Source organism: Protomyctophum parallelum, assembly GCF_964188405.1.
Source record: "Protomyctophum parallelum genome assembly, chromosome: 13".
Lineage (NCBI taxonomy): Eukaryota > Metazoa > Chordata > Actinopteri > Myctophiformes > Myctophidae > Protomyctophum > Protomyctophum parallelum.
In genome coordinates this window covers 45943088-46015176 of record NC_139708.1, presented here as the reverse complement: position 1 = coordinate 46015176, position 72089 = coordinate 45943088, and the positions used below count along the sequence as shown (strand labels likewise).

Here is a 72089-nt window from a genome sequence, read left to right as displayed (position 1 = left end):
TAAAATTAATTCATATATTTTTAAAGCAAACTGTTTTAACTCAAATCTTTGCTTCTGGAGATCCCTGGACCAAAATATTTTGAAATGGAGGATCGGTCGGCGACCAAATACATATTATTTTAGAGGTCCTTGACATTTGAGAACGACTCACATTCAGGTCCTCCAAGACTTGTCTCAGGTCTTTCAGCTCCTTCTTTTTCTCCTGGATCTTCTGCTGGACTCCTGACTCGGACTCCTGACTTGTCACCAGCTGTTTCTGAAAGAAACAGGAAGAGAGACAATTTGACTTGTCAACATTGTGGACATTTTCATGTCAGGATACCAATTCTATCCATGAATCAATCAGGAAAGAGAGAACTCATACAGGATACAGGGTAAAAAGCAGTTTAGTTTGGATTCACACATCAACTTAAATGAACTGTACGTGTCACTTCTCCAAAATATACTTTTGAAGGGGCAAGATTAATGGACATGAAATATGATTCATGAAAAGTTATCAATCCCTTGTTTGTTTTTTAATTGGGTCAAAAATTTGTGAGTGTACTTCATTCTTTAATTATTTGTATTACTATGGTTTGTGCTATTAACCCATTCTGACCGGGCACCCATTTTGGTGTCAGCATCACGTCATGCTTTAGCTATTTAAAAATAGCAGATCTACAAGCTCATATCGCGCCACCGAGTGGCGCGATACGAGCTTGTAGGTCTGCTATTTTTGAAAAATCGAAGAGCGACTGACATTTTTAGAATCTGATCTCAGGTCAGAATGGGTTCATCAGACCAGTGTGTCCCCAGTGGAAACCTCGTATGAATCTGATCTCAGGTCAGAATGGATTAATGTCTCTGACATTGTTATTTAGTTCTATACTTCTATATTTAAAACATGATCCATGTGCTACCTGACCTGTTTCTCTACCTGTTTCTCTGCCTTCTCTGCAGCAGCTGACACCGTGTCATGGCCCTTGTGTTCATCCATGGTGCGACAGAGGACCTCCATCAGCTTGTTAAGACAAAATGAAAGCATAAAGTACTGTAGACTGCAAATAAACGAAGATACCATCAAACCTTACCTAGCATCTGTTTAAATTCTCAAACTTTAATGTCAAGGACCCCCGAATAATATGTATTATATCCCCATACAAGATTTATGTTGTTAAAATGTTTTTTTTTTTTTTAAACCATTGCATATCGCGTTGAGATGCATTGTGAGCTTGTTGGGAATTTTCAAATACTGTAGCTGTATAGCCGCAATTTGCAACTCTAGATTTTTTTTACAATGGGCTGAATCTAGAGTTGCAAAAACAAGAAGTGAGGGGGAGCGCTTGTTTAATAGAATCTTACCTGCGCAGGTAATTGGTCACCCAAAGAAGAGGCCGACGCAGCGCGACGCCCCATCACGCACAGCCTTCTATTAAACAAGCGCTCCCCCTCACGTCTTGTTTTACGGCACGTTGAAAAAATACATAATGGCAGCTCGGAATGTCACTCTTGGAATATGTTGGACAGAAAGTAGCTCATAACATGTCTACGGGGGATTTTTTATGAAAAACAAGCTCGGCAGATTGAAAGAGGATAATTCAAGCTTGGACTGCAGCTGCAATGTTGGTGAGTTTGACGTCATTTAAGACAAGCAGATCACAAACCAAAAAAGATGAATAGGAAGTGAATTCAGCCCATTGTAAAGAAATCTAGAGTTGCAGTGGTTAAACAATTTCTATGTGGATCCCCTCAAACCGCCTCATGGACCCCTGGGGGTCCCCGGACTCTACTTTGAGATTGAGAACCATTATCAATATCAACATACAATGTGAACAAGTAACCATATGTGCATATACTAGTAACTACACTATCAAAACAGGAAACAAGGAGTTTGCTGTGGCAGAAAATGTAGTTTAATGTGTGGTTGTAAACTTGTAAGGTCATCTCACCTCAGCCAGCAAGGTGTTTTTCCTCAGAACAGGTCTGGGATTGAAGCTCTCTCTGCACTGGGGACAGCGGTAGACTCCAGTCTCCTCATACTGGTCCCAGTAGTCGTTAATACAGCTGATGCAGTAACTGTGTCCACACGGTAGAGTCACTGGTTCCTTTAGAAGGTCCAGACAGACAGGACAGCAGAACTGGTCCCGGTCCAGCTCACATCGCTGTTGTTGTTCTGCCATTTGACTGACAGCCACACTCACACTTTGGTTTACTCTGAAGAGAGACTGGGAGAGACACTTCCTGGATGTTTGCACTTTGCAGTGCAGTGGTTTTAAAGAGACAGTTTAATGTGTAGCACAGACACATGGAGAAGTTCAGCAAGGAAGCCTGGTTGACACTGCCATCATTTTTGAAATATGTATTTCCCAGGAAATCAGTTTCAGAAACATAATTATTCTAATTATTACATTACATTTGTCACATTCTGAGATATTATGATGGAACGATCTGTCTTTAGAAACACAATGCTTTTAACCCATAGCATTTGGTTATGTAGACTGTCTTGACTTTGGTCTATATACTGTCTGTTACTTTCTAGTGTATTTTAATTACAACTTCATCAATGATTAAAGGACCACTTTGTCACGTTTCAACCTATCTTCATAATAATTGGTCCTGCATGATAAAATACAACAATTCGTTTTCCTACTCTGTCTGTGTCTCACAGGAGGGCTGGGGGCAGTTCAGAAACCTGTCCACGCTCCCACCCCACCAGTTTGGGAACTTAAAGGGGCATTCCACTCATTTTCAACATTTTACTATGTCATTAATATACAGAGCTGTTGTGTTTACAGTTCTAGGAAACCCAGAATGGGGGGACTTTTTATTATTTCCACACAACAGCTCTAAGGTATATTAATGACATAGTAAAATGTTGAAAATGAGTGGAATGCCCCTTTAACTGTGCTGTAGCAGCTCACTAATATCGCCTGGGGGACATTTCTGAGTTAACATCATTGCTGCATCACGGGTCGGTTTGCCATTGAAAATTCAGATTTTATTTTGAAGAGCTCCGGTGCTCGTCAGCTTCTTCTGTCCGCGGTAGTAGAAGAACGAGAACGCATTTAGAATAATATAATGAGAAATGTGTGTAAACAGACTCAGAGCTGTTGTATCACATTGCAACTTTATATGCAACAATATTGTTAAAGCTTAAAAGCAAGCTGCTTAGGGAAAAAATACAAATAAATAATCGTGCTTCTGCTGTTAAAATACCCTACATATAAGTAAGGATATAACATTACCATGCTATGCAACTTCTACTTCAAATGTATTTAAAGGCATCTGCTCTCTTTGTATTAACAGTAGTTCATACGTACTAAGAGTGCCGATAATGCAAAAATACACATAATGATTAATAGTGTTCACGGTTGTTCCATTGAACATCCTTTTCCTGTCACAACAGCTGGCATCTTGCTGCTGTGTTTGCACACAGCTGCACTTAATTCACCGAGCAGACATGGGTGTTTTTCCTTATTCGTCATGTTTTCTAACTCTCTAGGGGGGGGGGGGGGGGTGGATCGAAATCTATGGGAAGTATGTGTGTCTCTGATGTCTTGCTACAGTTGGCAGGTATACTAGTGTACTTACAGTACAGTGCAGCTCAGTTTCCAGCACATCTTGTGTGCAGTGCGTGCCGTGCACAGTCTGGCTTATTCTCTTGGGAGCCAGGTCTTCCTGTGGGGGGCCTTTCTTGATGTGAGACTGGTTGAAGTGACTGTTCCTGAGGTGCTGATGAAGAGGTAGGTAGGTAAGTAGGTAGGTAGAGGTTTTTGTTGTTGTGTGTTCTAGGCATAGACTGTAGAAAGGTTCTAGGACAATCTTACTAAGTAAGATTGTCCTAGACCTAGAACCTTTGGAAGTTTGGTATTTTTGGTGCTGGAGGCTGGATGTTTTTTTGAAACATCATGCAACATTCATTGAATGATACATCATATGAAAGCTTACATTCTGTACTTTATTAATCTGTAAAAAAAAAAAATGACTCTGGTCGAGATGAGGACCATTTTGTCAGATTAGGTTAGATTCACTGTTAATTAAGGCCCAGGTCTGGGAGAATTTGTACAGAAGATGAAGATGCTGTTGAAGACAGCAGCATATCAGATCATCTCCAAACTAAATACATTTGACTTCTGTATATACTGTACTATAGGCTGGGATGTCAGGTGCTTCAGACCGTTCTAATAGTACTGTATATTTGTACGTCATTAATGTTCAAATGAATTGAGTATGAAGGACCCCAATGGAAACAATTATTAAGCCATATAGTGCTTTATTGGGTTATAATAAATGCTTTTAGCTCTTTTCTGCAAACTGTTCAATCAATCAATCAATCAATCAATCAATCAATCAATCAATCAGTCAAAATCCCCCCCTTGGATTTCTTGGATCATTATATGTAACTCCCCAAAAAGACGTTATTAGACAGAAATGTAAACAGCACCTGGCGCACCAAGACATTAGGCTACAGGGAGAACAACACAAACGTTGTTTCCATTCACTGTGGTCCTGGTAACAATCCCAGGAATTGGAGGCAGAGACGTAATGCAGTCTTCTCTTCTATGATGCTTCCTATATGGTACTATACCTGTCTTCCCAAAACTCACACCAACTGGTACATACTGTACACATCTTATTATGTGATGTGATCAAGATGTACAGTATAAGTTGTATAGGCGGAGGTGGAGACCTGTACTTTTCTATAGTTTCAGCATACGTTAGATTCGAGCAGGGCCCATGCAGTCTTCATCCCCGTCTATATAACTCCCTTTTGGGGGAAAGAAGTCTATGTTTTTCACCAATCTTAAAAACTGCTTGTACAGCAGACTCCCAAATTGAATAAAAGGGGGGTTTTTTGGAAGTCAATTAAACAGGAAGATAAAGCCAATAAAGCTCTTAGCTCATTTGAATGTGTTAAGTACAATGATTTGGTTAAGAAAAAAAAAGCTAATTTGTAATTTGCTCTGGGCTTTATTTCCAGCGAGGAAATGTCTGTGGTTGATGATCATGAGGTGGATCTTTTACCAAGGTTGCTGTTGACACAGATTATATACCACAGTATAATTGAGGTCAAATTTGTCTCCACTTTTTTGCAAATGCGAAACCAAACTATACAACGCTTGTGAGTCAAACATGCACCACCATAACCTGCTATAGATTCCACAATTACATTTTACACATTACAATTGCATCACTGATCTTGCCTTCCCATGTCTTGCTGTTCTGTTCTGTTCCCATTTTGGTGCTTTATAGCTATTGGAAAATAGCAGATCTACAAGCTATAGCGCGCCACCGAGTGGCGCGCTACGAGCTTGTAGGTCTGCTATAAGAACCACTGACATAGAAACATATAGCTTTAGATTGTGTGGGGGCCTAAATAATATAGTAGAAGCGTTTTTTATCAAGATTTGATCAATGTCACCATAGTCCACACACTACAAATTAAGAAAAAAAATAAACTTTTTTTTTAAGAGCAAAATTGCCAAAAGGGGCTCTAGCACCCCCTAGTGTCTATCTGTGCACTGTCCTGATCTGTGTCACAGCCAGGGAATACAGATTGATTGATTGATTGAAATATTTATTAACAGTTTGCAGAATTTACAGTACATTTCAAGCACAAACTCAATACAAAGACTGTTAACTGTGAGTGGACGACCCAATTAAGCATTACACTTGTTTACAACAGGGTCCACATTGTTCAATTCATCAAAACATTTAGAGACATACAAATAGACATTTCTATGTAGCTAAAGAACAGAACAGGAATTCATCATATAGGAAGCAAAAAGGGAAAAGATACATATACAGTGAGGGGAAAGGGGGGGGGGTGGGGTGGGGGGATTCAGATTTTACAGAGGCCAGTTTCGAATTGCAGCCATCCGTAGGTGCCCTTTGAGAGCAGGGAGGGAACCACAAGCACTCTAAGGGTTCCTCAACTTGTTGGGAATGGACTACCTATACCATATAGGCCTACTACAGGCTCATTTATAATGACGATAACATGAATATGAAAATAATTCATTTCCATCCTAAATTAATTTCACAGGTGCTCTCTCTCTCTCTCTCTCTCTCTCTCTCTCTCTCTCTCTCTCTCCTTCCTCCCGTTTCTCTCTCTCTCTATGTGGAGCAGAGTGACTAATGATCAGTTTCTCTGTCACACACCAGAGACTTTCTTTCCCTGCAGCATCGGCCAAAATTAAAACACACACACACACACACACACACACACACACACACACACACACACACACACACACACACACACACACACACACACACTGGAAGGTCACCTCTTCATGTCGCCGGCAATGCATATAAACTGGTATTATTCATGTCAAGCGTAATGCTGCAGCATGGAGATTGAAGTAGTGAGGTAGAATCTAGATGACGTCTCTCGTCTGCAGTTAATTGGCACTATAGGCAGCGCACACACAAACACATGGACATGGTCATGGACACATGCATGTCCAACTAGTGTACATGCTAGTGTACATGCTCAGTAGTGCTCTATAAAGTTCACAATCCCCGTGCTCACAATTAATTGCCATTTATCCAGAGCCGACTTAATAGCAAGGTATAGGGTAATCACCATGGAGGACAAAAACTACTATCTAAAAATAAATAAATATGGAAATAAATAAATATAGAAATAAGTATATAGAAATACAATAAAAATAAATCAGTGAATACAAAAATGTATACATACAGTATAGCTAGTTTAAGGACAACATCTTATCCAACAAAATATTTTAAGTTTTGGGTCCAAATTAAGGCTAAACCTTATGAAATGGTGGTCCGTGGCTCAAATGGCAAATAAATAATGGACCCTGATATTAAAAGGGTTGAGAACCACTGCTCTATAGCAACGAGTACAGGCCACTATCGCAATATAGAGCTTTTTAACACTTATTTTAACCAAAGAAAATCACTTAACCTAGCTTTAATTACGTAAATAAATAAATGTGTAAATTGTACATAAATAAATAAATACATTTAATTGTGTGTTTATATTTCTTTGCTTATTTATTTATTTTTGCATTTATTTCTTAATGTTTTCATCTTTTTTTTTTTTTTTTAGATATGGCAGTTTTCTGTCCTCCATATAGTTTTCAGTGCAGCAGCTCCCTCTGGTGGAAAACAGCGGTCAATACAGTGCTCTAGGCCTACTTAGTTTGACGAGAACCTGAAATGGAATTTTTATTTAGCCCCCGATTGTTGAAGCAGCAAAGACCTACTGGATGCCGAGACTGCTTTGTTATTTTCACATTTCCATAAATTGAGTACAAAAGGACCCGAATTTAAACAGACCCCAATATAAACAAGCCAATAGGCTTTCTTGGATAAATCCTAGGCTATTGTACTGTGCTTGAGCCATTATTAAAACAGTTTGCAATGCAAACTGTTAATAAAGTATTCAATCAATCAATCAAAACAAACAAACAAACAAACATATTTTAAACAATATATTGGTTCCAAATGAGGAACATCTGTGCTTAGAGACCACTAAACACCTTCCACCTCCATGTCCCCTGTTTTTGCATTCTTCTTTCGTATATACTTATTACTTACTTAGGCTACCTCAAAAACAAAGTAGGCCTATGGAAGGTCTGGGACTCTGAAAACATGCAACTTCTGTGTTGGCAGAGAGAGCATTAGACAATTTACAAATTACAATTTAGGCATTTAGCAGACGCTCTTGATCCAGAGCGACTTACATTAAGCAAAAACAAAAGCGTGTCATACATCACTATAAAAAGTAGTTATCATGAATCATGTATAAGCTAAGAACGTAACAGTGGAGTATCTATGTCAACTATACATACTATACTATATTATATTATATATTATACAATATACATGTGTACTATAAAGTGCTATGACTACATAAAATGCAATTCTAGTGCACTAGCTGTCTACGTAACGAGCTATAAGTCTGTCTAAAATACTATCGGAGTCGACATAAAATGCTATCTAAGGCCGGGGCTAGGCTAGGGTAAGTGCTACGGGCCATGGTGGAGTCTGAAGAGGTGGGTTTTCAGACTACGGCGGAAGACTGGGAGTGAGGCTGCAGTTCTGACTGTGATGGGAAGTGCATTCCACAGTTTACCGTAGATGTTGTGGCCTAGTGATGTTAAGTGTTCTCAGGTGTACATGAAAGGAGGAGTTGCATGGCGACCAGTGTTGTATTTGGCAGCACATTTTTATTTTAGTTTTAGTCATAATAAGTCTCTTGAATCGAATGGTTTCCATTTAGTTTTAGTCACATTTTAGTCACCCGGAATGTTTTAGCGTTTAGTCTAGTTTTAGTCGACTAAATATCATACGATTTTAGTCGACTACATCTACAGTTGATTTAGTCGACTGAAGTGTATTTTGGCGGGCCTTGATGCCGTTGTAATGACTGTTTTTACACTTGCTGATAATAGCCGATCTACAAGCTCACAACGGGTCGCAGCGCGACGCGTTGTGAGCTTGTAGATCTGCTATTTTCAGCACGCAACCAATAGTGTAAAATGACTTATACTGGATCTCTTGTCCACTATAGTCCCTTCCTAGCATTTTAGTCTAGTTTGTATTCGTTGACGAAATTGTCAATATATTTAGCCTCAGTTTTAGTCATCGTAGCTTAAGTTTTCATTTAGTTTCCATTTAGTTGGATGGGAACTGCAAGGTTCCCAGTTCGAACCTGGGGCTCCCACGTGTCGAGGTGTCCTTGAGCGAGACTCTGAAGCCCCAAATTGCTCCCGATGAGCAGGTTGGTGCCTGGCCCTTATACTGCATGGGTTCCACCGCCATCGGTGTGTGAATGTAATGCCCAGTCTATGTAAAGCGCCTTGGATAAATGGTGCTGTAGAGGGTATGCACGTGACATCATCATTAACCCATTCTGACCTGAGATCAGATTCATACGAGGTTTCCGCCGGACACACACTGGTCCTGATGAACCCATTCTGACCTGAGATCAGATTCTAAAAATGTCAGTCGCTCTTCGATTTTTCAAAAATAGCAGACCTACAAGCTCGTATCGCGCCACTCGGTGGCGCGATATGAGCTTGTAGATCTGCTATTTTTCAATAGGTAAAGCACGACATGATGCTAACACCAAAACGGGTTCCCGAAGTTATGCAGGAAGGCCTACTGAGTGGCAAAAAACTACTTTCTGGCCTTGACAGCCCAGACATCCAAACAGAAAAGTCATATCTGATTGCATTAAACAACGTTAAACAATGTTAAACTCACTTTGCATGTTGCTTTGCCACTCGATGTGCCATTCACTTTATGCATACCCTCTATATAAGCGTACCATTTTAACCCATTCTGAATGGGAACCCATTTTGGTGTTAGCATCATGTTATGCTTTAGCTATTGAAAAATAGCAGATCTACAAGCTCATAGCGCGGCGCGCTACGAGCGCGACTGACATTTTTAGAATCTGATCTCAGGTCAGAATGGGTTAATCAGACCAGTGTGTGTCCAGTGGAAACCTCATATGAATCTGATCTCAGGTCAGAATTGCTCAATCACTTGGGTCGACGTGCAACAGGACATATCACACCGCTGGGGCGAGCAGAGGACTAAAACCATCGTCCTCCATCTCCACCCTTTGGTGTGGTTTGGGCAGACTGAAGACCTGGGATGGACTCAAACAATGAACCTCTGTGTTGAATAGATTCACGCTGAGCAACAGAGCATTAGACAGTCCCACCACTACACCATCCCAGTCAAAAGATGCCCCTTGGGCTCCTTGGTGTTTTTGAGGCTTTCTTTGAGATGTTATTTGCCTTCAAAAATGCTCCAGCTTTTAATAAAAGGTGTGGGATTAAAACAAGGAACCTCTGCTTTCAGAAACAGAGAACGTACGCTGCGCTAAAGCCTGCACTCACTGACACTATCATCAATTTACAATTTAGGCATTTAGCAGACGAGAGCGACTTACATTAAGCAAGAACAAAAAAGCATGGGAATACATCACATAAAAATCTTATAAGCTAAGAACGAAACTGTGGAATATCTATATAATGAAACTATACATATATACTATACTAATACTATGCTATACATATGTACTATGACATGCTTATTTATAGCATAGTATAGTATCAAAATGGATCTTGGACATGGCTCCAATGTGGCTGCCAGCCTGTGACATTAACGAAGCCATCTATGACGGTGTATGGGCTACATTTCCCTTCTTTCTAGAAAGCCAACAGACAACAGAAGAAGGTTCAGATCTCATCTGGTTTAGAGTTAGACAGGAAACGGCAACGTTGATGTAAAAGATTCCTTTATTAATACAGTAGCTGCAGATACAATATTTGGCACATGTAGGGTGGTTTTGTACACAGTGTAGTTCAAAGAAAGCTCATTTGGGTTTATTCACAGTAAATATTAAATACAAGGTTTCATTCCATAATCAGATGCATGATAACCATTTTATTTTTTTAGTCTGCATTCCTAGTCAGTGACTGTAAACAGTAGGGGTTCATGTAACCCACTGACATCTTAGCTGTATTTTTGTATTTTCTCTAAGATTTTCAGTGTAGCCTGTAGCCAGAGTGTAGAGTAGGAGAGTATAGCGACACGCTTTGATCTCAAAGCGGGTGCTTAATGGGCTATAGTTCCAAACATTGGAACTATCCCATCGAGATAGAATGAACACTTCCGCATTCCATCGTTACAATGGGAGTCAACGCTAGTGTCGCCACTCTCTTACTATTATTACTCTGGCCTGTAGTATGTTCAATTGTTCTTTAACCCATTCTGACCGGGCACCCATTTTGGTGTCAGCATCATGTTATGCTTTAGCTATTGAAAAATAGCAGATCTACAAGCTCGTATCGCGCCACCGAGTGGCGCGATACGAGCTTGTAGGTCTGCTATTTTTGAAAAATCGAAGAACGACTGACATTTTTAGAATCTGATCTCAGGTCAGAATGGGTTCATCAGACCAGTGTGTGTCCGGCGGAAACCTCGTATGAATCTGATCTCAGGTCAGAATGGGTTCAAATCATTCTAATCTAATAACCATGTATTTTTCCCCCACAGCGGGTCTTTGGAACCATTCCATCGTTGGGAGATTGAAGATCGGCTATATACAAAATATATAATGCTTGCAGTCGGGACGACCCGACCCAGTCTGTGGGCCCGACCCGACCCAGTCTATGGGCCCGACCCGACCCAGTCTATGGGCCCGACCCGACCCAGTCTATGGGCCCGACCCGACCCAGTCTATGGGCCCGACCCGACCGAGTCACTCAATGAAAGGAACAGATTTAACAGATTTAAACTTAAAAAACGTGACGCGTCCTTATTCTTACTTCAATGTCAGTTATGTCTAGTCAAGCAACACAGTGTGACGGAGTACAAATGAGCTATCAAAATAGCGAGTTAATTGATTATTTCTTTCCGACCCATCTTCAGTGAAATGTGAATTTTTACATTCAAAGATGAATATTATCAAGCTTTTTAAGTATATTAATGGTTCTTACTTTCTTTCTTTTAAACTCAAATAATACAGTGGTACGTACAGTACAATACAGCCCGCTGCGATCACTTGAGCTAGTGTTTTTTACAAGTGGCAGATCACTGTGAAATATGTTTTTGTTGAAGTTTATATATCATCTGTGTATATTAATCTCATTCTGTACATTTGCTACACTATGACAACATTTCACAGCATTCAAGTCATATGAGTGTTCGGTCTCATATGGTCATGATGACAATACGTCTTTGTTTACAATACATGAAAAACGCCCCAAAACGGCTCCTTAAAAAAAAGAAGAAAAAAAAAAAACAGAGAAGCAGGACATTATGACAGGCTGATTGTGAAACCAAGAATGTTAAAACCATAATTTACATGTTGTATGCTTAATTTGCAAATACTAATGTGAAAATAGCAGATCTATATAAGCTCACAGCGCGTCACATGTCTGAAGTATTGTGAGATTGTAGATCGCTATTTCGGCACTGTCTGGTACATACAACGGAGCATATAGATTCTGAACGGGAACCCATTTTGGTGTTAGTATCATGTCGTAGCCATTGAAAAATAGCAGATCTACAAGCTCATAGCGTGCCACCGAGTGGCGCGCTACGAGCTTGTAGGTCTGCTATTTTTGAAAAATCGAAGAGCGACTGACACAGAAGACATTTTTAGAATCTGATCTCAGGTCAGAATGAAAAACTGTCAGGATGTTAGAATCTAATCTCAGGTTAGAATGGGGTTAATGGTGCATCCAGTTCATGCAAATACCACAGACAGACCTCATTGTGAATCCCATCTCTCTGTTTGTACTAAAGAGAAAATACCCTTAAAAGAAAGTGCAGAAATGGACTGTAGGCCATACCGGTACATACCGGTAGGTCTTAAAGATGAATGTAACTTAGTGAATCATATAGATGGTGGCGAGATTTGAAAATGTCACTCAACGTTTATCTTGATGAGGATTACTTCATAATTTGGTGAAATCGACTCTCTCTGACTCTGCGTTAAATGTACACTCAGGTTTTACTTTGGAGAGAGAGAGAGAGAGAGAGAGAAGACATGCATGGAGACACAAGAGGTGTTTGTTAGCATTACGTTATGCTTTAGCTATTGAAAAATAGCAGATCTACAAGCTCATAGCGCGCCACCGAGTGGCGCGCTACGAGCTTGTAGGTCTGCTATTTTTGAAAAATCGAAGAACGACTGACATAGAAACATAGCTTTTTCAGAAAACTGTCAGGATGTGGAAGACACTTTTAGAATCTGATCTCAGGTCAGAATGGGTTAAATGTACACTCATGGTTTTACTTTGGAGAGAGAGAGAGAGAGAGAGAGAGAGACTTAAGGCACCATGGTACAATCAGCACAGTGGAGAACACAGCAGCTAGAGGCAGTATCCGGAGAACTCGCCAGTTTTCCAACTCGCCGCGGCGGTTTAGTGCATTTTAGTTTGACTTCACCTTCATTCATTTAAATTGCATTGAATTGAGAGATAGAGAGAGGATAGCTAGTTGTTTAGAGTTTACACTATAGACGAAGTAGGGATGCTAAAGTTTAAACACCAAAGTACCGAAACAATGTAATGAATTAGTAAACAATATCCTGAATTGGTAGGCCTTACTTATCAATCATTGGTATTCTATTCACATACTCCACTTTGTATCATCATCTAGCTGACCATTTAATTGCACAAAATAATTTGATCACATTGGAAATGAACCATAACATCTGTGGGTTTGACATAAACTACACTGATGAAGACAGCATGTTAGCATAACGATGAAGACATTGATGAAGAATTGTCGCTGTGGCGACTTGGTCAACTGGCGAGTTCTCCGGTATCCCTAGCGGCTGGTTCACAAGAGGCCGGGCACCAATACATACAGGTACAGTACAGTACAGTACAGTACAGTACAGTACAGTACAGTACAGTACAGTACAGTACAGTACAGTACAGTACAGTACAGTACAGTACAGTCAAATCCTCAGTGTGCATTTCACCCAGAGAGAGAGAGTGTCAAACAATTAGTATTGTTTAAGCCTATAGTTCAGACCAAAGATTCATGACGAGACGAAAACGCCAAAGCCGGACCCATTAAACACTGTCCTATGACAGAGGATAAATTAACCCATTTTGGGGCGGGAACCCCTTTTGGTTATACTTTAGCTATTGAAAAAATAGCAGATCTACAAGCTCATAGCGCGGCACTCTATGAACTTGTAGGTCTGCTATTTTTTGAAAAATCGAGAAAATGTGGTGCAAATCTTTGAATATATATTCTTGCGACGAGCGTTTTAAACTCATATTGGTGCTTCTGGGGGGGGGGGGGGGGGGGGGTCCCTGGAACTACATTCTTTCAGATGGAAGTCCACAGCCAAATACAAATAATTCTATGGGTGCTTTAAATGAAAAATGTTGAGCACCACTACTGACATAGAGACATTGTTTTTTCTGAAAACTGTCAGGATTTATAGAAGACATTTGTAGAATCTGGAATCAGGTCGAAATGGGTTAAGCATTGTGTAGAAAACTGTCTATTTAAATCAACACTGAGGATTGTACTCTGTTTAGCACTCCCTCTCTGCAGGTCCTGCATTCCTTCTACATTCTAGTATACTCCCATCCCGACACCGACATAATGTAGTGCCCTTCCCCGACACCGACATAATGTAGTGCCCTTCATGGCGCAAACAGAGTTTCCTGTGAGGTCCATTTTTCATAGTGTAGAAACCCTGAACTCTGCCATAACTCTGCAATATATCAGGGGATTCTAATTGTCGGGAGAAATTCATCAAAGCCAAAAAAAATAGATTTTTCTCTTTAAAACCTACATACGGTACAGTGCACACCGGGATAACCGAAAGTCAGCTGCTTACAGTATGCACTGTAGCCTATACATTTACACCTATTTTGTCCTACATTCCTGCATTTGACAATGTGTTTCTGTCAACCCTACTACAGTACATGATGTACCACACCTAGTTCAAATTACTATTCTTTTAGGATTGAACTTTTTGTGCAAGTGACGGGCACAATGGAACCATGAGCCTGATTGTTTTAAAGGTGAAAGGATGGCTACTTTACATTCAGGGCAGGAAGAAAATAAATAAACAAAACGACTATCTTTAAGGAATTCAGTTCCCTTACATTGTGACACCGAGGTGTGTGTACAGTCAGTGTCACGACTCAAAAGTGTCTACTAGCAGTGGCGTGCACAGACATTTAGAGGGGCAGGTGCTCAAATGAAAAAAGGGCACCTTGTGCAGCGCGTCATGGAACCGGCCGGTTGCCTTAACCCATTTTGGGGCGGTAACCCATTTTGGTGTTAGCATTATGGTATGCTTCAGCCATTGAAAAGTAGCAGATCTACAAGCTCATTGTAGATCTGCTATTTTCGTTTAATCGAAGAACCACTGACATAGAAACATATAGCTTTAGATTGTGGGGGCCTAAATAATATAGTAGAAGCGTTTTTTTTATCAAGAATTGATCAATGTCACCATGGTCCACACACTACAAATTAAGACAAAAAAAGAAAACTTTTTTTTTTAAAGAGCACATTGCCAAAAGGGCAGGGGGTGCTCTAGCACCCCCTAGTGTCTATCTGTGCACGCCACTGTCTACTAGGAACTCATTTTCAGATGATATCTCTATGCAAATCCTCACCATTATGGTTTATCTATATCTCACTGTCATGTTTTGCCATTGAGACATAGATCACAATGAGGAAATGTGTTCTAGCCCATTTTGGGCGGGAACCCCTTTTGGTGTTTTAAACATTATGTTATAATTTAGCTATTGAAAAATAGCAGATCTACAAGCTCATAGAGCACCAGCGAGTGGCGCGCTACGAGCTTGTAGGTCTGCTATTTTTGAAAAATCGTGAAAATATTTATTTCAGAAAACTTTAGAAGATCTTTTTTTTTTTTTTTTTGAGGTCAGGCCTAAATGGGCTAGATAGAACGACCATTGTGTTATGTTATATATCTCTTTCACAACAGCAATGGTTCCTGAAAATATGGAAATGTGAGACATATGAACTAGTGTACATTCTGACCGGGCACCCATTTTGGTGTCGGCATCATGTTATGCTTTAGCTATTTAAAAATAGCAGATCTACAAGCTCATATCGCGCCACCGAGTGGCGCGATACGAGCTTGTAGGTCTGCTATTTTTGAAAAATCTAAAAAAACGACTGACATTTTTAGAATCTGATCTCAGGTCAGAATGGGTTCATCAGACCAGTGTGTGTCCGGCGGAAACCTCGTATGAATCTGATCTCAGTTCAGAATGGGTTAATATACAGCATGTACTGTATGTGGCTGCCAATGACATCCCGTTTTCCTTGAAAACCAAACGACCGCAGTGCCCTATCCTTCCAGTCCAGAGGAAGGCCATTAATTAACACAGACAAACACGATCATCAGCAGCAGACTCACAGACTTAAGCAAAAAAAAAAATCCTTTACAGTAACTGTACACATGTCTGTTAAGACCACAGAGACCATCATTACACTTTGTGAGACATTCAAAAAGGACCAGCGTTCATGTTGTGATGCTAGCTCGTGTGTAGCATAGGTGCTACTTGACTGACATTCGCGGCAGTGACTGCGATACTTGGCCGTGAATACGTGAATCACAGATTAATATGCATCTAAAGCCGACATCCAAGTAATCATACTGAAGGTGAAAAGTTGGAAACGTCATTGAAATATTTGAAGTATGGGTCATGACCAAAAGAATAAGGTCGCGAATACAAGCGGCCGAAATGAGTTTTCTTCGACGGGTGGCTGGCATCTCCCTTAGAGATAGGGTGAGAAGTTCAGTCACACGAGAGAGACTCGGAGTAGAGTCGCTGCTTCTTCGCCTGGAAAGTAGCCAGCTTAGGTGGTTCTGGCATCTGGTTTAGGATGCCTCTCGGGCGCCTCCCTAGGGAGGTCCTCGACGCACGTCCCACTGGGAGGAGACCCCGGGGCAGACCAAGGACCACGTCCCACTGGGAGGAGACCCCGGGGCAGACCAAGGACCACGTCCCACTGGGAGGAGACCCTGGGGCAGACCAAGGACCACGTCCCACTGGGAGGAGACCCCGGGGCAGACCAAGGATCACGTCCCACTGGGAGGAGACCACGGGCAGACCAAGGACCACGTCCCACTGGGAGGAGACCACGGGCAGACCAAGGACCACGTCCCACTGGGAGGAGACCCCGGGGCAGACCAAGGACCACGTCCCACTGGGAGGAGACCCCGGGGCAGACCAAGGACCACGTCCCACTGGGAGGAGACCATGGGCAGACCAAGGCGCAGTTGGAGGAAATACATCGAGTCATCGACTCACTGGCCTTTGGAACGTCTCGGAATCCCCCCAGGAGGAAGTCACTAATGTTGCTCTGGAGAGGGAAGTCTGGAGCTCTCTGGTGGAGCTGTTGCCCCCGCGACCCGACTACAGATAAGCGGTTGAAGATGGATGGATGGATGGATGGATGGAGAGTGTTAGAAACATGTGTGCCGGCTGTCGGGTAGAAGTGGTCACTATAAAAGGTCCAAATCGCACACTTTTACCGGTCTAAGTATGTTTTCAATGCCAACATGTATTAGAGAACACATACATCCATACAAGACTGCGCGGCTCAAAGTGAAAATGTTCAGGTTGCTTGTTCAAGCCTTAAGCTCTTAACCACTTAGAACCTACATTATGGCCCGGGCCGCTGGCAGAAACAGTGACCTTCTACCTCTGAAATGACAACCTGAGCTCCATCAGCTCTCGGAGCCCGCCATTAGCGCGAATTCCCGTCATTTGCGTTAAGTCTGGCCCACCGCCATTAGAGTAGATTCATGCCAGAGGGTCTTTTATAGTGCTTCTGCTACTCACATTAGCACTGATGATGTCAACAAGACTGGAGCGCGCCATCTTGAATTTCTCGTGCCCCCGCCCGCGTCCACTGCTATCTGTCTCATTCAATCGCCTTCATGTCAAATTCCTTGTCCCAGATGGCATTTCTGGTCAAAACAAGGTTTATTTCCGCAGGGCCGTAGCCGACGCTGCGATTCTCGCGATGATGAGGCTTTCTCGGGATCAGGCTGCTGATCGGGAGACCGGGAGTGGAGTGCGACAACACACACATATAGTGTGAGTATAAGTAACATTATTAGTAACATCCGGTTCCGTGTTTTGGCTCTTCAAGATAAGGGTTGAACAGGGGGGGAAATTATGTAATGGCAATACGAGGTGAATTAACCCATTTTGGACTGAGGTCGATAAAAAAAAAAGGCTTCTAAATAAATAAATAAATCTGAAAAACCTATGTTTCGGTGTCAGCGGTGCTCAACCTTTTTCATGTCAAGGAAAATTATCTCTATTGGGCCACGGACCTCCATCTCAAAATATGTAGTTCCAGGGACCCCCCAGAAGCAAATATTTTAGCTAAAAATGTTCGCTCTGAAATATATATATTCAATGATTTGCACCACATTTTAACGACTTTTAAAAAATAGCAGACCTACAAGCTCGTAGCGCGCCACTCGGTGGCGCGCTATGAGCTTGTAGATCTGCTATTTTTCAATAGCTAAATTATAACATAATGTTTAAAACACCAAAAGGGGTCCAAAATGGGTTAATAATTCATTAATCCTGGCGAAGAAAACACACTGAGCTACATAGACGTAGATGTGCTCTACTATATGTGTTCTCCACGTGCTTCTCAAGCTTTTCCCTGTAAAATGGCTCACAAGAAAATGACATTTAAGTTGTGGGGCTTAATGGACTTAACACAGACCAGCATTATCTGAACTACTGAAGTCTACTGAGCCACAGCAGGATGGATGCACCTCTAATGTGGGTTTCAATTAAGAGCTTTTTAAGCTTTCCTCTGGAAATTTGGCTCTCAAAAGATTATAAATCAATAAATGTATGAGTTGTTGGAGCCTGAATAAACAACCCTTATAGCGTCTTTTCTGCCAAATGCTGACCACACTGGGACACTGCTGTGCCACGGGGACTGACACAAGATGGATGCTTCTCCAAAGAGCTTTTAATGCCTTTTCCTTTCCTCAGTGAAATCCAAGCACAATATGGCAAAAAGCTTCAGTGTTCATTTAACCATTGGGGGGCAGCGGTGGCCGAACGGTTTGCGGAGCGGTCTTGATATCGGAAAGGATATTTTTACGGGGATAGTTCGTATCCCCGGACCGACACGTTAAAATTACCACCGCTGAAGTGCCCTTTGGACAAGGCATTGAACCCCTACCATGAAATGTTCTATGAGCAGGGCCTGGCTGTAAACAAGTTCTTGAGCTTAGTCCAGTTACCCTGGGTAAACATAGTACCTTTCCTTTCCTTTCCATGAGAACGTACTCTTAAACTGTGCCAGTTAAAACATGTGTGAAAAATGAAGAAAATGTTTGACACTGTCCATACTGTCTGCGACGTGCACGTATGCGAGTATCGGTCGAGTGGCTATTGCTGCCACGAACATCAGTCAAGTGGCACAAGTCATAGGCACAAGCGAGCATCGTGACCTTGTTATAAGCCTAGCTGGAGGTTTAGCTATCCACAGTTCCTATAATTCAAAGTATATCCCAACCGTTGTTCGAGGTCACTAGGCCAGCAGAGGGCCCACAGGAGGCAGGTTTAGGATAATGTGGGTCAAGTGGAGAACGGTGGTAATGGAGCGACATCCATTCCAACGGTCACTTTAGTGTGCATGTCACACTTTCCTTTCCGTCATTCAAGTCTTCTTTTCTTTTTTTTCCTCCAGGCAGAATTTCAAAACAATTTGCGTTTCTCTGCGTCGCTTTGGTCAGGCCTTACCTCTGTTATTAGGCCTCACTCACACTGTTGCAACATGCATACACCATTTGTCTTGTGTCTTGTGTCCGTGTTTAACCCATTCTGACCTGAGATCAGATTAAAAAAAATGTCTGTTTGAAAATGACAGTTTTCTGAAAAAGCCATGTTTCTATGTCAGTCGTTCTTCGCTTTAAAAAAAATAGCAGATCTACAAGTTCATAGCGCGCCACCGAGTGGCGCGCTATGAACTTGTAGATCTGCTATTTTTTAAATAGCTAAAGCATAACGTAATGCTAACACCAAAAGCAAAAATGTTTTGTCAAACCATGTGACTTCCATTGGAAATGCATTGGGGGCGGCCATTAAACACGGACAACAAGACACAAGATCAAATGTTGTATGCATGTTGCAACAGTGTGAGTGAGGCCTTTGGTATATGCTAGCGCTAACATTCACTGCACGGTATTTAGCCCATTCTGAACGGGAACCCATTTTGGTGTTGGCATCATGTTATGCTTTAGCTTATGAAAAATAGCAGATCTACAAGCTCATAGCGCGCCACCGAGTGGCGCGCTACGAGCTTGTAGGTCTGCTATTTTTGAAAAATCAAAGAACGACTGACATTTTTAGAATCTGATCTCAGGTCAGAAATGGGTTAATCAGACCAGTGTGTGTCCGGTGGAAACCTCGTATGAATCTGATCTCAGGTCAGAATGGGTCAATTGTCTTGTATTCTGTGGCTGGGACACTCCCCATTGTAGCGGTTTCAGTTTGACAGTACATCGCCTGTGTCTTGTTGTTGTTGTTGTTGTTAGTGATGCTCCTCCTTACAGGGTGTGTGTGTGTGTGTGTGTGTGTGTGTGTGTGTGTTCAATACCCTGTGTAATTCCTGGTGGTGGGGGGTGCGTGTTGGTGCAGAGAGGGGAGGTGTACCCCCGACCCCGGGACAGTGAAGCTGTACGCTGCATAAGCCACGGCAGAACCCAACATGAGACCTGACATGTAGGACACGGTCATAGTGTTCCCTAGAGAGACACACGCACGCACACACACACACACACACACACACACACACACACACACACACACACACACACACACACACACACACACACACACACACACACACACACACACACACACACACACACACACACACACACACACACACACACACACACACACACACACACACACACACACACACACACACACACACACACACACACAATTTAGGCATTTAGCAGACGCTCTTGATCCAGAGCGACTTACATTTAAGCAAAAACAAAAAGCATCATACATCACATAAAATCACATAAAAAGCATTTATCATGAAACATGAGTAAGCTAAGAACGTAACAGTGCAATATCTATATAATTAAACTATAAATATATACTATACTATTACTATACATATGTACTATGACGTGCTATGACTACATACAATGAAATTATAGTGCTGTCTACATAACACGCACACACACACACACACACACACACACACACACACACACACACACACACACACACACACACACACACACACACACACACACACACACACACACACACACACACACACACACACACACACACACACACACACACACACACACACACACACACACAGAGCAATGCTGAGCATGAGAAATAGCAGGAGGAAGAACCATTTAACCACTATTCTGAGGGGAACGTTCGCCAGAGATAGTCCAGGGAGGAGGGCTTGTACAGTACAGTACAGTACAGTACAGTACAGTACAGTACAGTACAGTACAGTACAGTACAGTACAGTACAGTACAGTACAGTACAGTACAGTACCACTCACTTCAGACCAGTGTTGTTGTTTTTTTGGTCGACTAAATGTCATGCGATTTCAGTCGACTAAATCTACAGTTGATTTAGTCGACTAAAATGTATTTTGGTGGGCCATGATGACGTCATCGTATAATGGCTGATTTTACACATCTACAAGCTCACAACGTGTCGCGTTAGTTTTTGAAAAAAAGGTAGTCGACGAACATTTTGTCGTCATCGTTTCTTAGTCGACAAAAACAACAGTGCTTCAGACCAGTGTTGTTTTCGTCGACTAAAACTAAAAAGACGAAAAATGTTCGTCGACTACCTATTTTCACTGACAAAAACAAATGAAAACTAAGCTATGATGACTAAAACTAAGACTAAATATACTGACAATTTCGTCGACAAATAAAAATTTGACTAAAATGTTAGGAAGGGACTAGTGGACAAGAGATCCAGTATAAGTCATTTTACACTTTGCATGCTGAAAATAGCTGATCTACAAGCTCACAACGCGTCGTAGATCGGCTATTTTCAGCAAGTGTAAAAACACTCATTACGACGGCATCAAGACCCGCCAAAATACATTTTAGTCGACTAAATCAACTGTAGATTTAGTCGACTAAAATCTTATGACATTTAGTCGACTAAAACTAGACTAACACCAAGACATTCCAGGTGACTAAAATGTGACTAAAACCAAATGAAGTTTCAGTCCAAAGACTATGACTAAAACTAAAATAGAAATTTGCTGCCAAAAACAACAGTGCTTCAGACGGGTCTGATAATTATCCCATTCTAGGCAGGAACCCCTTTTGGTGTTAGCATCATGTTATGCTTTAGCTATTTAAAAACAGCAGATCTACAAGCTCATAGCGCGCCACTCGGTGGCGCGCTACGAGCTTGTAGGGTCTGCTATTTTTTGAAAAATCGAAGAACGACTGACATAGCGAAACATAGCTTTTTCAGAAAACCGTCATTTTCAAAAAGACATTTTTAGAATCTGATCTCAGGTCAGAATGAAAACTGTCAGGATGTAGAAGACATTTTTTTTAGAATCTGATCTCAGGTCAGAATGGGTTCATCTTATTTCCCGTTACCTGCCAGCTCCCTCTGCTCGGGGGGCACCTTGCCCGCCGCCAGGATCATGGGCACGGAGCCGAAGTATCCGTTGGTCACGCCCATGAGGAGGCTGAAGAGGCAGGGCCAGGCGGGGTGGGACAGGGTGGGCGCCTGCACCGGGTACACGCACATGACGAACAGGGGGATGAAGACCACCCGCAGGCACGAGAAGAACAGCAGGCGGCCGCCCGGCCACTCGTACGGCAACGCGGCCAGGATCTGGGGGACGAGGATATGGTAGAGGAGTCCATTATTATTAATCCATTTTGGCGTTAGCATTATGCTATGCTTTAGCTATTGAAAAATAGCAGATCTACGAGCTCGTAGCGCGCCACCGAGTGGCGCGCTACGAGCTTGTAGGTCTGCTATTTTTGAAAAATCGACAGAACGACTAACATAGAAACATAGCTTTTTCAGAAAACTGTCAGGATGTAGAAGACATTTTTTAGAATCTGATCTCAGGTAAGCAAATTATGTATGCTTTAGCTGTTGAAAAATAGCAGATCTAACACAAGCTCATAGCTTGTGTTAGATCTGCTATTTTCGAAAAAATCGTGAAAATGTGACGCGAGTCTTTGAATATATATTCTTTCAGAGCGAACGTTTTTAAACTCAAATCTTTGCTTCTGGGGCGGGGGGGGGGGGGGGGGTCCGCGGCCAATTACATATATTTTTGGGGGTCCTTGACATGAAAATGTCAACGACTGTCAACGACTGACATACAGTAGAAACATCGGTTTTTCAGAAGACTGTCAAGATTTAGAAGGCATTTGTAGAATCTTTTCTCAGGTCTCAATGCGCCCGATTTGGGCGCGACCCCAATCTGAAAATATGTTGTTCCAGGGACCACCCCCCCAGAAGCAATGATTTGAGTTAAAAACTGTGTGTGTGTGTGTGTGTGTGTGTGTGTGTGTGTGTGTGTGTGTGTGTGTGTGTGCGTGCGTGCGTGCGTGCGTGCGTGCGTGCGTGCGTGCGTGCGTGCGTGCGTGCGTGTTAGGTATAGGTGTGGTTTTTGCATGTTTCCCATCATAATCCCGAGTTGCACATTCAGTACCTCCAGAACATATTTCTAACTTATTTTTAGTGTGCCTTCTGGCTCCTGAGAAAGCGCTGGCATGAATATCATTCCTTCCCCCCCCCCCCACTCCAGTCCTCAAACTGCCTTATCGGGAATTCTTCCTCCCGTTTCTAAATGTGTCCTTTTCCCCTCTCATTTCTTATCTTCCCCCGTTTCAACACAAATGCTACATTTGCCACGAGGACATAACCAAGCATACAACCGAGAAGAATCTCACTCAGCCAATGCTACTTTTGCTTTAACCCGTTTAGGCCTAACGTCGAAATTTAAAACATGTCCTCAAATTCCTGAGTTTTCTGAAAAACCTCATGTTCTATGCTCAATATTTCATGTCAAGGACCCCAAAAATGTTATGTAATATGCCTCCGCTCCCCCATCTGAAAATATGTCATTCCAGGGAACCTCCCCAGAAGCAAAGATTTGAGTTAAAATGTTCACTCTGTAATAATATATATATTCAAAGATTTGTGTCACATTTTCGCGATTTCTCAAAAAATAGCAGACCTACAAGCTCGTAGCGCGCCACTCGGTGGCGCGCTATGAGCTTGTAGATCTTCTATTTTTCCAACAGCTAAAGCATAACAAAACACCAAAAAGGGGTTCCCGCCCAGAATGGGTTAAAAGTCAGAGTAAGACTCAAGGACAGGAGATAAGGTTTAATTTTAGAGAATATGCAGATAACTTGAATTCGCTTACAATGACAGCCAACTATATTCCTCCCGTCCTTACCGTCAGGCTTAATAAATGACTACTTTACGAGGTCAAGTGCTGTGCTAATTAATGTGAAGGAAGGAATGCTTAGTCTCCTCATAAAAAAAAAAAAAGCCTATTTTTCTGCCAAGTGGAGTTTGATGAATAAGTGAAAAACCAAAGGGGGAAAGTTAAGTTGGCCTGGATATGGAAGTGGCTTCGTGAGCACTCGATAAGTTAAAGATTTAAATCCCCCTAATAGTGTTCTTTTTAGTACACTACTGCAATCTGTAAAGATCTGGGATTAGAACCCAATTTTCGATTTGCTGAGCTAAGAGGTGAAAAGCGAGCGTGGGCTAGGGGACATGTCATGTTCCTCAGACGAAACTAATAACCAAAGGCGATCGAGCCTTTGCAGGTTTTGCCCCTATAGGCTATGGAATGAGCTCCCACTCCACCTTAAGAACTGTGGAGTCTGTGGACATTTTCAAAGGACTGTTAAAAAAAACTCACCTTTTTAAACAGGCCTTCCCATAGCCGGCCTGGTTGATTGCTTTATTTTTACTCTACTTTTTCTATTTTGTCTTACTTTATTAGTGATTTAGTTCTTGACTTGTTTTATTGACTATTGACTTGTTTTAATTTTATTGTTGTTGAAGCACTTTGTGACTGTAATTGTCTGTGAAAGGTGCTCTATAAATAAACTTTACTTACTTACTTACTTAACGTTTTGTCAACGAATAGGTAAGACTATAATCTCCAGCCGCGTAACGTCAGTACTCAGTAGGCCCGTAGATATTAACCCATTCTGAACGGAAACCCATTTTGGTGTCGGCATCATGTCATGCTTTAGCTATTGAAAAATAGCAGATCTACAAGCTCATAGCGCGCCACCGAGTGGCGCGCTACGAGCTTGTAGGTCTGCTATTTTTGGAAAAATCGAAGAACGACTGACATTTTTAGAATCTGATCTCAGGTCAGAATGGGTTAAAAATATAGATGCCTCATTGGCTGCTGCAGTCCGTTGGAGCCATGTGTGTTTGACGGGAGAGCGGAAGAATTTACACTGGTACGTCGGAAAAGAGTGGACGGAACACTACAGTACATCACGCTGCCACTCAAGTGACTATACTGGCCAATCACAGCGCATCTTTTTCCGGGACTTATCAGACCTGAACATGCGCTCTGTGAATCTTTTGCCCTCCCTTGAGCACATAGGCTACTGTACGCTCCAGAGGCGAAAGGGGAGTCTACCTTTATATGTCTATGAGGAGGCCCGCCCACCCGACAGGCGACAGCATCCTCCCCCCGGTCTGCGTTTTGGTTTATGAAAGGCGGCGGGGCACAGTGGGCACTGTACAGTAGTTGTGATTTGTGAACGTACTCGTACCTGTCGCGATTGTCTACGGAGCCAGAGCCACTTCTGACTTCCTTCACGTTATTACGCCTACACTCCACCAGAGCTGTTGAGAGGCGGGGCACCTGTGTGCCATATCATATATCTATGGTGCTTGCTATAGCAACAGCCACCACCAGGCTCCGCCAAACATTGATCAACTCAACTGTGATTACATCTCTGTATGTATTTATAATTATATTTTACTGACGGGACGGGTGGGCGGCCGTGTGCCACCAAATGCCTCCGGACAGACGCATGCTTGGCGACGTCGACGGCCGCGTGAGCAACGGATTTGACAAAGCGATTTAAAAAGTACACTGTGATCTTTGGGTCTTTGCAGAATGCCTCGCGTGTGTGTGAACGCAAAATTAAAACCCTTCTCAAAAATTGAGGTTCTAGATCCGGAAATGTTTCCAAATCTTTCTTTTCCTTTTTGTTTTTATTTATGGACTTTCAGAAAGTCCATAAATAAATATTATATATTATTTATTCAATAAATGATATGATATATGAATGGTTTATTTCGATCTTTTTCATTTAGACATTACAAAAATATATATTTTTCTTTTTAACGTGATCGAAAAGGTACAGGCAGAAGCTTATAGATTATTAATGCCTATATCCTTATTACCCATTAACCTACAAAGAAACTGGGATGCACCGAAACGGAAATTCTTGGCCGAAACCAAATACAGAATATCCGAATATGATTAATATTATATATCTTTTTTTCCTACCATTGCTGTCACGGCCGTACCTTAAAGCTATACCTGATTTATGGCAAAAGTAATGGTTATGGCAAAACTTAACTTAAATAATAATCACTATTATGGGTCCATAAAACATTTATTCAGCTCTTTTGAATGCCTTAATAATAGCATACACTATTCTGTGATATATTTTCTGCCTATTCGGGCCGAAACCGAATAGGCCGAAAAAAAATTTAGCCATTTTCCGCCGAATATTTTCTGCGGACGAATATTGGGTGCATCACTATTATATAACATACAATACACCTACAAAATGAAATAATAAAAAAACAATGGTGCAAACGCCCGTGTACAACTACAGCCTGTGTACAACTAACTACAGCCTGTGTACAACTACAGCCTGTGTACAACTAACTACAGCCTGTGTACATTAACTACAGCCTGTGTACAACTACAGCCTGTGTACAACTAACTACAGCCTGTGTACATTAACTACAGCCTGTGTACAACTAACTACAGCCTGTGTACAACTAACTACAGCCTGTGTACAACTAACTACAGCCTGTGTACAACTAACTACAGCCTGTGTACAACTAACTACAGCCTGTGTACAACTAACTACAGCCTGTGTACAACTACAGCCTGTGTACAACTAACTACAGCCTGTGTACATTAACTACAGCCTGTGTACAACTACAGCCTGTGTACAACTAACTACAGCCTGTGTACATTAACTACAGCCTGTGTACAACTAACTACAGCCTGTGTACAACTAACTACAGCCTGTGTACAACTAACTACAGCCTGTGTACAACTAACTACAGCCTGTGTACAACTAACTACAGCCTGTGTACAACTACAGCCTGTGTACAACTAACTACAGCCTGTGTACAACTACAGCCTGTGTACAACTAACTACAGCCTGTGTACAACTAACTACAGCCTGTGTACAACTAACTACAGCCTGTGTACAACTACACAGCCTCACCTTGCCGACAAAGTCGGACATGTTGAAGATGGCCATGATGAGGATGGGCAGCCACTCCCCCAGGGTGGGGTTGCGTATCTCGGACTCCAGGCCAGGGAAGAGACACAGCGTGATGCTGTAGGTCACGGCGATGGACAGCATGTACGTCCAGATCACACGGGACACCAGGTACCGATGCAGGATCATATCTGATTGGAGGACGGAGAGCAGCGGGGGGGGGGGGGGGGGTGATGGAGGAGGATGCGTGTAAGACAGAGAGAGAGAGAGAGAGAGAGAGAGAGAGAGAGAGAGAGAGAGATATAAATATGTAAATTCCTGTCACAAGAAAAGGGACAACCAGTAGTGGCATACAGTGTGCCATGTTTTCTTTTCTGCACCACCTGCTTTATTTTATTTTCATTTATTTTTTCATGTCATTGATGCAGGGGCGGCCTTAGGAATCTGGAGGCCCGTTTCAAGACCAAATATGAGGCCCCCGTATACCTATGACATCATTATTTTGTTGATACAGCCGTATATTGATACGAATAGTTTGACTGTTCAATATCCGGGATTCGAACCGCCGACCCATGGATCATTGGACGACCTGCTCTACCTCTTGAGCCACAGTCGCCCTTAAGAGTTTTGTTTTTTCTGTAGGCAGAGTTTCGCGATTATTATTTTTTTGGCAGAAGGAGAAGGAAAAAAAAAACTAACAATAACAATAAAGGACCAAGTCCTTTCAGGACTCCTTGGTCCTTTAAATAAAAAAAGATCATAGAAATAAATTTACAATAAAGAGAGTTCCACCGTGTTCAGTTTGGAACATACAGACACAGGTTTGTGTTTCCACCGCATTGTGTTGGACGGAACAATTGTCATTTTTTGATGCCTAGCTGAATGGTTGGAGAGCTTGTCTGGAGAGAAGGAGTCTCCTGAGGTTTGAATCTCAGTAAGTGATGCTGAGAGGTGGCTCACCATCAGGTGGGATGAGATGTTGATCCATCATTTCTTGATCTTTCTGCTGTTCCTTCGTCTGGAATGTGGTCTCGGTTGTTGTTGTTGTTGTCGTCTGTTGTCGTTGGTTGCCATGGCTGCCAGTTCCCACCTGATGTCATGTGGAAGTTCTGATTGGTCCAGAGCGTACTGAATAACTTCTAGCTTGCATAACGTCTTAAGACTAGGACTCAAGTCTAAGATGAACAGCTCATCAGAGATAGTGTGATCTCCTTTGTATCCTCCAAAGAGGATGATACGATCTCCCACAATGCAACAGCACATACCACGCATTGGACATGGTCCTTTCCCCTTGGGCTCAACCTTCTTCCAGGAGAAGGTCTCTGGACTGAATTTCAACACACCATTGATGTTCTGGTTACCGTTCCAGCCACCAAATATGTACAGCTCTCCATTGTAGGTAAATGCTGAATGACAACAGCGTCCTTCTGGTAGAAGTTGTGCAGAAGGTGTGTCCAGCCAGGCGTTTGTCTCTGTGTCAAACACTCTGATGCTGTTGTAGACCCCCCCCCTCCAGCCCCTGAATACAAACATCTTGGTACCAATGATGGTGGCAGAGTGAGCTGATGAATCAGGAGGTGGAGTTCCTCTGGTGTTAATTAAAGTCCAGACCATTGTGCTAGTGTCCAACTTGTGCATGTCATCAGTGTGTCCAGTCAGCTCGGTCTGTCCTCCATGGATAAACATGACCTTCTCCAACACACAGGCTAAGTGGTAGCTCCTCCCCTCTGGAACAGTCCCAGAAACCCTGGGTTGGAACCATCTGTGGGAGTCAACATCAAATGCATAAAGCACATTGCAGAAAGGATAGCCTCCCCAGATGTAGACTGTATCTTCAACCAACACAGCTGTGTGGCCCGAGCACATGGATGAAACCTCAAGGTGACCGTCTCCTCTTCCTGGTTCCACTGGAGGTAACTTCTTCCAGCATAAAGACACTGTGTTGAAGACATGGACATCCATCTGCATGTTGTTGAAGGTCCCTCCATCACAGTAGCCTCCAAAGGAATACAGTTTGTTCCTCACTGCTACAGCAGCATGATAGTACCGCTTTGGTCCTCCTGCTTTGGAAACGGTCCAAGACAACATCACCCTGTCTGTCTGTCTGTCTGTCTGTCTGTCAGTCTCTCTTCTCTCTCTCGATGTCTACAGTCATTTTCAACACGGTGCATCATCTTATATCTTCTGGTGTGAAATCACACGAGACACAAACTGTTGCCATGCATGCCTTAACGACGCCAATTAGTGCAGCTGTTCTTCATCTGCACCCTTTGAACTCTATTGCTATATTTATTACTTCATTGGGGTCTATGGATCTATGGATCTATGGGTCTATGGATCTATGGGTCTTCCACACGTATAGCATAGTATAGTATATATGTATAGTTTATAATATAGTTTAATTATATAGATATTCCACTGTTACGTTCTTAGCTTACACATGTTTCATGATAAATGCTTTTTATGTGATGTATTCCCATGCTTTTTTGTTCTCCACTCTGGATTAAGAGCGTCTGTTAAATGCCTAAATTGTAAATTGCTACAGCGTTCCCTAACACTGAGCTGTGTTGTATTTTGAGGCTGTGTGTGTGTGTGTGTGTGTGTGTGTGTGTGTGTGTGTGTGCGTGCGCACGTGCGCGGAATGTGCTCAAGCTGACTGGCTGAGCACTGAATGTGATGTATGGTGATAACAGTGCCGCTCACGTCACGCGGGTGTGATATTTCTCTCCATGTTGCTGTGTGAGAGACAGTCCACTGAGCAACTCAAAGTGAGGCTGAATGACAAGCATTTTGCATTCTGGCTCTTTGAGGGGAGCTAGCGCCCCCTATGGCCAGCTTGGTGTGTTTGTGTGTTCTCAGGGGTGGCCTTAGGAATCTGGAGGCCAGTTTCAAGACCAAATATGAGGCCCCCATATACCTATGACATCATTATTTTGTTGAGGCCCCCCTGAGGGTGGAGTCCTCAGGGACTGGCAGGCCATTAAGGCCTGGCAGGCCATTAAGGCCTGCCAAAATACATTTTAGTCGACTAAAATCTTATATTTAGTCGACTAAAACTAGACTAAAACATTCCAAGTGACTAAAATGTGACTAAAACTAAATAAACTATTCAAAAGACTATGACTAAAACAAAAATCAAGATTTGCTGACAAAAACAACACACAGAGACACACACACAGAGAGATATAGGGAGAGGGGGGGGGGGGGGGGAGTAGATATGGGAAGCATTTAAAGTATTTCTCTGTTTTCTCTCCATGCCTATAATTTATACTTTGTCTAATGACCACATCGCTGGCAGTCGCCGGAAATAACTACAGAGATATGGAAACAAGCTCATAGTGCTGTCTGTGGTTGAAAACCTCCCAACAGAAACAAGCTCATAGTGCGGTCTGTGGTTGAAAACCTCCCAACAGAAACAAGCTCATAGTGCGGTCTGTGGTTGAAAACCTCCCAACAGAAACAAGCTCATAGTGCGGTCTGTGGTTAAAAATCTCCCAACAGAAACAAGCTCATAGTGCGGCCTGTGGTTGAAAACCTCCCAACAGAAACAAGCTCATAGTGCGGTCTGTGGTTGAAAACCTCCCAACAGAAACAAGCTCATAGTGCGGTCTTTGGTTGAAAACCTCCCAACAGACCTCGTATTGAACTGTCTGTGGTTGAAAACCTCCCAACAGACCTTGTATTGAACTGTCTGTGGTTGAAAACCTCCCAACAGACCTTGTATTGAACTGTCTGTGGTTGAAAACCTCCCAACAGACCTCGTATTGAACTGTCTGTGGTTGAAAACCTCCCAACAGACCTCGTATTGAACTGTCTGTGGTTGAAAACCTCCCAACAGACCTCGTATTGAACTGTCTGTGGTTGAAAACCTCCCAACAGACCTCGTATTGAACTGTCTGTGGTTGAAAACCTCCCAACAGACCTTGTATTGAACTGTCTGTGGTTGAAAACCTCCCAACAGACCTCGTATTGAACTGTCTGTGGTTGAAAACCTCCCAACAGACCTCGTATTGAACTGTCTGTGGTTGAAAACCTCCCAACAGACCTTGTATTGAACTGTCTGTGGTTGAAAACCTCCCAACAGACCTTGTATTGAACTGTGCTCGTCTTTGCAAACCGCTAGCAAAGTATTCCATCAATCAAGGAGACATGGAAAGAACTGCATGGAAACTTGGAAAGGAACAGAGAGAGAGAGGTTACCCCGGACTCCAGGCCAGCTCCTCTTCATCTTGGCTTTGGGAGCGTCGAAGCGTACGTACGTCCCCCCTGCAAAGTCATCGCCGGTCTCTTCTGTGGGCGACGCTCCCTGTCCGCCATTGCCCTGAACATGTACGAAGAGAGAGAGACGGCCAGTGAGAGCAATCATCCTGTGACAACATCCATACACATCATGACATTCACATCCATACACATCATCCATACACATCCATACACATTCCCTGTTGTTTTGGTTCCCAGCAGGAGTCAAACACATATTGTTGTTGGGCAGAATACCCAAGATCTTAACCCCTTTTGACCTGAGATCAGATTCAAAAAATGTTCTTCTACATCCCGACAGTTTTCTGAAAAAGCTATGTGTATATGTCAGTCGTTCTTCGATAAAAAAAAAATAGCAGATCTACAAGAACTGAACCGGTTCCCACTGGGAACCAACCAGTGGAAAATAACTGAACCGGTTCCCATTGGGAACCAACCGGTGGAAAAGAACTGAACCGGTTCCCATTGGGAACCAACCGGTGGAAAAGGGGCCAGAGAGACACAGAGAAATCTAACATCGTTCTGAAGTGGGGCATAAAAGGGACACGGACATAATAATCCAACTTGCATCATTCAGTAGGCCAGTGACCTCTGTCCTCCATATTTGCACAATAATAGGAAAGATCTGATCTTCCGATAAACTCGAGAAAATTGCTTTCTCAACTTTCTCAACAGGGTTTTGTTTCAGGGACTGTAAGGATGAAAACAGACTGAGGCAGAGAATGAACTAAAATGAGATTATCTTTGAACAAACTATATTAGAGATATACAGTAGTTATCCCACACAGTGAGCGAAGACATTCTTCTCCCGTGAACTCAAGCACAAGCACACGCACACACAACACGCACGCGCACACACACACACACACACACACACACACACACACACACACACACACACACACACACACACACACACACACACACACACACACACACGGCTTCCCGTCCGAGCCTGACATTGGTTTTTATAAAGACAACCATTAAAGTGAATAGTGGCGAGGTCGTGCAGGCTGACGTAACCCTGTTAGCGGGAGACAAGCCACCCTGATACATGATGGCAATAAGCCAGAGAACAACTCTATTTACACATAGTATAGTCATAGTGTCTCTCTCTCTGTACGTCTATCTCTCTGTCTCTCTGTCTCTGTCTCTCTCTGTCTCTCTCTCTGTCTCTCTCTGTACGTCTCTCTCTGTCTGTCTCTCTGTCTCTCTCTCTCTCTGTCTCTCTCTCTGTCTCTGTCTCTCTCTCTGTCTCTCTATCTCTCTGTCTCTGTCTCTCTCTCTCTCTCTCTGTATCTCTCTCTCTCTGTCTCTCTCTGTCTCTCTCTGTCTCTCTCTCTCTCTCTCTGTATCTCTCTCTCTCTGTCTCTCTCTCCGTCTCCCTCACATTCTTCCCACAATTCCTCTCTTTTGTTTCTCTCCTTTTCGCTCTCATATTCCCAGGTTTGCAATTATGCACATCGGAATAATAAACATGAACACACAATCACGGAACCATCGCACGCACACACACACACACACACACACACACACACACACAGACGAGTGGGAGGGGAGCCGTGATGAGAGGGAGTAGAGATCCATTAGTTGATTATAGGTAGTTGTGGGGCCAGAAGGCACCACTCTCCTTGATTATGCCCTAATGCAGAGCAGCTGAGCAGTTCTTGTATATCCACCCCCCCCCCCCCCCCCCCCCTCCCCCTCCCCGGACAAAGAACTCCCTGAATCAGCATGCAGGCTCTGAGACCATGGGCTACACTCGTATATGGATCTTTTTTTTGCTAAACGCAATTTTTTTGTGTGCGTTTGGGCCTTTCAGCCACGCGCAAACGGTGTTTTCCGGGTCAGTGGTCATGCGAAACTGAGCTTTTAAGAAACGATGACGTCACCGCTCATTAGCGCATAATAATTATTACTATAATTAGGTGATAAATTCAGCCTGTGCTATGCCTGCATGGAAACTACACGGATATCTATCCGATTGTTCATGTTTATATATTATCATCACTGTTAGCAACTTTAAAACGTTATCATATGTTGCATCAACTGCAGCGAGCAAAGCCTCTGCTCTGCTGCATCCACTAATAAATATGTCAGCCTGCTATAGTCCAGCGCGGACCGGTGATTTCATTTGTATCGGTGCCGAGTTGTCGAAGCTTGAACAATAGGTTCATTGCGGACCGCTACAGAGAAAGGACACAGGCCAAATGCCATTGCGCAGTACACCAACAACAAGTTTACAAGTCTATATGTGTGGTGTGTGCGCATAGCCATGTGAAAGGATTCTAGTGCTGTATTTCCTTTTCTTGTAGGTCTGCTATTTTTGAAAAATCGAAGAACGACTGACATTTTTAGAGAATCTGATCTCAGGTCAGAATGCGTTAATCAGACCAGTGTGTGTCCAGTGGAAACCTCGTGTGAATCTGATCTCAGGTCAGAATCGGTTAAAGGGTGAACGCCTCGACTGCATTCCGTTGTCACTGTATGCCTGCATGCCGACAATATGCGCGCGTGTGAACTTTTATTAGCCCTACATTATAACGTGACATTTATTGTATACACCTCGAAAATATAGCCACTCTACAAGCTCACAACTGGTTGTGGACGCGACACTTCTATAGGTCTGACTCTGCTATTATTTTCTGTGCGTTTGTCAACAAATAAAAACTAGACTAAAATGCTAGGAAGGGACTAGTGGACAACAGATCCAGTATAAGTCATTTTACACTTGGTTGCATGCTGAAAATAGCCGATCTAAAAGCCCACAACGCGTCGCGCTGCGACGCGTTGTGGGCTTGTAGATCGGCTATTTACAGCAAGTGTAAAATAAGTCATTATGACGGCAACAAGGCCCGCAAAAATACATTTTAGTCGACTAAATCACCTGTAGATTTAGTCGACTAAAATCTTATGACATTTAGTCGACTAAAACTAGACTAACACTAATACATTCCAGGTGACTAAAATGTGACTAAAACTAAGTGAAAACTATTCAGGAGACTATGACTAAAACTAAAATAGAAATTTGCTGCCAAAAACAACACTGGTGTCTATCATGTTTTAATTATATGGAGAGAAAAGTCGAGAGTCGGGATTTGGAGATTTACGCACATACATACAGTAGTGCGACATGCTGACAGACAATGAAAGAAACATGTTCCACTTCCACTCACAATGTAGGTGGCTTTTAAAATGCGGTACTTATTCCTTCATTAAAAAAATATAAAATCTAGTATAATATAGCCTATACAATTGAAACCTGCTACTGCAGTGATTTTCAATGGTGTTCAATGCCTTTCTGCGTTTGTGAGTGGACACATATCTCTGTCGTATGGGGCAGGGATTCGCCCTAAACTCGCCCTAAACTCACCCTCAGGGCGTCTTACTGGTATGAACAATGCATCTATAATTCTACAACAGGTCGTTTTGAGGAAGCAATCTGATTGGTTGAAACGGCTTCTAGCCGTGGATCAAACCAGCACCGTTCACCACCTAATCAAAACAAAGAATTCAGCTGCTCTGTTTTCCCAGAGCGCTAGCAAACTCGGTGGCTAGGCTAGCTAGTTTCTTGGGACATTTGTGGTCAGTGGTGCTTCGTCTCGTTCCTGACCGCATCGCTGTCGTGGCAATAATCACGTTAAACCACACCCTCTCGTGTAATATTGCTTAATTAAAGCACAGGCATTTCTGTGTGTGATTCTTAGACTAAAAGGGACCGTGGTGAGTCTGTGCTTTCCAAGACGGCAACCGTGAGTCCATCTAGCGTTTAGCAAAACAAGCAACAAAAACAAATCATCCAATATCAGGAAATATTGTCAGACGTTTAGCACATGAATCGTTTGTATTTGTTCCAATATCCAGGAGGCATATGGCCCTGTTTGGCTCACATAATAAAACGCAGAGGGTTACTGTGCTGGAATTGCTATTTGGTTGTTGTCACACAATAAATGTAATACATTTTAATGCTACTTCAAAGATGGACATCCTGCTCCGCCAAAAAATACAATTTGCCAGGCGAATCTGCTCCGATCAGATAATCCTAGATTCACAGACAACCGAAGGACACAGGGCACGCACGCATGCACGCACGCACGCACGCACACGCACGCACACACACACGCACTCACGCATGCACACACGCACACATGCACGCACACATGCACACACGCACGCACGTACACACGCACACACATACTATACTACATAAACATAAATAGAGAGAGAGACAGGGAGTGATATCTGGAGGTGCTCTGTGTTCATTTGGAGAGGATATATACTGTCAGCCTGTGGCGATTCTGCTTTACAAATGTCCGCCGTGAACTCGAGTACAGACGAGAGTATTATCCTCAGGCTCTCAAGGTCCCAGGAGGTTCTATGTGGCGCATGTTCCCTCTTCTTCACCACCTCTCCTCGGTATATTTATTTACACATCGTTTCACCGCTGAAATGTCTCCTTCTCGCCGTCCTAATCCTTTATGCATGCTCTCTCCCTCGCTATAGCTCGCCATCTCTCCCTACGTCACGTTTTCCATCTATCCATCCGTCTGTCAGTCAGTCAGTCAGTCAGTCAGTCAGTCAGTCAGTCAGTCCGTCAGTCAGTCCATCCCTCATTGGGTGTAAGCACACTCAATCGTCAAGACACGCCTAGAGCAGGCGTGTCTTCCGGGTTTTCGCGTCGCTAGTGGCTTCAACTTGCAGCGTCAGCAAAAAACACCAAAACGGAAACGATTTGCAAGTTGACAACAAGTTGCGCGAGCGCCATTTCCATCCACCAGTTGTTTTGAAAAACCTGGAAGAGACACCGGCCGGGCTTCTAGGCGTTTTCTTGCCGCCTCTAGACGCTGAGGTGTTCCTGCACCCACCCATTCTCTACTATACGCTTTCATGGCTCTCTATCTGGCTTTGGTTTGCATTACATTACTGCTCATTGGGACACTACCTCTCCTCTCTACCGGTAAATGGTAAATGGTGCATTTATATAGCGCCTTCATCCAAGGCGCTTTACAGAGATTGTGCATTACATTCACCCATTCACACACACATTCATACACCGATTGCAGCGGAAGCCGTGCAAGGTACCAACCAGCACATCGGGAGCAATTTGGGGTTCAGTGTCTTTGCCCAAGGACACTTCGACATGTAGACAGGAGGAGCCGGGATTCAAACCGCCGACCCATGGATCATTGGACGACCTGCTCTACCTCCTGAGCCACAGCCGCCCCGGTCTCCTGTACTCCTGTTCTCCTCTATTTTATGGCATCGGTTTGGTTTAATTTATTTTTCACTGCCGCCACAAAATGGTTTCCATTCAATGCCTCCTCTGTTTAAGAATTTTTTTTTCTTTTTATTGATATAGGGATAGATGAAGGTATAGGCTGACAGGAAATGGGGAGAGAGATGGGGGGGGGGGGGGGGGGGGGGTGACATGCAGTGAGGGCCGTCGGGGATCGGGAGTCGAACCCGCGGCACGCTGCCAGGCTGTGAACTACCAGCCAATAAGGTGCCCAGACAGCTACGCCTGCCGCCCAGGGCAATGCCTCCTCTGTTTAACCCATTTTGGTGTTAGCATTACGCTATGCTTTAGCTATTGAAAAATAGCAGATCTACAAGCTCATAGAGCTACGAGCTTGTAGGTCTGCTATTTTTGAAAAATCAAAGAACGACGGACATAGAAACATAGCTTTTTCAGAAAACTGTCAGGATGCAGAAGACATTTTTAGAATCTGATCTCAGGTCAAAATGGGTTGTCTTTCTGAGTCATCCTGTTAACCCTCCCTCACCGACCGCACCCTATACCCCCCCCCTCTTTCGTCTCCCCCCCTCCCCCCCCCTCCCCTCTCTCTGTCTGTTTCTCCCTCTCTTCTCTATCGGAGTGGCAGCCAAAAACCATTACCCAACACACACAGCTTAAACAAATGATTCTGTGCTTGACTGGTGCTCGATCAAACAGCACACCCTCCTTACATACGCATGCACACACTGAAACTAAACTACTTAAATCCATATGGACATGCGCACGCACGCACACGCACATACATACACACAATAACACAGACACATATTTTGCCACACACATACAGTGGCACATGCGTGTACACTTACAAAGAGAGACTCCCTTGCGCGCACGCGCACACTGACGCACGCACGCACGCACGGTCGCGCGCGCACACACACACACACACACACACACACACACACACACACACACACAATTATTCTTTTAATATTCAACCCATTCTGACCAGGAACCCATTTTGGTGTTGGCATCATGTTATGCTTTAGCTATTGAAAAATAGCAGATCTACAAGCTCATAGCGCGCCACCGAGTGGCGCGCTATGAGCTTGTAGGTCTGCTATTTTTTGAGAAATCGAAGAACGACTGACATTTTTTTTTATCTGATCTCAGGTCAGAATGGGTTAATCAGACCAGTGTGTGTCCAGTGGAAACCTCGTATATGAATCTGATCTCAGGTCAGAATGAATCAACTAAAACCATCCGAAAACACTTACAAATCTTACTTCCTCCGAGCTGACGTCGTGGTGGACCCGGTATCCGGTGGCCCCGTTGTCGCGGGGGTCGTGACCCTTTGACCCCCCCACCTGACCTTTGCCCCCCTGCACCTGGTGGGTGTAGTAGTGGACGAAGCGCGAGCGCCGCACGGCCAGGTGCAGCAGGAAGCAGAGCATCTCCATGGCGATGGACACCAGGAAGAAGATCAGCGTGTTCTTCCGCTCGTCCTTGATCAGCAGCTTGGTGAAGATGCGGGAGAGAGAGATTATCACGCCCGCCGTGCCTGAGAGAGAGAGAGAGGGAGAGAGAGAGAGAGAGAGAGAGGGAGAGAGAGGGAGAGAGAGACACACACACAGACAGAGAGAGAGACACAGAGAGAGAGAGAGAGAGAGAGAGACATCACAAAACACTTTCGTTATTTATTATTCATTGGTATCAGTGTTGTTTTTGGCAGCTTTTTTTTTAGATTTTTAGTTTTTGTCATTAGTCTCTTGAATTAGTCTTCATTTAGTTTTAGTCACATTTTAGTCACCTGGAATGTTTCAGTGTTACTTACTCACTGCCCTACATGCCGGCTGGCATGTAGGGCAGCAACAAAGGATCTCCACTTCAGTCTGTCCTGGGCCTGCAGCGTCTGTATCCCCATTCTGACCTGAGATCAGATTCATACGAGGTTTCCGCCGGACACACACTGGTCTGATGAACCCATTCTGACCTGAGATCAGATTCTAAAAATGTCAGTCGCTCTTCGATTTTTCAAAAATAGCAGACCTACAAGCTCGTATCGCGCCACTCGGTGGCGCGATATGAGCTTGTAGATCTGCTATTTTTAAATAGCTAAAGCATAACATGATGCTGACACCAAAATGGGTGCCCGGTCAGAAGGGGTTATGGATCCCCAGGTGTGATGCAGGGTCTTCAACTCTCCCTCCACTGTCCTACGCCAGGTGTTCTTGGGTCGGCCTCTGTTGCGTTTTTGCCCTCTGGTGTCCAGTGAAGTGCAGTTCTGGTGATGTTGCCTTGTTCTCTATACGCATTACATGCCCGGTCCATTTCCACCGCCTTCTCATGGAGGATGGTTATCCATGTTTTCTTGTTTGCACAGATCAAGAAGGTGTTGGTTGGAGATGGTTTTAAGGCCAGAATATTCGCTGGATTTTCCTTAAGCTTTTTGGTGTGGAAGGTTGACAGTTTGTGGAGATCATTTTCTGTCGTTCTCCCAACATTCAGAACCGTATAGCAGGGTAGACAAGGAGGACACAGCTCTGGTACAGTCTAAGTTTGGTGTTGGTGCTGTACTGGGCCGACTTCCAGACGTTGTTAAGCCTCTGTAAGGCGTTTCTGGCCTTGCTGATCCTGCTTGTGATGTCGCTATACCTGCGCCTCCATCATGCTGTTTCCGAGGACCAGTGGATGGCTCTTTGTCAGTCCTCTACCCTTCGACCTGTCCAGCATGGGTGGCTCTCTGCCAGGAGAACATTTCTCCCGCTGGCATATAGCTCTATGGGTCGTTGAGGCACGCAAGCCCCTCTACCACGGCAAGGTGACGATCCTCAGAGTGTTAGTCGACTAACCCATTCTGACCTGAGATCAGATTCATACGAGGTTTCCGCCGGACACACACTGGTCTGATGAACCCATTCTGACCTGAGATCAGATTCTAAAAATGCCAGTCGCTCTTCGATTTTTCAAAAATAGCAGACCTACAAGCTCGTATCGCGCCACTCGGTGGCGCGATATGAGCTTGTAGATCTGCTATTTTTAAATAGCTAAAGCATAACATGATGCTGACACCAAAATGGGTGCCCGTTCAGAATGGGCTAAATATCATAAGATTCTAGTCGACTAAATCTACAGTTGATTTAGTCGAACAAAATGTATTTCGGCAGCGCCTTGATGCCGTCGTAATAGTGACAGTTTTTTTTTCACTTGCTGAAAATAGCCGATCTACAAGCCCACAACGCGTCACACTGCGACCCGTCGTGGGCTTGTAGGTCGGCTATTTTCAGCACGCAACAAATTGTAAAATTACTTAGACTGGATCTCTTGTCCACTAGTCCCTTCTTAACATTAGTTGACGAAATTGTCAGTATATTTAGTCTTTAGTCTTTAGTTTTCGTCAGTGGAAAAAGGTAGTCGACGAACATTTTTCATCTTAGTTTTAGTCGACGAAATCAACACTGATTTATATGATTGCGCGCCTGGTGGCTTTAAAGGTGTAGAGAAATGAAAAATACGTTTTTCACACGTTTAGTCCATATCCGTGGTCATCATATGTGCATACCTAACAATGGATGCCAAAAAAATGGGAGAATTCTAGGCATGTAACGATATATCATAGTAATCCCGACGATATGAATCGATTTATTGAAATAAAGAAAGAAAAAAGAAAGTGTGTGATGTGAAATGTGAGCTTTAGTCATATTCCATCATATTCAAGTGCTTTTGGAGAGAAATGATAGTCACTTTCAGTAGTAGAGCACTGTAGAGGGGAGCTGTGTGTGTCTGTGACTGTAGAGGGGAGCTGTGTGTGTCTGTGACTGTAGAGGGGAGCTGTGTGTGTCTGTGACTGTAGAGGGGAGCTGTGTGTGTCTGTGACTGTAGAGGGGAGCTGTGTGTGACTGTAGAGGGGAGCTGTGTGTGTCTGTGACTGTAGAGGGGAGCTGTGTGTGTCTGTGACTGTAGAGGGGAGCTGTGTGTGTCTGTGACTGTGACTGTAGAGGGGAGCTGTGTGTGTCTGTGACTGTAGAGGGGAGCTGTGTGTGTCTGTGACTGCAGAGGGGAGCTGTGTGTGTCTGTGACTGCAGAGGGGAGCTGTGTGTGTCTGTGACTGGAGAGGGGAGCTGTGTGTGTCTGTGACTGCAGAGGGGAGCTGTGTGTGTCTGTGACTGTAGAGGGGAGCTGTGTGTGTCTGTGACTGCAGAGGGGAGCTGTGTGTGTCTGTGACTGTAGAGGGGAGATGTGTGTGTCTGTGACTGCAGAGGGGAGATGTGTGTGTCTGTGACTGTAGAGGGGAGCTGTGTGTGTCTGTGACTGCAGAGGGGAGATGTGTGTGTCTGTGACTGCAGAGGGGAGATGTGTGTGTCTGTGACTGCAGAGGGGAGATGTGTGTGTCTGTGACTGTAGAGGGGAGCTGTGTGTGTCTGTGACTGCAGAGGGGAGCTGTGTGTGTCTGTGACTGTAGAGGGGAGCTGTGTGTGTCTGTGACTGCAGAGGGGAGATGTGTGTGTCTGTGACTGCAGAGGGGAGATGTGTGTGTCTGTGACTGTAGAGGGGAGCTGTGTGTGTGTGTGTGTGTGTGTGTGTGTGTGTGTGTGTGTGTGTGTGTGTGTGTGTGTGTGTGTGTGTGTGTGTGTGTGTGTCTGTGTGTGTGTGTGTCTGTGACTGTAGAGGGGAGCTGTGTGTGTGTGTGTGTGTGTGTGTGTGTGTGTGTGTGTGTGTGTGTGTGTGTGTGTGTGTGTGTGTGTGTGTGTGTGTGTCTGTGACTGCAGAGGGGAGCTGTGTGTGTCTGTGACTGTAGAGGGGAGCTGTGTGTGTGTGTGTGTGTGTGTGTGTGTGTGTGTGTGTGTGTGTGTGTGTGTGTGTGTGTGTGTGTGTGTGTGTGTGTGTGTGTCTGTGACTGCAGAGGGGAGCTGTGTGTGTCTGTGACTGTAGAGGGGAGCTGTGTGTGTGTGTGTGTGTGTGTGTGTGTGTGTGTGTGTGTGTGTGTGTGTGTGTGTGTGTGTGTGTGTGTGTGTGTGTGTGTGTGTGTGTGTGTGTGTGTGACTGCAGAGGGGAGCTGTGTGTGTCTGTGACTGCAGAGGGGAGCTGTGTGTGTCTGTGACTGTAGAGGGGAGCTGTGTGTGTCTGTGACTGCAGAGGGGAGCTGTGTGTGTCTGTGACTGTAGAGGGGAGCTGTGTGTGTCTGTGACTGCAGAGGGGAGCTGTGTGTGTCTGTGACTGCAGAGGGGAGCTGTGTGTGTCTGTGACTGTTCCCAGGTGATGATGGTCGTTGATGCTCATCAAGAAAGGCAATTGTGTTTCTGCACTGTCAAAAGTAATGCTACTTCTTTTGCAATGTAGTTAAATAAGAAAATGTATTAAAAAAATCTTGGGGGGAAGATAAATTATATAAAATAAAACTGTAATTTTTTTTTTTAATATCGTGAAAAATCGTATCGTGATACGAATCGTATCGTGAGTTGAGTGAATCGTTACATGCCTAGAAAAGTCTCATTGTTGTGCGTTTTTTATATATCAAAAGTCCATAAAATAAAGATTTAATTCCTTACTTAAAGGACAACTTTAGTTTTTTTCAACCAAGGTTCATGTTTTAGTTTGTTATTAGATAAAGCAAAAGATGAGTGTTAATCTTTTTTCATTTGCTGCTTTCTTTCGTTTTAGGGAATTTAGCTGTTTTTGACAGGGGGGCGGGGGCATTCGAGCATGGGGCTAAATATGCATTTTTTAACACAAAAAATGCTGGAAACGTATCCATACGCTTTATTAATATCGAACGCCGTACGCGCGAAGCGTATGTATACGTTTTATACGTTTTTTTATTGCTTACTGTACATCAACGTCCTATGCTCCAGGACACCGAAGAAAATAACAGCTTTCGTCTCCAGGAAGCTCCAATATGTGATCCGGGAGTAAAAAGCCCCTCCCTCCTGAAAAGAGGTCTGTCTGTGGCGAAGACGCTCCCTCCTCCAATGCCTCCATTACACGTATGGGTCTGCACGGCAACGGCATAGACCAACGCAGATGTCAGGGCATCTAAAATGGAGTTACCCATACTCTAGTGTCTGTGAATACACTCGATTCCCCCTCCCCTCCTGTTTCTACATGGTTTCTCCCGAGGAAGCTTTGTGGGGGGAGTCTCTTGATCGCTTTGGCAGTTTGAGTTCCCCCCCCCAGGCCCCACTGCGCCTTGCGATCGCCTTGCACCGCTCACTCATTCTCGGAAAAAGATATAACGCAGTCGTGTCGATTTGCCCTCTGCCAGTATATAAACCAAGAATAATCTTCAACGATCGCCATTTCATAACGTTTTCAACACGCACACGGCACACGCCATGATCAACTAACTGCCTGGCTACGTCTTCAGTCTTCACCAGCCATCGCTATCCGTTGTGTGTATCGCCATCGCGTCTTCACTTTGTTTGTTTGGGCAAGAAGCACGATCAGCGATGGAAAAGAGCTTTATATCCACGGCAGATAAGTAATGACGTATTATCGAAGGACCGCCATGATCAACTTACTGCCTACGTCTTCGTCAGCCAATGCAGCCATCATCGCTATCCGTTGTGTGATTGTGGATGTAGGGTGTAGGCTATATCCACGGTATCGAGAGAGACGCCCGGCTGTGATATAGGTCTTATCACTGCAATTATAATGAATAAAAAGGCTACAATCACACAACGGATAGCGATGGCTGCATTGGCTGGTGACAACGTAGCCTCGGTCCCAGGCAGTTAGTTGATCATGGCGGTCCCTCGATAATACGTCATTACTTATCTGCCGTGGATAAAACTCTTTTCCATCGCTGATCTCTGCTTCTTTGCCCAAACAAAGTGAAGATAGCGTTGTCCAACAAAGCAGCCAGTTATTTGATCATCTCTCTCTCCTGTGCTTCTTTCCTCAAACATGTCCAGACATGTCAACCTCAACCACTAAACTCACCGATCCAGTAACGCATCTCACCGTTATACTATCGTTCTGAAGGCAGATATAAAAATAAACATAAATAAATTATTGTCATATACATACTACACACTGAATGAAAGCCCTAATTGTCTACTTTTAGGAGGAAAACAAATACATAATATTGATCCCATGTACAGTTTGTCAGGCTATTGAATGCAGTTGTTCAGGTCCAACTATTATTCACAAAATAAGGCCTATAGCGACATGTACATATTATATACCGTATGAAACAGAAGACCCTCTGCTTTCATAAGAAAAAAACTAATACTGTAATAATAATAAAAATCACACCCCTGTGAAGTGAGCATTTCCTCATGAAGTTATCATAGCGAGTTATAAAGGTTTAAAGTCACAGAGATTGACAGGCAGATATAAACATAAATAAATTATTATCATATACATACTACACACTGAATGAAAGCCCTGAATGTCTACTTTTAGGAGGAAAACAAATATACAAATATATACAAATATAGTTTGTCAGTAATTGGCTATTGAATGCAGCTTGCGCCCACCAGAGAGGATTTCAGAAAATGCATGGACCAGAAGAACTATTATTCACAAAATAAGGCCTATAGCGAAATGTACATACTATATACCGTATGAAACAGAAGACTCTCTGCTTTCATAAGAAAAATACTTCTACTGTAATAATAATGAAAATCACACCCCTGTGAAGTGAGCAGTGCAATGTTGCGCAACATTGCACTGCTCACTTCACAGGGGTGTGATTTTCATTATTATTACAGTAGAAGTATTTTTCTTATGAAAGCAGAGAGTCTTCTGTTTCATACGGTATATAGTATGTACATTTCGCTATAGGCCTTATTTTGTGAATAATAGTTCTTCTGGTCCATGCATTTTCTGAAATCCTCTCTGGTGGGCGCAAGCTGCATTCAATAGCCAATTACTGACAAACTATACATGGGACCATGTGTATTTGTTTTCCTCCTAAAAGTAGACATTCAGGGCTTTCATTCAGTGTGTAGTATGTATATGATATTATTTGTGTTCATTTTTATATCTGTCTGTCAATGTCTGTCAACTTCAACCTTCCATATCTCTGCTGTTTTTTCAAGCGAGCAGCGTGCCTTCAAAAGCAGGTTTTAGAAAAAGGTCAATATCTCCAGAATGGAAGATGGTAGAATCATAATTTTTTTTTTAAATTGAAGTGGACATGTTTGGCCTACTTTTTATTTATGCGATGTGATTCTAGCTATAAGAGGCCCCTCGCTGTGGGCCCCTAAAAAGTTCAAAAGTCCAATGTTAATCGCTTAGCACCAGCAAGCCTGAGCAAATAGAAAACTCTAGCATACAATGTGTTAACACAATTTGATGGTGATTTCTTTTTTTATGGTTTACTATAGTCCTAATAAACCCCAGGAAATTACATCTGGCCACAGAAGATCACAGGATCTTCTGAATGTGAAGGTAGCCTACTGGGGGAAGCCTTATACCGTATAGGCTCAATATGTCAGTTTGTCAGATTCAATAGATCCTGTGATCTTCTGTGGCCAGATGTAATTTCCTGGCGTTTATTAGGACTATAGTAAACCATAAAAAAATAAATCACCATAAAATTGTGTTAAAAAATACATATTTAGCCCCATGCTCGAATGCCCCCGCCCACCTGTCAAAAACTGCTAAAACCCCTAAAACGAAAGAAAGCAGCAAATGAAAGAAAATGAACACTCACCTTTTAGTTTCTCTAATAACAACCTAAAACATGAACCTTGGTTGAAAAAAACTAAAGTTGTCCTTTAAGGAAAACGTGCTGACGACGTGTAGAGAGAGAAACACATCATCAATAAAAGCCAATCAAAATGAGGCTCCCAGTATACTTACTTTCTCCAGTCATCACCCCCTGTGTGTAGCGCTTAGGCAGCATCCCCATGTAACCATAGAAACTGGACTGCTGCACTGGGAATGAAACGGACGAGGGTGTTCTCAGATCAGTGCAAACAGTGGAGTGACAGAGTCAACACGTTAATGACGCCGTCCGTGATTATAACCCATTCTGACCTGAGATCAGATTCTAAAAATTGTCTTCTACATCCTGACCGTTTTCTGAAAAACCTGTGTTTTTCTATTATGTCAGTGGTTTTCATGTCGCATCTGAAAATATGTTGTTCCAGGGACCCTCTCCAGAAGCAAAGATTTCAGTTAAAAGGATCCCTGGCTAATAAGACAAAATATGCCTTAAAACATTATACTTGCTCTCTACAACTAAAATTAAAAAATTAAAACAACTTAAATATTGTATAATTTTTTTCATAAATAGAGAATCTTTCACTCAATAGGAGCTGTCGCAAGTTGATGATGTCATATGTCCATGTGGTCTAGCCAGGGGGGCAGTCAGACAGATATTTTGTGAAGCCACTAAGGAAATCGGGATTTCTGAAAGTTCATATAATGTCCTGTTGTGGCGCTGTCATTGGGCCCAGAAAAACCCATAGCCCCATAGCAGTCCATGTATTTGGGCCCAACTTCACCTAGACTGTATTACCTTAATAAACATGGTCATGAATACTTTCTTCTTCCAGTCACTAGTTTAAAGTCTCATTTCTAATGTCATAATATTCTTTTTGGAAAAGTATGGTCCCATTTATTAAAAGAATGACCATAAAGTCGCGTATGTTCTGAGGGGCGTGGCTACCGTTACAGTCTATGATCGGGATTCCCCTCCCACTCGAGTCAAAATAAAAACCAACTAAGAAGAAGGGGGGAAGTCCCGCCTCGTTGTCTGGGCCAGCCAATGGCCAGCTGGACCAAAACGGATCTAGAAAGATGGCGATTTACAATTGAAGGACTGACAGGCTTCATTTTACGTTCATGTTAGACCCGGGGAACGCTTTGTCCATATTTTTTACAGTCTACGGGTCTAGCCCTATATGGAATGTATGGAGTGCATACTGTATATATGCTTATAGAAACCAACTTAATGCTTCCTACGGATAATATGAGCATCAAAGCAAATATTTGAAATACTGTCATAATGCTTAAAACACCAAAAGGGCTATTTTTTTTTAAACGAAGAACGACTGACATAGAAACATAGCGTTTTCAGAAAACTGTCAGGATGCAGAAGACATTTTTAGAATCTGATCTCAGGTCAAAAAATGGGTTAAAACAATAATTAAAAAAAGCAACACATTGTGTGATTACCTGTACATCCAAAGGCCACCACGCCGACGGAGATGAGGTTGAAGATGTAGGCCTGTCTGACGGTGAACTTCTCCAACCACACGTCAAACACGCTGATGAACACCAGAGGACCCAACGCCAGGATATAACCTGAAGGACACACACACACACACAGTGATGAACACCAGAGGACCCAACGCCAGGATATAACCTGAAGAACACACACAAACACACTGATGAACACCAGAGGACCCAACGCCAGGATATAACCTGAAGAACACACACAAACACACTGATGAACACCAGAGGACCCAACGCCAGGATATAACCTGAAGGACACACACACACACACACACACGTCAAACACACTGATGAACACCAGAGGACCCCAGGCGAAAAATAAATATATTTATTCCATACTTAAGTACACTTTTAGCACAGAAAGTATGTTAAATGTATACTTGTAGTGTCTCTAATCATATTAATAGTACATTTTTGCTAAATATAATATAAGTGAACATAAATTAATTTGTGATTTAGCACATTTGTGATAAGTGTACTAAATGAGAAATATATTTCAAATAGTATGAAAGTATGCTTTTCATGAGTGCATTAATTTTATGTTTACTTTTGTCTAACTTAAATACATATAATCACAAATACATTTGTGATTATTATATTTTAAGTACTTTATCAATATATTCACAACAAGTTCTCCTGAACATGCATTTATTGTAAGATGTACTTTAATTATAATAATTAAAAATATATTGGTGATTATTATATTTTAAGTCCATTAGCAATATATTTATAGCAAGTTCTCCTGAACATGCATTTATTGTAAGATGTACTTTAATATAATAATTAGAAATACATTTGTGATTATTATATTTTAAGTCCATTAGCAATATATTCATAGCAAGTTCTCCTGAACATGCATTTATTGTAAGATGTACTTCAATTATAATAATTAAAAATACATTGGTGATTATTATATTTTAAGTCCATTAGCAATATATTCATAGCAAGTTCTCCTGAACATGCATTTATTGTAAGATGTACTTTAATATAATAATAAAAAATACATTTGTGATTATTATATTTTAAGTCCATTAGCAATATATTCATAGCAAGTTCTCCTGAACATGCATTTATTGTAAGATGTACTTTAATATAATAATAAAAAATACATTTGTGATTATTATATTTTAAGTCCATTAGCAATATATTCATAGCAAGCTCTCCTGAACATGCATTTATTGTAAGATGTACTTTAATATAATAATTAAAAATACATTTGTGATTATTATATTTTAAGTCCATTAGCAATATATTCATAGCGAGTTCTCCTGAACATGCATTTATTGTAAGATGTACTTTAATATAATAATTAAAAATATATTTGTAGATTGTATTTTTTAAATGCACTCTTAGCATATTTTAAGTAAATATATTTGTAGATTGTATTTTTAATACATTATAAATACAATACAAGTATAAACTTTCAGTATATTAAGTTTAAGTACATTAAGTACTAATGTGCTATAAATACTGCCAGGTGAAATGGGAGTGGCTAGAGGAAGTCCATTTCCCAGCATACACTGGGGCTCCAAGGACCGTGTGTTATTGTTCTTATTTGTGTTATTATTTGAATATTAGAATGTATACTGGAGTTATGTTATGGGTAATTGTGTTTAGGGTTTTGTTGTGGAGTTATTTGGTGATTTATGTTGTTTTATGTGATTTGTTAGTAAAACCATGAATCTAAATGTCTGTTGGTTTGATCAGTCCCTCTCCCCTTTTCCCATTCATATGTATAGTAACATGGTTGCTCCAATTAAGAGTTATATATGCAAATATATTCAAATGTATACTTTTCCGAAGTATATATATAATATATATATATACTTTGGAAAAGTATAAATTTGCATATATATTATATATAATGCTTAAATTTTATTTGGAGTATAAAAGTCATTAATTTGAAGTATACTATCAAATATATTTTAAGCACATTAGTTTGTAATGTTATTATATTAACACATTGGTAGTATATTTTAAATGTATTTATTTATATACTATACAAACACACTATAAATATAATATAAGTATGCTTTTCACTCATCGGAAAAAGTATACTTGGGATACTGGAAGTATATTTTCAATTTAACACTATTGTTTTGTCAGAAAAGGGTTAAAAAGTATAGAAAAAATATATTTAAGATATGTTTAAGTAGATCTGATAGTGTATTCGAGATAACAAAGTATATTTTAAGCACATTAGTTCATAATGTTATTCTATTAACACATTGGTAGTATATTTTAAATGCATTTATTTAATACTTGATATACACTCGATATATTAAAAAATACACTATAAATATAATCTAAGTATGCTTTTCAAAAGTATACTTGGAATACTGGAAGTATATTTTCAATTTAACACTATTTTTTTGGTCACAAAAGGGTTAAAAAGTATAGAAAAAATATATTTAAGATATGTTTTAGCACATCTTAAGTGCAACTTAAGTATAAAAAGTACAACTTAAGTAGTTTCAAAATAGCACAATTTAAATTCAAATAATTTCAAGTACAAATAAGTACATTTAGTATACTTTAAAAAAGTATACTAAATATATTTATTTTTCGCCTGGGACCCAACGCCAGGATATAACCTGAAGAACACACACACACACACACACACACACACACACACACACACACACACACACGTCAAACACACTGATGAACACCAGAGGACCCAACGCCAGGATATAACCTGAAGGACACACACACGTCAAACACACTGATGAACACCAGAGGTCCCTCCCAACGCCAGGATATAACCTGAAGGACACACACACACACACACACACACACGTCAAACACACTGATGAACACCAGAGGTCCCAACGCCAGGATATAACCTGAAGAACACACACACAAACACACTGATGAACACCAGAGGTCCCTCCCAATGCCAGGATCTAACCTGAAGGACAAACACAAACACACTGATGAAGACCAGAGGTCCCTCCCAACGCCAGGATATAACCTGAAGAACACACACACAAACACACTGATGAAGACCAGAGGACCCAACGCCAGGATATAACCTGAAGAACACACACACACACACACTGATGAAGACCAGAGGACCCTCCCAATGCCAGGATATAACCTGAAGAACACACACAAACACACTGATGAAGACCAGAGGACCCTCCCAACGCCAGGATATAACCTGAAGAACACACACACAAACACACTGATGAAGACCAGAGGACCCAACGCCAGGATATAACCTGAAGAACACACACAAACACACTGATGAACACCAGAGGACCCAACGCCAGGATATAACCTGAAGAACACACACAAACACACTGATGAAGACCAGAGGACCCAACGCCAGGATATAACCTGAAGAACACACACACACACACACACACACACACGTCAAACACACTGATGAACACCAGAGGACCCAACGCCAGGATATAACCTGAAGAACACACACACAAACACACTGATGAACACCAGAGGACCCAACGCCAGGATATAACCTGAAGAACACACACAAACACACTGATGAAGACCAGAGGACCCAACGCCAGGATATAACCTGAAGAACACACACATCAAACACACTGATGAAGACCAGAGGTCCCTCCCAACGCCAGGATATAACCTGAAGGACACACGTCAAACACACTGATGAAGACCAGAGGTCCCTCCCAACGCCAGGATATAACCTGAAGGACACACACACGTCAAACACACTGATGAAGACCAGAGGTCCCTCCCAACACCAGGATATAACCTAGAGGACACACGTCAAACACACTGATGAACACCAGAGGTCCCTCCCAATGCCAGGATATAACCTGAAGGACACACACACGTCAAACACACTGATGAAGAGACCAGAGGTCCCTCCCAACGCCAGGATATAACCTGAAGGACACCATTTTAGTCACCCGGAATATATTAGTGTTAGTCTAGTTTTAGTCGACTACATGTCATGAGAATTTAGTCGACTAAATCTACAGTTGATTTAGTCGACTAAATTTCACTTTGGAGGGCCTTGATGCCGTCGTAATGGCTGTTTTTACACTTGCTGAAAATAGCTGATCTACAAGCTCACAACGCGTCGCGCTTCAGCATGCAACAAAGTGTAAATTTGACTGGATCTCTTCTCTACTGGGTCCCTTCCTAACATTTTTGTCTAGTTTTTATCTGTTGACGAAATTGTCATTAGTTTTAGCCATCATAGCTTAGTTTTCATTTAGTTTCCATGTAGTTTTCGTCAGTGAAAAAAGGTAGTCGACGAACATTTTTCGTCTTGGTTTTAGACGACGAAAACAACACTGTAAAAAATAGGTTTGAGGGAAAAGGAAGTTCCGGATGATTGTTGACTACAAAACAATGACTACAACATGACGTAGCGATATCATCCTGATGACTACAAAACAATGACTACAACATGCCGTAGCAATATCATCCTGATGACTACAAAACAATGACTACGACATGACGTAACGATATCATCCTGATGACTACAAAACAATGACTACAACATGACGTAGCGATATCATCCTGATGACTACAAAACAATGTCTACGACATGACGTGACGATATCATCCTGATGACTACAAAACAATGTCTACGACATGACGTGACGATATCATCCTGATGACTACAAAACAATGTCTACGACATGACGTGACGATATCATCCTGATGACTACAAAACAATGACTACAACATGACGTAGCGATATCATCCTGATGACTACAAAACAATGACTACAACATGACGTAGCGATATCATCCTGATGACTACAAAACAATGACTACAACATGACGTAGCGATATCATCCTGATGACTACAAAACAATGACTACAACATGACGTAGCGATATCATCCTGATGACTACAAAACAATGACTACAACATGACGTAGCGATATCATCCTGATGACTACAAAACAATGACTACAACATGACGTAGCGATATCATCCGCTCCCGACCGGATCATAATCCCCGAAAAGGAATGCTGCCCAGGCTATTACCTACCAGTCCAAAGATCCAAGACCAACCAGTAGGGGTCAGCGGTAATAAGATTACATGTATTGTACAGTCTGTGGGGAAATCAGGGTCAATTGGTAAAAAAAGAGAGGAAGGAGGAAATTGAAAACAATGTGTGACATGTTCTTCTTGTTTCTCATTTGACACGGAACAGATTATTTGTCAAAGGTCACAGACCTTTGACAAATAATTCATTATATTTGAAAGGAAACCAATTAAGTGAACTACAAGCACACTCCAGATTATGGAGGGATAGACAGACCGTAGGCTGACAGGAAATGGGGAGAGGGATGCGGGGGGGGGAGACATGCTAGTAAAGGCTGTCGGGATCGGGAGTCGAACCCGCGGCACACTGCCAGACTGGGTTACCAGCCAAGGAGCCTGGACCGCTGAGCCATGGACCAGGCCCCAAAAGGCATTTTAACCTTTATCTATGCTTGTACACAGTGTGCACAAGCATACTGTAAGCCTGAAAGCCGAATTACCATCTATGGATTGTTATTGACTTCACAACCACCTGCACTGGAGTTGTTTTCTTACTGAGAACACTCAGGTTGTCCTTCAAATATATTAAAATATAGTGTATTCATTCCACCTGGCTCCCATTGACACTACACAATGTATTCTTTAATGCTCTGCTCCAGTTTGCCTCCTAGTGCTTCGATTAGAATGTGACATAATATCTGATCTCCTTGCTCAATATTCTCCTTGTTCATCATAGCTAGCCTGGCGAATAAGCCAGACCGAATCAGCCGTTGGCAAAAGAACAATTGCGTTTGTATTTATGTATTATGACAATGCAGTAAACTACATCCATTGAATATTTATGTAATAATCTTTCTCAAATGTTGTCTTGGCAAACATAAACAACAACAGAGAACATCAAAGGGGGGGAGAAACATCTCTTCTACGCCCATGGAAATACGGTCCCTTGTGGTCTCATAAACCCCGACAGAGACCCTGCTTTTTTTAACCCATTTAGACCCGGGAACGATTCTACTTAATGTCTTCTAAATCCTGACAGTTTTCTGAAAACCCTATGATTCTAATGTCAGTCATTTTCATGTCAAGGACCCCCCCCCCCCCCCCCCCCCCCCCAGATTATGGCCGCCGACCCCCCATCGCTCTGAAAGAATATATATTCAAAGATTTGCACTACATTTTCACGATTTTTCAAAAATAGCAGACCTACCTGTACAAGTTCGTAGCGCGGCGCTATGAGCTTGTAGATCTGCTATTTTTCAATAGCTAAAAGTATAACATAATGCTTTGAAAAAAAACACCAAAAGGGGTTCCCGCCAAAAATGGGTTAATCACTGAAAGACTGCAACTACAAGGAAACATTACTGCAAAGTGTATTATTTTGTTCTGCATCGTCTGCTCCCCCCGTAGCACTAGACTAGAGAGAGAGTCCCTGGGGCTCCTTTCAGAAAATGAACGCTATAAAATTAGCACACGGAGGGAAATTGAATCAGCGTGAGACCATGTTTTTATATTAGGGTGTCTCCTCCGCAATATGGGGAGTATCTCAGACAAAGATAATGACTCTACTGCACAGAATGTTAATTGAACGCCAAATAAGTGTGCAATTTGGAGCGGAAGACACATTTTCAGGTGGGATATCCAATTGCATTCAATCAGCTTTAATTTGTCAGCTTTAAATCGGCTTAGTTTGATAGTGTTCCAGTTCCAATTTTGTGCTTTTGCGCATATATTTATTTTTCCATCAATTCCAATTTCACTTGTTTATGGTGAATTAACCCATTCTGGACGGGAACCCCTTGTTTTAACTAAGCATTATGTTATGCTTTAGCTATTGAAAAATATCAGATCTACAAGCTCATAGCGCGCCACCGAGTGGCGCGCTACGAGCTTGTAGGTCTGCTATTTTTGAAAATTTGTAAAAATGCGGCACAAATCTTTGAATATATATTCTTTCAGAGCGAACTTTTCTTTTTTTTTTCGACGTCAGGCCTAAAAGAGGTTAAGCTAATTGGAGCACCAGTTGTTCTCTCAAACTTTTCGGGATTTCTCATGACTCCTCGCCTGTCTCCCCACTTCTCCGTCTCAGACTTTGCTCATCTAGATGTTGTTTTTCTATGTTATGTTCTACTTGTTTTGATTCTATGTTCTGATTGGTATGTTCTGTTTATCTAGCTGTTGCATGTCTATGTTCTTGTTCTAGTTGTTTTGGTTTGTAATCAGCCCTCCTGTGTATATTAGTCTTGTTCCCCAGTCAGTCCTTGACTCCTTGTCGGTTCATTGTTTAGTGTCACTCTGCATTTGTCATTTCTGTTCCGTTCACCTGTTAAATAAAATACCCAACCATGGGTTTTGATCACTACTCCTGCCTGGCTGTCCTGCATTTGGGTCCGATCACCACCAACACCACCAGATCGTGACACCCGGTCGCTGCCCGCACAAGAGTATGAAACTCTGATGCTGGCAGGGCGGTACTGGCCCCATAGGACAGGCAGGCAGGCCACGAGGAGAGGTCCGGGCGTGCTGCCATTCTGCCAGTGCCAACATGATAATGTCACTGTACCTGTATCAGTGAGTGACAAATAAACCCTCTTATCTTGAATCCTTTTGCCAGCATCATTCTTGTGAGAGCAACAAAGGGTTGTGTAGTTAGTTGTCTGTTGGTTTGTATCATTTATGTTGTTCTGTGAAAGTGGTGGTATTATGGTGGTATGTGTGTGCCTCGACGGAGCGGGCGATATAGTTTCTGCTATCTGCACGCTGGTTGTGGTGGGCCGGTCTGGGCGAAAATGACCGGTTGGCCGTGTGCATTCAGAGCATGTTCATTTGAATGATCAATGCATGGATTGTGTTCCGGCTTGGATCAATGAAACTAACATAGTGTACTTTAAGTTAAAAACAATTACACTTTTTTTTTTAAAATATACTTGTTATTACTGTATATATATATGTTTTATATTAATGTTATATTATCATAACAATCATGTTTTACCACGTGCGTGCGTGCGTGGTAAATGGTGCATTTATATAGCGCCTTTATCCAAGGCGCTTTACATAGATTGTGCATTACATTCACCCATTCACACACACACATTCACACACCGATTGCGGCGGAAGCCATGCAAGGTACCAACCAGCACATCGGGAGCAATTTGGGGTTCAGTGCCTTTGCCTGAGGACACTTCGACATGTAGACAGGAGGAGGAGCCGGGATTCAAACCGCCGACCCACGGATCATTGGACGACCTGCTCTACCTCTTGAGCCACAGTCGCGTGCGTGCGTGCGTTATGTGGTGACATTTGACACCAATCCGCTGATGTGACACTCACCCACTGTGATTCTGGTGTGGAGGCTGAGTCTCTCCACCAGCACGTTGTTGAGGATGACGGCCACCAGAGCCACCATGATGTACGTCAGGCTCATGTCGAACACGATGGACGTACCTGCAAAGCACACGGACGGCATAGTGACGCAGAGTCGCAGGTTCAAGGCTGTTTACCGTTTACCGTCACGTACCGTACACGTCCCACAGGCAGAGGAAATATAGTGTACTTTAACCCATTCTGACCTGAGATCAGATTCTATAAATGCCTTCTACATCCTGACAGTTTTCTGAAAAAGCTATGTTTCTATGTCAGTCGTTCTTCGATTTTTCAAAAAATAGCAGACCTACAAGCTCGTAGCGCGCCACTCGGTGGCACGCTATGAGCTTGTAGATCTGCTATTTTTCAATAGCTAAAGTATAACATAATGCTAACACCAAAAGGGGTTAAGCTTCCTCCATTTGCTGTGCTATTTGGGTGATGAAACTGAGCGAGCAAATGGAATCGCGCACAAGCCAAATAGCTTCTTTGACTAGACAATTATAAACACGATGCTGATTATAGTAAAATGACAAAGAGATGCGTAGGAGAATAAGGAGAGATGACGCAGCCTGACTCCGCGGACATCTCCATTTGCAGGCCGCTGTATACCAAACTAATTTGGCATTGCGGCTTACGGGTGCTTTTAAACTCCACTATGTGCCTTCCCAAAATGTCAATTCAGGGGGAAAGCGTTCCAACACGCCCATGACCACACCTCTAGGTGCAAATACCGGTGTCTGCATAATGGATAGCGAGTGACACTGGACCCAAAATACCTTTTAAACACACACACACACACACACATACACATACATGTTTATTATTCATATTATTATTTTTAAGCAAACATTTTCTAATTCTCAAATCTCAAATTTCTAATTCTCTGCTTCTGGAGGTCCCTCCCTGGCACAACACATTTCTTTCTTTTTTTTGTCGTTTATGTTTTCGCCTTTATTTTATATATTTTTATAGAGGGACAGACAGTATAGGCTGACAGGAAATGGGGAGAGAGATGGGGGGGGGGGGTGACATGCAGTAAAGGCCGTCGGGATCGGGAGTCGAACCCGCGGAACACTGCCAGACTTGGCAGACTTCTTTTTATCCCACGATTTTGTAACCAATTTTTCACCCCTGTGCATCTAATGTGATCCTGGGCTCTATACACACCCTCCGCCAACCTAGTCCCCATATATGGGGGACAAGGGGAGAGCAACGGACTTGAACTCATGCTTCCTTCATGCCCGAGTGTCCAAGTTGCTCCTTTTACACCTGACGGGGGGGAGTTTCCCTGGTTGGACGTAGCGCGTGGAAGGAACACGTTATTCCAACCAGTTCCTTTCCCCTCCATCAGGCGCCCCGGCTGGCCAGGGGGAGGCAGTTTTTAGAGACCAGGATTACTGCATTTTTTTGTGAGGGTACCTACCCTACCCTGCACAGCACATTTCTGACATGAAAAGGGTTTGAGGACTGTTTCAGTTTCTACCTTCGAACTTGTGGTGCAGGTAGTCCACGTCGGTGATGAAGCTGTTGTAGGGAAGCAGGAAGCCCACGCCGGCCAACAGCATGGCAAAGTAGATGCCGTGGTAACGGTCGTCAGGGATTGGCTCTTCAAAGGCTGAGCAGGAAGGAAGGAATGAATGACGGCCGGAAGGAGAAAGAAAGGGAGAGGAGGTTAGAGGAGAGAAGGGGTATGGGGGGGAGGGGGTTCCAGGGGGTTCTCATCCTCGATTACCCATTCTGACCTGAGATCATATTCTAAAAATGTCTTCTACATCCTGACAGTTTTCTGAAAAAGCCTATGTTTCTATGTCAGTCGATTTTTCAAAAATAGCAGACCTACAAGCTCGTAAGCGCGCCACTCGGTGGCGCGCTACGAGCTTGTAGATCTGCTATTTTTCAATAGCTAAAACATAGCATGACGCTAACAACCAAAAGGGGTTCCCGCCCAGAATGGGATAAGCATAGTCACGACCTTACATTTAGATGCCATTGGAACTATTTGTATTCACACTTTTCAATCAAAGTCACAACAAATGTTTTGCTATTTTAGAATAGCTGATTGTAGACTCTCGTAGACCTATTTGACAGTGCAGAAACATAATTGTTGCCTTCCTTGATGCATCAACGACCATCGGCTAGCTGGTCACAGTCACTCAGCCTATGCAGCACTCTGAACTGAACGTGACTGCATGGAGTCTGTTTCATTTCTATCCAAAGGCCATTGAATGATGGAATATGATTAAGGATTACTGTGATTATGGTAATCTCACATTATCACACATACCATAATTCACAAAAAGAAAAAGAAAAAAAATGTTTTTTTTTTTTTTTTTTAATAATAATCTGAATAATTTTGCGGACCCCCTGGCTGTTGAGGTGCTGCCTTCAAATGTACAGACAAAAGAGGTACAATACTTACAAATGTTTGCTCTTATTCAACTATAAACATGACAGTAGTTTGTTTTATTGGTGTTTATATGTGACCATACCAAGTTTCATCATGCTTTAAGTAGCATGAGACATTGCTTGACATTGCTTGATTCCAAGCATTCATTTTGCACACAAAAAAAACACTCCTTGGGCTAGAAACGGCCACAGCCCTCATCACAAATTTGATGAGATCAGCACATTTTGGGCACATTTTGCACAAGTGACTATGGCCGTTTTTAACCCAAGGAGCCCAAGCCCCCAGAACCAAGGTATAAAAGTCTTGGCTTGGTGGTCAAATCTGGGATTGCAAAACTTCCGCATTTAAAACACTGCACGTGCGTCACCAACGTCAACTGCTTCAAAGCGCAGTGTGCCAAGCTCGGTGCTCAAGTCTTCCGCATTTGAGCCAAGGTAAATAAAAATACGTCATTTTCTATGACCAGCAATTCCAGCCGGCAGATTCGTTGCGTTGGGAGGCAAACTGCAGCCGTGGAATACATTGGTCGTCAAACAGGGCCAAGGTGGACCAGCCTAGAACAAACACTATTTCAGAACAACTGCAACCTTTGTGAAATAAATTGGCCCGGGAAAATAAAAGGAGACATAGGCTTATATCACACATTGTTTTCTGCTGTGTTGCATTTTGATGTGCACACGTACTGTATACGACTCTACGTGTATTGAGCTATCCAAAGGGCACAAAGTACGTTTCTGAACATGTACTATATCGAGAGACTGTCCATCATTGAAAGCCTGACAACCAAATCTTGGGAAAAGGTAAAGAAAAGGGCGTGAACAGAGGGACGGACAGAGAATGGCAGACGGAGACGTAAGCGATGACGTGGATGTGTAGGGGTGGGGAGGGGTGGTGGGGGAGGGGGAGGGGTGGGGAGGGGAAGGTACTTTAGACCTTGCCATTTTGTCGCTGATTTGATTGACCCTAGCATGACCCGTGTAACCAGGGCAACACACCCAATTTCATCATAATGATTTCATGATTACCACCCGTGTTGTACAAACGGCTTCCCGTGACACGGTCTGCCCCCTCAAAACAATGCTATTTGCTTTTATAAATGTCCCGCCCGTCCGTCCGTCCCTCTGTCCATCTATACATCTGACCACACACACACACACAGTACTCACCAGGTTCGGACAGAGCCAGTACGCCTCTCTCCGGGGCGTCTTTGGTGATCTCCTCCTCCTCCAGCTGATAGGAGTCGAAGCTGTAGCTCTGCACCACGCTGCTGCTCTCCCTCCCCTCCTCTCTCCAGCCCTCTCCTCGTCCCCCTGGCCCCCTCCATCCTCCGTCCCTCTCCTCTCGTCCGAGTCGTCCCCCTGGGTCCCTCCATCCTCCTCCTCCTCCGTCCCTCTCCTCTCGTCCCCCTGTCTCCCTCCATCCTCCGTCCCTGTCCTCTCGTCCCCCTGTCTCCCTCCATCCTCCTCCTCCGTCCCTCTCCTCTGGAGTCAGAGCCGTGGCGGTGGGCCTCCGGCGCTCGGCTCCCACGTCTCCCATCACTGCAACGAGGAGGACACGGACACAGACACAGATGAACACTTCACCCTGCTATAGACTCTGTCAAGGACGCACAGTAAAAATGCTCAGTGTTCATTTTAACTCTGACTCTCCAAATGGACCATTGTATTTTTACACCCTCCTCAACAGTGTTTAATTTCCGGTTATTCGGGCTGTTGTTGTGAGCACAGTTAGCCGTAGCTCATGCGCCGTAGCTGTCACTACAAACAGTTACATGTGCTCAGCGATGCCACACAAACTCACAAATGATTTACGATCGTCGGGATGCGCGGCGGCTCACCATTGGACAGCGCTCGAAGCTTTAGAGATATACAGTGCTTTGAAAATCCTGTTATAAATGGAGGCTCGATGGAGCTGGATTTAAAAATCCCATAGCTGGTGGGGACGGAGGCTCTCCATAGCAATGCTAAAAGGTAAATTTGGCGGTCGCCGCTTCACGCGGTTGTCTACGAACATGTACGTATAGTTACTTAGCACCTTCAGCTTTAGCTACGATTATAATCGTAGAAAGCAGAGAAAGAGTTAATGCGTGGGGCTTTACCAAGCCCCCCCCAGTAAGGCTATCCCAACGTTGAAGCTGCCACTATACCTACTGGCGAAATGTGGAACTGCAGGCACTTTCATGGAGGTAGACGGACGTTCATGACGTCACGTGCGTCCGGGGCTAGGCTAGGCTAGGCTAGGCTAAACTTCCGCTCGCTCGAGCCGTTGAGTTATAATTGCACTTCCGGCAGTCTTCCGGGTGCTTCAAAACGCCACTGAGCAACTTCTATTGGAATGAATAGCTGGGGGGGGGGGGCGGGGCTATATCTCCGGTTCGTTCTCTATCCTTTTATTATTACTCTGTGGGCTTTTACAGTGCAGGCCCTACCATCCAATCTGGGACAGACATGATGAAGAGAGAAAGAGAGAGACACACCTGGTAGTTCTTTTGTTGGTAGAGGGGAGAGGCAGGAGACCTTGGGGGTGATGGAGGATCTGTGAGCACAAACAACGAAACAAAACAAAGAAGTCACGACAAAAGCAAACAAAGAGTCAAGGTTAGAGCACTCACTGCTGAAGCAACATGGCTCATTGTGTGAGTGCGTGCGACTATTATGCGTGTACTGTGTATGCGTGCGTATTTGTTTGGCTGTGTGTATTTTGCGTCAGCATCGTGTGTGTGTGTGTGTGTGTGTGTGTGTGTGTGTGTGTGTATTTGCAATACATAATGTGCATTATGCGTGAGGCATACTTAATGGCAAGCTGCATTAATGCATGACTGAGTGACAGAGAAGGGGAGTTAGACAAGCACGCGTGCAGCCTTACATTCACTGAATACCTAGCTGTGTTGCTAGGGCTGTAGCCAGACCACAAAATGATAGTTAGAACAGAGAACATTGCACAGTATGGCACAAAAGATGTCTATATGTCAGTGGCAGTATGGAGCCTTTTCCCAGCAGCCTTCTTGACAATAGGGCTGGGATTTCTATATTGATATCGTGATATATGAGACTACGGGCTCTATTTTGTGTGTCTTAAGTACCAGGTCTTATTCCCTAACTTGAGTAAACTAAAGACCTGGAGGCGTGATCAATGCCATTTGGCTATTCTGAGTGTCCAAAGAGCATTGATCACGCCTCCAGGTCTTTAGTTTACTCAAGTTAGGGAATAAGACCTGGTACTTAAGACACGCAAAATACAGCCCTAGATATTGTCTGGGATTTTGAATATCGTAATATTGTGATATGGCCTTAAGTGTTTTCTTTTCCTGGTTTTTAATACTTCCAAATATTGTCAAAAATAGCTAAAATAGCCGTTCTACCGATCCGTGTTGTAGACGAAGTAACAGGTTGCAGCTGCAGTTTTGGATCATTTCAAAAGAGAACTGATGTTATCGTCCCAATTAGATGTTATCGTCACAGTATTCATATCGAGGTATTTAGTCAAATACCTGTATATTGTGATTCTGTCTTTATCGGGTGTTTCATTTAGCTGTTTCTGTGTGCCAGCATGACAGTAAATGTACAGTTGCTGTCCATCTGACACTTACCAACACCTACACCTAATGAAACACTTACTGTACACTGTCTTTATGTCATATAACACAATTCCACCTTGCATAATACACAAGTTGAGACAAAGACGTGCACAATAGCTATTAGGTATAATTTATTTAATTATGTAAATGATTATAGAGGATGCATGTTGATCCTTTTATATATATATATATATATATATATATATATATATATATAACACAGCCACAGATCCAGAATCAGTGTGTTTTGTAATGATACCATCCAAACAATAAAAGGCATATCTTGTCATAGCAGACTGAGGCTTTTTATTTCACCACTCGAACCCTAGCGTTCCTATATTCTGGGGGAAATATTCGTCCTAGCGTTCCTCTTTAAAAAAAAATATATCCCACGATTTTGTAACCCATTTTTCACCCCCTGTGTCAATTATCTAATGTGATCCTGGGCTCTCTACACACCCTCCGCCAACCTGGGGAGAGCAACGGACTTGAACTCATGCTTCCTTCATGCATGAGTGTCCAAGTTGCTCCTTTGCACCTGACACGCTTGTAAATCTGCTATTTTCCGCAAAGAGTTTTGGTATTGGAGAAAAAGGAAGGAGCCTATTATAGGACCGCTGGGGGACTACAGTCAACAGAATATATTTCTTTAAAACACAGCTCGGCGCCTCAGGCTTGCATATTTATGCTTGCAGCGAGTTTCATAATTATTTTCAAAGTGTAAAATGGAGACTTGTTCCCCCATTTGAATAGACTCCCATGTGTCTGTGATGGAGTCACACTACTGTAACAGATCTGTCTGGGGTGGATCCATATAAACATTCAGCTCTCTTACAGTCACAGAAGAATGGTTAAAGAACACAGTATTGTCACAATTGATTACTCTGGAAGGGTATATTCATTGTTTTAGGATTTAGGTAAACAGAAGACACACACGCGCACGCGCACACACACACACACACACTGTCACACAATAGATCACTTTAAATGAGTATTGATATTGGCTCCCTGTGGAAAACAATACCTCTCTCACACACGTACACACGTGCACGCACACACACACACACACAGAGAGAGAGAGAGAGAGAGAGAGACTGTTCAAAGACTTACAAACGCAGTACAGTGCTGTCAGCAGAGGAGCTATTAATCTGTCCCTTAACAGAGGCTGCCCGCCTACTCTGTATCCCTGTGTAATATAGCAGGCCTACATCACATGTTGTTGTTGGCAATATGATGAAAGAGACGGGGTAAAACACAACAAAGGTGTTGTGTAAAAACCGACAGCATTGGTTTTATGTTTAGAAGGAATAACATTCGGTGTAATTGTGTTAATTCAATGCTTTCATCCTGCCCATGAATTACACAATGGGTAAAGGTTGCAGTAAAGGTTTTAAACTGAGGGCATATCATATCCTCACACCGCTGACATTGGGTTAGTTAGAGTCACCGTGGTGGTGTTTCACTGTTAGTCTCTCATAATGACCTGATATAGTACAGCTGCTGCCTTCTGGCAGAGTGACAAAGGCTAAACAAACACCGTAGGTCCGGGTCGCCTCTTTTCTTTTTCCAGCCAGCAGGCGGCGCTCGAAGCCTTCACAGTTCAACACAGTCTGGATTAAATGGACCCTGGCTGGAATTGAATGAATAATATAAGGGGCTAGTAATAATATTGAAAACGTACGTTTCACAATTCCCGAGTCACCAAAGTATTTAAACAACACGAATTTCATCCATTCATATTCATTCTATTTCTGGAAAGATATCAGCAGAAGCCAATTCTCTTAATTTGATGTATATAGCCTATGTATTGTATTCTAGGCTAATATTTTTGGCAGACTATATTATAGTAAAGAATGTACCGGTACGTGTTGGTGAAGGTGAGTGCAGTTAATATAAGCTGCAGCAAAAACTAACAAATAATGTAATGTTTTAGGGTGCTTTTCAAAGCTTGCCACAATTAAAACAAATCTAAGCATATTTATTTTTACCATGAAGCCTGCACCCTATACACACTGCTCGGAAAATTCAATACAGTGTGCAATACGCATCCTCCCCCAATTAAATTTAAAGCTTTAATAGGCTATATTGAATCTTTTTTCCATCCATCATTTAAAAAAGAAAGTGTGTGTATAAAGTGTGTGTATGGAAGAAGGCACACAATGGTTTTGTTCAATATGTTGCGGCGGATGTTAATTATTCCATTTCCACCAACAACCACACTGCTATTGTTCCATCCCTGAACATGAAGGCACAATTAAGAGGGCACTTTTTGGGACCAAAAAATAGCGAAAATAGAGCTTGTATTTAGCCTATCTGCTATTTTCCATCCATGAACATCCACGAGATCAGCACGTACGGGGAGGGAGGGGAAAAAACGGAGAAAGGATCAGGAAAAGAAAAACAAACAACAGGTTATGATCATCATCGCCCTTTCTTACCTCTGCTCTCTCTCTCTCTCTCAGTCGTTGTTTGCTCCCTCGGCTCTATAGTGACGCCGAGCCGTCTGTAATCATGGTTGTTGTGTTGTGCACTCATCCATCCTGGTGTGGTGTGTGTGTGTGTGTGTGTGTGTGTGTGTGTGTGTGTGTGTGAGGTGTGTGTGTGTGTGTGTGTGTGTGTGTGGTGGTCCTCCGGGTGTTGGCTCAGACTGGCCAGGGTCCTCCTCTCCTCCTCAGCTAGCCTACACACGTACACACAGAGAGTCCAACAGACTGGGAACTCCCGGATGGACGGACGGACCGACCGACCGACCGCTACTGCTGCTGCTGCGCTCTGCCGTACTGCCTGGCGTACGTCTCTCACTCACACACACACACACACACACACACACACACACACACACACACACACACACACACGACCACGGGAAGAGGGAGGGAGGGGGAGGTGAGGTGGGAGGGGAGGGGAGGGGCACGTTGAGTGAGCTAAAGCATCCGTCGTTATATCAGGCTCTCTCTTTCTCTTTCTCTTTCTCTTTCTCTTTCTCTTTCTCTTTCTCTTTCTCTTTCTCTCTCTCTCTCTCTGCTCATCTCTGTCTACTGTAGAGACTAGAGCCCTTTATCTTCACCTTATTGTTCAATGACATTTATTTATTCCATGCTTGCCTTGCACAGCAAGCTAAATGAACAGTAGCCTACACATGTCTCACGCACGCACACATACTCACGCACACATGCTCAAACACACACAATATCTGAACGTCTCAATTCATCCAGCTGGCTGTAGGGCTACTGGGAAATCCTCAGTGATGTTAACTACAAAGTGCTTTACGATGAATGACGATAAGACTGAAGACGAAATTAAATCAAAGAATCAAGGATGAGCCCTCATGCAGTCTCAACTCAGGAACAAACAGAGAAGCGGTTCTCAAACTTTGTAATTTAATTTGTACACTCAGATTTTAGTTATGGGGGGTCACTTTGCACACAAAGAACCCTTCTTCTTCTTCTTTCGTATATCATCAGATGCCCAACTCAAGGCCTATTCATAGTCTGGATTTTAGGTGGTGAGGTGACCACCGCTCCGGTGGTGAGGTGACCACCGCTCCGGTGGTGAGCTGACCACCGCTCCGGTGGTGAGCTGACCACCGAGGTGAGCTGACCACCGGAGCTGAAATAACGTTGAGCGGTGGTGAGTAAAAACAGAGAGAAGGGCAGAAGGGCTGGAGCGGTGGCGGTGGTTTGCTCTTCACCGCGGCTCGTGACGTCATGTTGTAGTTCGGTGGTCACCTCACCACCGGAGCGGTGGTCACCTCACCTCACCACCGAAAATCCAGACTATGAATGAGCCTTTAGTGTCATGGAGCCACGCCCTCCTCTATCTCTGGTTCGGGGGTGCGGATACCGTCCTAAAGTCGGCTCTTCGATGCTATTGAAAATCTCTGACGAGCCGAAATCATTTGGGCACTACAGCGGTAGGAGTATGAAATGAATCGGCCCTAAGTGGAAAGGCCAGCGAGGGTGGGCTGTAGTTCACACTGCGACCCAGCAGACATGTATGCAGAACACATATACACACATTTGACATAAACACAAAGAACAAACCCTCCCGCGCACTCAGATCAGCCAACGCAGGGAAGATGGAAGTATACCTTCACTAAAAACGCCATGCATTCCCATCGCAGTCAGAACTGCAGCCTCACTCCCAATCTTCCGCCGTAGTCTGAAAACCCACCTCTTCAGACTCCATCATGGCCCGTAGCACTTACCCTATACCCCCTTAGATAGCACTTTATGTAGACTTAGATAGCATTTGATACAGACTTATAGCATGTTACGTAGACAGCACTAGAATTGCATATGTAGTCATAGTGTTATGGTTTTTTTTTTGTTTTTTTTTAAGATATTTTTTTTGCGGCTTACGCCTTTTTTTTATTGATTTTTTAAGGGACAGATAGTAGGCTGACAGGAAACGGGAGAGAGATGGGGGGATGACATGCGGTAAAGGCCGTGTCGGGTCCGGGAGTCGAACCCGCGGCACCACCGCGACTGGATCACCAGTCCGGTGCCCAGACCGTTACGCTACGGCCTGGGCCGTGTTATGGTTTTGACATAATTATGCAAGCTTGGTGTTCAAGACATGTATTGATAATCATAAACAAATTAATATACTTCTATCTGTGTGAGAGAGAGGCTGTAGAGTCCAAGTCAACATCTGGACTTTATTAAGAACAAGAATGTCTGGGAATATCACCAACAACCCTAACCCATGCATGCAGCATTGTGTAATCTGGTGCAACTAAGCAGCGTGATATGGTGTACTAGCCCTTTAGTTATAGGCTACAGAGAGTCTGGTAAACACATATTTTGGCTATAGACAGGGAACGTTGGAGTTACGCAACTTTCCAGAAAGATCGATCACTTATGTAACTCAAGAATATAAAGTTAGGACCACCCTCTGGTGAGAAGGAGAGGGGAGGAGAGAGGAGTGGAGGAGAGGAGAGAGAGAAGTGGAGGAGAGGAGAGAGGGAGAGAGAGGAGTAGAGGAGAGGAGAGAGAGGAGTGGAGGAGAGGAGAGAGGGAGAGAGAGGAGTGGAGGAGAGGAGAGAGGGAGAGAGAGGAGTGGAGGAGAGGAGAGAGGGAGAGAGAGGAGTGGAGGAGAGGAGAGAGAGAAAGAGAGAGAGAGAGAGAGAGAGGAGTGGAGGAGAGGAGAGAGAGGAGTGGAGGAGAGGAGAGAGAGAGAGAGGAGTGGAGTGGAGGAGAGGAGAGAGAGGAGTGGAGGAGAGGAGAGAGAGGAGTGGAGGAGAGGAGAGAGAGAAGTGGAGGAGAGGAGAGAGGGAGAGAGAGAAGTGGAGGAGAGGAGAGAGGGAGAGAGAGAAGTGGAGGAGAGGAGAGAGAGGAGTGGAGGAGAGGAGAGAGAGAGAGAGAGAGAGAGAAGTGGAGGAGAGGAGAGAGGGAGAGAGAGGAGTGGAGGAGAGGAGAGAGAGGAGTGGAGGAGAGAGGGAGAGAGAGAGAGCGAGAGAGGAGTGGAGGAGAGAGGGAGAGAGAGAGAGCGAGAGAGGAGTGGAGGAGAGAGGGAGAGAGAGAGAGAGGAGTGGAGGAGAGAGGGAGAGAGAGAGAGAGAGAGAGGAGTGGAGGAGAGAGGGAGAGAGAGAGAGAGAGGAGTGGAGGAGAGAGGGAGAGAGAGAGAGAGAGAGAGAGAGAGGAGTGGAGGAGAGAGAGAAGGACGACACAGAGAACCGTGTGAGAGATGGTAGCTGGACTCTGGGCGTTGGTTCTCTGCTTCTGACTGTCACTGAAGATGTCAACAACTACTGTGTCTTCCTAATGCTTTTCCAAAACAATAGCACTTTATAGTACATAATGTATAGTATAATATAGTATAGTATGCATAGTTTATATATATATAGTTTCATTATATAGATACTCCACTGTTACGTTCTTAGCTTACCCATGTTTCATGATAACTACTTTTTATGTATGTGATCGCCTAAAATAATTGCCTACATTGTAAATTGTAAGACAATTTACGTACATAAAGACATGAAGACAAGAGCAATATCCACCGCCTAGATTACCCCGTGGCTACTACAACTCCTGATTAAGCCTCAAAGTCGACTGGTGGACAAAGGACCTCTTTAGTCTGACCTTATTGTATATATGCTATAGAGCGTTACTACAGTATAGAGAGTTAATTGCAGTCCCTTCCCATGCGAGGGCACCGGAAGAGAATTTCCCATTAAAGGTATATTCAGTGATTTCACTCAAAAAACCTTAGGTTTCGTTTTGGCTGTGGGACCCAGCCTTTCGTCCAATCAGGATAGAGAGTCAAAAACGAAACCTAAGGTTTTTTGACCCCCAGGGGTTAACTGGGGACAGGGAGGAACTCCTTATATGGCCAGCACACTCTATAGTAGGGAGGATTATCACAACAAAACAAAAAAATTAGTGATATTTGAATTAAGTGAAATCACTGAATATACCTTTAATGTTTGCATAGACGTTTCAAAAAGCATTTCTTTAAAGACCTTTATAAGCCTCGGACGAAGCCAACAGCTGAGTTGACAAATCATGACAATAATAAATAAATAAAATCAAGGGCCGAACAAATAATTAGAATGAAGAATAAAAGGGCAGGGTATACAACACTTTTTTCTAATTATTTGTAAAAAAAAGAAAAATGTAATTATTGTTCAGCCCCCCAAAAATGTAATTATTGTCATGATTTGGTGTCAGCATCATGCTATGCTTTAGCTATTGAAAAATAGCAGATCTACAAGCTCATATTGCGCCACCGAGTGGCGCGATACGAGCTTGTAGGTCTGCTATTTTTTGAAAAATCGAAGAACGACTGACAATTTTGGAATCTGATCTCAGGTCAGAATGGGTTAATCAGACCAGTGTGTGTCCGGCGGAAACCTCGTATGAATCTGATCTCAGGTCAGAATGGGTTAAATAAATACTTTTTGAAACGTCTATGGGAAGTTGTCTTCTGGTGCTGCTTCGTGGCTCTGAAAGGGGTCGGGACTGCAGCAACGCTCTATAGACTGACACCACGGCGCGTATTCAGAGCGCCAAGCTGTGACTCCGCCCACCCCCGGGGGGGAAGTTGTGATTTGCTCTCGTTCACTGCAATGCAATTTGCCGCATTTCCAAAACAATATTGCGCAGAGTAGCGATTATCAAACGTATTTGCGTTGAAAGATCTGTTGCCCGTGGACAAGGCACGCTAAGTTAGATATTATCGGCATAGATAATAGTTTGTCCGTACAGGATTGGACCAAGTTGCATTGGCAGCCATAGAAAATTCTTACCCCGGGCTAAAACCGGATGTGACATTTGTTGGGCGTTCCTGTCTATAGCGTGGTGTCAGTCTATAAGGGGCAGCCAGGGGATACACGTGGCCTGCTCAGGGTTACACCACCTGCTGGGTCCCGGGTGGGCCATATATATCGCTGTATATGCGTGAGGGCCCCAGCCGTCGTCTCCCTTGGCTGTTCCCATGGGAGGCTGCCGGGCCACGCGTCTCTGGACACAGTGGACGGGTCCTCGGGGAGAGACTGTGACGTCAAACGGAGAACCCTCCAGGGTCCCTCATGGCTGAGAGCTGGAGAGGAGGACCTCACCCCTCCTTCTCTGACCCCCCCCCCCCCCCCCCGAGGGACTTATTGAGTGCAGCTCATCAGTGATGGATTGGATTGGCCTGATCAGCAGGAAGGAAGTCCTCTGTAGAGAGGACTGTGTGTGTGTGTGTGTGTGTGTGTGTGTGTGTGTGTGTGTGTGTGTGTGTGTGTGTGTGTGTGTGTGTGTGTGTGTGTGTGTGTGTGTGTGTGTGTGTGTGTGTGTGTGTGTGTGTGTGTGTGTGTGTGTGTGTGTGTGCGTGCGTGCGTGCGTGCGTGCGTGCGTGCGTGCGTGCGTGCGTGTGTGTGTGTGTGTGCGCGCGTGCGTGCGTGCGCACGGGAGAGAGAATAATGACATGCAGGTCACTCTACTTCATTTATTTAAAAACGACAACATGTGTGTGTGACTGTGTGTGTGTGTGTGTGTGTGTGTGTGTGTGTGTGTGTGTGTGTGTGTGTGTGCACGCGCATGCGCACGTTCTACACCTTGCCATGAAGCTACAACAACAAAGCTTCTCTATATATGATTGACAGTTTCATCAGTTCAGTTCAATATGCTAATGGTTGATTATTGGCAGGAGTTTCGTCATACTGCATATTATACTCCCACTGTTTCCACAGCAGAGCATGAAGGGCAAATGGGAATAAGCTAAAAGGAGCTGTGTGTTATTATAGGCATGCTGTCATGAGCACTATACGTCTGAAGATACTTCAACCCAACAGCCCTGCTTGTGCGTTGCATGCAGGGCTGAGTCTCATAGACATGCATTGGGTTGTGGTTAAATCCGGTCAAAGGACTGAAGAATTCTGAAGTATAATTGTATGTGTGTGTGTCTCTGTGTGTGTCTCTGTCTGTCTGTCTGCCTGCACGTGTATGTGTGTGTGTCTGTGTCTGTGTCTGTGTCTGTGTCTGTGTCTGTGTCTGTGTGTGTGTGTGTGTGTGTGTGTGTGTGTGTGTGTGTGTGTGTGTGTGTGTGTGTGTGTGTGTGTGTGTGTGTGTGTGTGTGTGTGTGTTCCATAAATATTTACTCCTGAGGCTCTCTGTTGTGAATTTGTAAAAAAGGCCACGCATTGTTGCACCTCTCTCACTCAAATGGAATCATTTGGTGTCAGACCAATCCCCCGATTATGTGCTCGTCTATTTGTCTGGCATGGTTTGACCTTTGTGAATAATACGCTTACATGCATACTGTGTATATAGCGTATTATGTGTTTCACGCATAATTAATCTCCTCTTGGCTGCAAACCTTGATGTTTTGTGGAGGTACTTGTATGTGTATGTGCACAGGGCCATTTTTCTGTATTTGTCTTTTATCCGTCTATTCAGATTAGAAATGTGTCCATGCCCACTGGCACCCAGCCAGGTATGCAAATGCATCCATCCATCCATCCATCCCCCCTCCGTATGTTTAACCCATTCTGACCTGAGATCAGATTCATACGAGGTTTCCGCCGGACACACACTGGGTCTGATGAACCCATTCTGACCTGAGATCAGATTAAAAAAATGTCAGTCGTTCTTCGATTTTTCAAAAAATAGCAGACCTACAAGCTTGTATCGCGCCACTCGGTGGCGCGATATGAGCTTGTAGATCTGCTATTTTTAAATAGCTAAAGCATAACATGATGCCGACACCAAAATGGGTGCCCGGTCAGAATGGGTTTAACATTGTCTCCTGGTATTTGAAACACTCAGTTCAGTCAGACAACTCACGGATAGATTTAACCAATATTTATTATAGAATGAGAATACGTGCATGTAATATATTATCTTGGCGTTCGGCTCTGCTGCATTTGCTCCCTGTACGGCGCAATCAAACACCATCATTAAACATTAAAGGTATATTCAGTGATTTCACTTAATTCAAATATCACTTATTTTTTTGTTTTGTTGTGATAATCCTCCCTACTATAGAGTGTGCTGGCCATATAAGGAGTTCCTCCCTGTCCCCAGTTAACCCCTGGGGGTCAAAAAACCTTAGGTTTCGTTTTTGACTCTCTATCCTGATTGGACGAAAGGCTGGGTCCCACAGCCAAAAACGAAACCTAAGGTTTTTTGAGTGAAATCACTGAATATACCTTTAAGAGCAGCGAGATAGATAATACACTAAAACCCCCCCATGGGGAACATAAATAACAGAGCCCACCGGTGGTGCTGGGGTGGTGGTGGGAGCAAACAGAACTAATAACAGAGCCCACCGGTGGTGCTGGGGTGGTGGTGGGAGCAAACAGAACTAATAACAGAGCCCACCGGTGGTGCTGGGGTGGTGGTGGGAGCAAACAGAACTAATAACAGAGCCCACCGGTGGTGCTGGGGTGGTGGTGGGAGCAAACAGAACTAATAACAGAGCCCACCGGTGGTGCTGAGGTGGTGGTGGGAGCAAACAGAACTAATAACAGAGTCCACCGGTGGTGCTGGGGTGGTGGTGGGAGCAAACAGAACTAATAACAGAGCCCACCGGTGGTGCTGGGGTGGTGGTGGGAGCAAACATCACATAACAACAACCAGGAACCATAACAGAAGGAAGGCAGGAAGCTGAGCATGCAGACTATAGTGAGCTTAACTAAAAAAGAAGGGTTACAAGAATGTGTATGTGCCTCCATCTGAAGTGGGATATTTTAGATAAGAATGTTAAAATAACCCCACACCACGGAAACCCTACAGCCCATTGTTGCTGTTATGTTAATGTATTTTATTTATATTGTATTTTATTGCATTTGTGAATTGTATGTATTAGTTGTGTTTTTATTGGAGGTATACTGTTGTTGTTGTTTGTAACTTTGTGTACTGGTCTGGATGCCTGCAGTGTGCCAATGACAAATGTCCATTTATGTTACATATTTACACACACACACACACACACACACACACACACACACACACACACACACACACACACACACACACACACACACACACACACACACACACACACACACTCCGTCCAGGCTATTAAAGCTGCTGATGCTGTGTTACTATATTTAGCTGCTGCTCCATCAGTGACATCACAGAACTGTGACTCTGCATACAGATATACTACTACTGAGAGAGAGAGAGAGAGAGAGAGAGAGAGAGAGAGAGAGAGAGAGAGAGAGAGAGAGAGAGAGAGAGAGAGAGAGAGAGGGGGGGTAGAGGTGAGAGAGAGAGAGAGAGAGGAGTAGAGGAAGAGAGAGAGAGAGAGAGAGAGAGAGAGGAGTAGAGAGAGAGAGGGGGGAGTAGAGGAAGAGAGAGAGAGAGATAGAGAGAGAGAGAGAGAGAGAGAGGGGGGGGGGGTAGAGGAAGAGAGAGAGAGAGGGAGTAGAGGAAGAGAGAGAGAGAGAGAGAGAGAGAGAGGGGGGGGGGGTAGAGGAAGAGAGAGAGAGAGGGAGTAGAGGAAGAGAGAGAGAGAGATAGAGAGAGAGAGAGAGAGAGAGAGAGAGAGAGAGAGAGGGGGGGGGGTAGAGGAAGAGAGAGAGAGAGGGAGTAGAGGAAGA

At 43.4% G+C, this 72089-nt stretch overlaps 1 protein-coding gene across 1 annotated transcript; it reads right to left on the bottom strand.

Moving 5' to 3' along the window:
* Window positions 1–20093: 20093 nt before the first annotated feature.
* On the bottom strand, window positions 20094–59016 carry slc29a4a (solute carrier family 29 member 4a; the record flags this gene model as incomplete). The annotated part of the gene is made up of 11 exons (XM_083780821.1): window positions 20094–20278; window positions 22152–22392; window positions 27039–27226; window positions 31236–31356; window positions 37806–38089; window positions 45337–45411; window positions 46657–46785; window positions 55038–55151; window positions 56557–56688; window positions 58647–58744; window positions 58955–59016. The coding sequence occupies 11 exons, from the start codon at window positions 59014–59016 to the stop codon at window positions 20124–20126; spliced, it is 1599 nt and encodes a 532-aa protein (XP_083636947.1). The 3' UTR covers window positions 20094–20123.
* Between the last annotated feature and the right edge of the window lie 13073 nt (window positions 59017–72089).